Raw genomic sequence first — 72,089 nt, 5'->3', positions numbered from 1 at the left:
AGCAAGATGACATGATGTAGAGGGATAGTTTCATGCAATATGATAAAAACCCCATATTGTTATCCTCGATGGCAATGATACAATACGTGCCTTGCTACCCCTTCTGTCACTGGGAAAGGACACCGCAAGATCGAACCCAAAGCTAAGCACTTCTCCCATGGCAAGAACAACCAATCTAGTAGGCCAAACCAGACTGATAATTCGAAGAGACTTGCAAAGATAACCAATCATACATAAAAGAATTCCAAGAAGATTCAAATATTATTCATATATAGACTTGATCATAAACCCACAATTCATCGGTCTCAACAAACACACCGCAAAAAGAAGATTACATCGAATAGATCTCCATGAGAGAGGGGGAGAACATTGTATTGAGATCCAGAAAGAGAGAAGAAGCCATCTAGCTACTAGCTATGGACCCGTAGGTCTGAAGTAAACTACTCACACTTCATCGGAGGGGCTTGGATGATGATGTAGAAGCCCTCCGTGATCGATGCCCCCTCCGGCGGAGCTCCGGAACAGGCCCCAAGATGGGATCTCGTGGATACAGAAAGTTGCGGCGGTGGAATTAGGTTTTTGGCACCGTATCTGATCGTTTGGGGGTATGTGGGTATATATAGGAGGAATAAGTACGTCGGTGGAGCTTCGAGGGGCACACGAGGTAGGGGGCGCGCCCTAGGGGGGTGCGCACTCCACCCTCGTGACCGCCTATTGGCTTTCTTGACGGAGGGTCCAAGTCTCATGGATCTTATCTGATGAGAAAATCACGTTTCCGAAGGTTTCATTCCGTTTGGACTCCATTTGATATTCCTTTTCTTCGAAACCCTAAAACACGCAAAAAACTGCAATTCTGGGCTAGGCCTCCGGTTAATAGGTTAGTCCCAAAAATAATATAAAAGTGGATAATAAAGCCCAATAATGTCCAAAACAGCATCTAATATAGCATGGAGCAATCAAAAATTATAGATACTTTGGAGACTTATCAAGCATCCCCAAGCTTAATTCCTGCTCGTCCTCGAGTAGGTAAATGATAAAAACAGAATTTTTGATGCGGAGTGCTACTTGGCATAATTTCAATGTAAATCTTCTTAATTGTGGTATGAATATTCAGATTCAATAGATTCAAGACAAAAGTTCATGTTGACATAAAAATAATAATACTTCAAGCATACTAACAAAGCAATTATGTCTTCTTAAAATAACATAGCCAAAGAAAGTTATCCCTACAAAATCATATAGTCTGGCTATGCTCTATCTTCACCACACAAAGTATTTAAATCATGCACAACCCCGATGACAAGCCAAGCAATTGTTTCATACTTTTGACATTTTCAAAACTTTTTCGATCTTCACGCAATACATGAGCGTGAGCCATGGATATAGCACTATATGTGGAATAGAATGGTGGTTGTGGAGAAGACAAAAAGGGAGAAGATAGTCTCACATCAACTAGGCGTATCAACGGGCTATGGAGATGCCCATCAATAGATATCAATGTGAGTGAGTAGAGATTGCCATGCAACGGATGCACTAGAGCTATAAGTATATGAAAGCTCAACAAAAGAAACTAAGTGGGTGTGCATCCAACTCGCTTGCTCACGAAGACCTAAGGCATTTTGAGGAAGCCCATCATTGGAATATACAAGCCAAGTTCTATAATGAAAAATTCCCACTAGTATATGAAAGTGACAGAATGAGAGACTCTCTATCATGAAGATCACAGTGCTACTTTGAAGCACAAGTGTGGTAAAACGATAGTAACATTGTCCCTTCTCTCTTTTCTCTCATTTTTTGTTTGTTTGGGCCTTCTCTTTTTTATGGCCTCTTTTTTTCGTCCGGAGTCTCGTCCTGACTTGTGGGAGAATCATAGTCTCCATCATCCTATCCTCTCCGTGTGTGCGAGGCGTTGGCTCTAACTGAACCCGAGCGAGGCGTTGGGCTCTAACTGAACCCGAGCGATTGCACTGCAGGCTACGCGTTACTGAACCCGAGCGATCGATCGATGGCTGTTAATTGAACCCGATCGAGCGATTCCTTTGCTACTGCTGCTAACTGAAGCCGATCGATGCTGCCTCTGGGATGAACAGTGAGCGTTGCGGGGGGGTTTGGATGAACAGTGAGCGGTGGCGTTGCCTCTGGATGAACAGGACCCCGTGGTGTGGTGGAGGGCTGGATGAACAGTAGACGGTGGAGGGGTGCCCATGGAGGGGTGGATGAATAGGACCCGTGGTGTGGAGGGCAGGATGAACAGTAGACGGTGGAGGGGTGCCCGTGGAGGGGTGGTTGAACAGGACCCCGTGGTGTGGAGGGCTGGATGAATAGTAGACGGTGGAGGGGTGGTTGAACAGTAGCCGGTGGAGTAGCGCGCGGTGGAGGCTGGATGAACAGGAGCCTGTGGAGGCTGGAGGAGGTCGACGGTAGCCCGTGGAGGCTGGAGGAGGTCGACGGTGGAGATGAACAGTATCCCGTGGAGTCCCATTTTGTGGTACGCCACACCCCTCCCGATGAACAGGACCCCCGTTTCGACCGTAGCGCTCCAACACAAGTCCGTTTCGTCCGTTTTGCGGTACGCCCCACCCTTCCCGATCAACAAGACCCTGTTTCGACCATAGGAGGTCCGTTTCCTCCGTTTTGCGGTACGCCACACCCCTCCCGATCAACAGGACCCCCGTTTCGACCGTAGGAGGTCCGTTTCCTCCGTTTTGCGATACGCCAAACCCCTCCCAATCAACAGGACCCCATTCCGAACGTAGGAGGTCCGTTTCCTCTGTTATGCGGTACGCTAGGCCTCGTTTCCATCGCCTGTTCCGTCCAAGCCCTCCCGATGAACATGACACGCATTCCGTTCCGACCCAACCGGTTGGCTCCCACGCGTTCCGTTGCCTCCCGATGAACACGACCCATTTTGTTGCCTCCCCATGAACACGACGCATTCTGTTGCCTCCCCATGAACACGACGATGACGTTGTTTCTCCATTCCGACCCAGCCATGTACACGAGCCCTGGCCGTACGTATGCGCGAGTAGGCGTTCGAGACCCTGCCCGTATGTACACATATGTGGCCGTATTTTCTTTCTTGCACCCTAGCCGTTGTACGTACGTGTACATGCTACGTGTGCGCCTCTACTACGACACGTACGCGCCTCTACTACGACACGTGCGCGCCTCTACATCCACCAGTATATACGTACATACACGTTTACGACTAGAATGACAACACTACGTACGCTTCGACCAGGTGGGTCCTGACTGTCAGGCACTTCCTTGCCTGTAAGATGTAGCTCGTGGGTCCCAGCAGTCAGGAGGGCGAATCATTTTTTTTTTGCCTGGACGCACTTCCTTGCGTGCGAAGATGTAGCTGGTGGGTCCCAGCAGTCAGGGGCAAATGTTTTTTTTGCGAAATACGGTGGCCCGTCCGGTGGGTCCCCACTGTCAGGTGGAGGAATAATTATTTTGCACGTAATAATGAGGCACTTCCTTGTTGCGGCCGTGGACCCAGCTGTCAGCCTCTCCATGTACAGTCCACGTCCGATGGAAGCCGTTCCTTGACCACGCCGCGCCGAGAGCACCAGGGCGGTGGACGACGGTGAGGCCTAGGAAGGGGATGACGCGGAGCCGGGGAAGACGCGGCAGTGGATGTCCATGCCTAGAGGAGTACGAGGGTTCACTGGTTCGCTGCGGTGTGAGGCTGCCGTCGCTGCAGAATAACAGAGAGTGTGGGTGAGTAGAGGGATGGCCTGGCCAACGGTGGGAGTAGTAGGGGGCGGTGAGGCCTCCGCCGCATCGCAGCCAGCCACGGGAGGCAGGAGCACGTGGCACGGCCGGCGCTGGTTTGGGCGGCTGGAGCAAGAAGACCAGAGGTTGAAGAAGCACTACGGCCGTTGGATGGACATTGTACGGTCACTGGAGCTAGAATCGTGCATATTGACTAAGTTGACAAAGCCCTCCATCTCCGTCAACTTAGTAGGCCCACAAGTCAGCCTGCCACTATACTAGGTCTCAACTAACAGGGGGAGCATTCATTTTTTTGTGCGTAATAAGGAGGCACTTCCTTGCGTGCGAAGATATAGAGGCGGTAACGTTTTTTTTGCGAAATACAGAGGCCCTTTCGGTGGGTCCCTGATGTCAGGTGGAGGAATCATTATTTTGCGCGTAATAAGGAGGCATTTCCTTGCATGCGGCCGTGGACCTAGCTGTCGGCCTCTCCACGTACAGTCCACTTCAGATGCATGTCGGTCGTTGACCATGTTGACCAAGCCGCGCCGAGAGCACCAGGACGATGGACGATGGCGAGGCCTAGGAAGGGAACGACACAGAGGCAGGGAAGACTCTGCAGTTGTTTCTCACGCGAAGGGGAGTATGACTGTATGAGGGTTTACTGGTTCGTCTGTCGTCACTGGAGAATAACAGTAGGTGTGGGTGAGTAGAGGGATGGCTAGGCCAGCGATGGGAGTACGGTGGGGCAATGAGGCCTGCACGGCAGCACGGCCGGCCGTGGGGAGGAGGGAGCAGGCAGTCCACTATGCAATGGTAGAGAAAGTAATGCAGATAAGGTTCAAGATAGTGAGACAACCATGTTGGTCTCCAAGAAAGGTGATAAAAATGATCTTGTAGACAGTGAGAAAACCCCACAGTCCTACGTTGATGTAGTGCTCGAGTTACTGGCCAGTATCGCTGGCACAAGCTCTTCGAACTCGCTTCCTGAATCACTTCGGCTTCTTCAGTCTCAGCTACAAGCTGAAAGGCATCAGTCAGCTGTGCTACGGCAAGAAGCCGAAGGACCGAGGAAGTCCCTGCAGAATTCAGATGCGTACTTCCTTGTGCAACAGCAAGCGTTGGAGGATTTAAGCGCCAAACAAGAGAAAGTTAATAAGCTTGCTAAGCATCTTGCCAGCATTATGGGTACCCAGGATATTGTTTCTTGAACTCTTCTAAAGTGGTTTCAGTTCTGGACTTGTTTTGCTGCGGCGTTTATATGCTGCTTTGTTCCCTATATTTGCACTGGTGGCGAACTTTGATGCCCAGTGGATGTAATATGTGTAATAGCCGTGATAGCCTAGCATAAGTTGCTTGCTTATTTATTTCATTGTTGTCTTGTTTATTTGTTTGCTTGTAGTCAGTGCAGTTCTTTTTCCGCGGTTTGCTAGTGGCTGCAATAACCTATTTTTAAAACTAGGCCACAATAACCATGGGCTAATATTCAATGTAGTGACACTAGGCCTCCTACGGGCTATAGAAGCAGTGGGCCTTCTACGGGCCGTAGAAACAGTAGACCTTCTACGGGTCGTAGAAACAATGGGCCTTCTACGGGCCATAGAAACAATGAGCCTTCTACGGGCCGTATCATCAATGGGCCTTCTACGGGCCATATCATCAATGGGCCTTATACGGGTCGTATGATCGATTGGCCAAACATGGGCCAATAACAGGCTGCATTATGGCCATAAACGGGCTAGAGTTGGAATCGTCCGTTCATGGGCCGACCATAACGGGCCATGGTTAATAGGCCGTATTTGATGACGCTATGAAAACGGCCCAACGTATTAACGGACCACAAATGGGCCGACTGTAACCACGGGCTGAATTTGGCCCACAAGCAAAAAATGATAGTAACGGGCCGTAAGTAAACGAATGATGGAAATGAGCCCAAGAATAAATGGGCTCTTAGAAGGTCGAAAGATAACATGGGCTGGAAATGGCCCAACGGAATAACGGGCCATTAATGGGTATAAAGTGATACACTGTTCATTACGTGCCAGTTTAACCACGAGCCGTTAATGGGTGTAAAGTGGTACACTGTTCATTACGGGCCAGTTTCACCATGGGCCATTAATAGGCCAAGACTTACATAGGGCCTCATATGGGCTGAAAGACGTCATGGGCCATACATGGGCCAGAAGTGAAAACGGGCTGGAATCATATTGGATGGCCCAAATAGCGCTACTGGACCTAATTTGGATAGGGTGTAACGGGCCTTGGGTTAGCGGGTTGTAAATGGGCTATATGCGAACAGGCCGTTAACAGGCTTTCCATGGGCCGGCCCGCCACCTTTTGACCAAGTCAAACGGGCCAGCCTTTTCACAGGAATGGGCCTCTGTTGGGCCGTGCCACGTGTTGACGTATCATAGGCGCCTTCTGTCCAATGAGTGGATGACATCTATCCCAACGATGAGCCGACACGTGTTTCCTCTAGCCAATGATGATTTTACACGTGGAAAATCCCAATTGGTCGGGGCTGTTAACGGGTCATCGGATCCAAAACCCGACCCGATAGGTTAACGGTGTTCCGTTATGGTGGATGCCACGTGTTGGTCACCCTTGACGAAAGCACTTCTGTGACGCGCGATTTATCGTCATGGAAGTGCACACTTCCGTGATGATAATTTTGGTAATGTCATGGAACACTTCTACGACAGCATAGGTATGACTATCTTGATTCTGTCATAAAATTGTCATGGATGTACATGCATGACAAAAAAACGCGACCTACTGTGACAAACACGTATCATCACGGAAGTGTATTTTTTTGTAGTGGGTGGACTTGATAGCAATAGCAACTTCACGGACTGCTTCAGACATGTTGCTCATGACCAAGACTTCTTCTTCACTCATCAAGCTAGCCCTCTTCCTTTTGCTAGTGGAGCTAGACGCATCCTTACATGGTTGCTTCCGATAAGGAGCAGCAGCAGTTTCCCCATGAGCAGCAGCAGTAGCACTCAAGCTAGGTTCATTCCCATCCACAACAAATTCAGAACCACAAGCTTCAAGGTTTACAAATGATGAGGAGGTTCCCACCATTGAAGGAACCCCAAGAGCCTCATTAGATGTCATTGCATACCTTCCTGTAGCAATACCACTTCCCAAGATAGAAAGCATCTGAACATAATTCTCTAAAGGCACATTGAGGTACTCAACATCTTTAGGATGGTCCTACATGAAGCGTAAGTAATTCTATGAGCATAAGTAATTCTATGAGCATATGTAATTAAATAGCTACTGATCAGCCACTAAAAGCTAGTACAAACCTTGATATGGCCCATGTAGTGCTCTTTCTCCAGCAATATGGCATAGTTGTTATCATCCCAAAGTGACCCACTAATGCCTCGGAGCCTACTTATCTTCACCCACCTAGCACGCCACTTGCGGAGGTGGTTGTACACTTGGGTCTCGGTTATGGAAACACCAAAGTGATCACTACAATTCTTAGCCACCTGGTTTAGGTGCACCTCCTTAAAGCCCTTTTCCGTCTTTGCTCCACTAGCAATGAGCTCTACAAAGCGACGTAACATGAACCCAGACATTGGAGATGTCCAGCGCAATGGGTGATTCCCACCGCCATGCCCACCATCAGCCGCCAACTCAGCCATCATTCCTATGTACAGAACAAACAAAAGGAAAGGAAAAATGATTACATAAGAGAATAAAATTTTATATCAAGTCTAAACATAATTAAATAGAAGTAAAGAACCAATAAACAGAAATAAAGTGGAGCTCAAACAGCAACATAAGGTAGCAAATAAGACATAAATGTTTCAATTTGGGTACATGACAGAATTATTCATAATGCATTACAACATAGAATTGAGCTCTACACTTGAGCTCTACATGGTAGAATTATACACAATACATTACAATATAGAATTGAGCTCTACACTTGAGCTCTACACACGTGAAATGCCCCTATTGGCAAACATATGCCCAGCCCAACCATCTCTAATTTGTGACCGGGTTCTATTATCATGTTCTATGTCAATCACACCATCCGATGCTGGATTTCCAGTCCAAGTGTGCTCAGGTGGTACAAACTCATCCTCTCCCCGCTGAAGTATCCAATTATGAAGAATGCAGCAAGCTAGGATGATTTTGACTTGTGAGGGATAAGGGTGGTGAGGCTTGTTGTCCACAATTCTCCACCGGTTCTTGAAAGCTGCAAACGCCCTCTCAATCGTGATCCTCAATGAGGAGTGGCGGAGGTTGAATAATTCCTTCTCGTTTTGAGGGACACGTTCACCAAACTCAGTAAGATGATAGCGAGTAGCCCTATATGGTGGAAGAAACCTTGGCCTCACGGCATAGCCCGCATCCACGAGGTAGAATTTTCCTAACAAACAAGAGGTCATGTGTTGTGTTACTACTAATAGTTTTAAGTGATCAAAAGCCACTAAAAATGGTTCACTAATACCTGCAGGGACAACAAATCCATCATTCCTTTCCAAAGCATCAGCCAAAATGAGTGCATCATGGGCCGACCCTTCCCAACCAGCTAACACATAGGTAAACTTAAGGTCAAAGTCAACCGCAGCCATCACATTTTGGGTGGTGCCACCTTTCTGACCCCTAAATGCCGAAGCAATAGCAGCTGGTACCTTGGCAGCAACATGGGTGCCATCAATTGCACCAACACGATCCTAAGAGAAGAGGTGAGGTATATTTTTGTAAAATATGGGTTATCCGGCATGTCCATAGAATTCTAAATGGTAAAGTATTACCTTAAAGTAGGGATAGAGGCACCTACGTGTAGGATTTTTGGATGAACATCATTGAAAGGGGGCTGGATTATCTCATCACGCAACTCCCCAATTGCATATAAAACTGCCTTGAAGTATCGATTGATTACTTCAATTGACCTCCTAAATATGGGTTTCATTGCCCTAAACCTATGGTTGTGCCCAACTACAAGAAGGAACATCGCAAGCTGCTCCTCAATGCAGGTATGAATGTTGTCTTCCAACAATTTCCGATCACGAAACAAGTTACACAAGTTATAAAATGGGGCCATGTTCATCCTTAGTAGGTCATGGCAATTTATATCATTGGTTTCATAGATAAAACGTAGATTGGACAATGTAGCTGCGTCTCTCTCAAGCATAACGTAACAAATTGGAGCACGATAGTTTCTAATTCTAGCCCTTGTAGTTATTGTGGCCATATAGGCACACAAAACAACAACCAAACCAGCAACTTGCACTATCAACGTATCTCGGGTCTTGCCGTTGTCATCCATCTATATAAATTTAGCACATATTTATAAATTAATAAAGGCATGGGAACTGATAATATTAACATTATTTGTATCATCAAAACAAAATAAATACATGAACAAATTGTTCAGGAAGTTAACTCACATAGATCTATGATAATCAAAAAATTAGCTGACAAATATATGCACTTTTCTTTCCTACCTACAGATTCCTTGTAATTTCCACAAGTTAGCTCACATAGATCCATGATAATAAAAAAATTTACTAGCCCAATAGCTCACATAGATGCATGCTAATCACACAGATCTAGGAGAGGAGGTTCAGGACAGGGCCTGTACAGGAGCGACGGGATGCATGTGCATCCCGGCAATGGGTTGCATCTGTGTGGAGGGCAGGGGTGAACGCGTGAGCACACGCATGTGTGCGTGTGGGTGTCGTGTCTGTACATGAGCGAGGGGAGTAGCTCCCATGGCCACCGCGGCCATGGCTGCGAGCTCGGCTCCAACCTAAACACGCCCACGCCGGCCACGCGTGGCCTTGGCCGGGAGCTCGGCTCCGACCAAAACGCATACAGGGAACGGCAGCATCCCGCCTAGCTGCCTGCTCACATCCGCATCGGTAGAAGCAGCAGCGCGGTGGCAGAGAGAGATGAGAGGGATCCGTGAGGGATGGGGACAGATGGAAGAGGGATGGGAGGAGGAGAGTCCAACCTCTACGCGGAGAGGATGCGCGCCGGCGACATGCCCACGAGGGGACAGAGCGACGAGATCCGTTCACCGGAGAGAGGAGAGGGGTGGTGAGAGCGGCGCGAATGCGGGTGTGGATCGACAGGGAGAGAAACCCTAGCCCTCTTCGCTCGCGTGGGTGCGGGCGTGGGTGCATGCGCGGATGCAAGCTCGCGAAAACGGCCGAAACTTGCATGCGAGCTCAGCCTGGCTGGGGGGCTATTTTTCATCAGTCGGGCCTAGCCCAGAACGACGCGCAGCCTACCAAACGTTGCAAAAATTGCATGGTGGGTGCGATGCAGGTGCGAGGCAAGAAACCAAACATGCCCCAATTGCATCTCTCTCTGTAAACCCTACCCTCCACCATGTTTATAAGGGGAGGCTAGGGAGCTCTCCATCCAATGGAATCTGATAGAACAAACTCTTGGTAGACATGTAAACTCTATAATAATCCCTCACGCGAGGTATATAAACCCACCTTGAATAACAATAACAAGCGGAATGTAGTGTATTACCCCTCATCGGAGGCCCGAACCTGATAACTTTTGTGTGTGGGCCCCATCCTGGTACATCCGGTCATGCTAGGCACCATACCAAGGGTACCGATGACTTTTCGCTCTATTAGTTGACGCGCCAGACATGGACTGCGCTAGTCGGAGAACGAACCCAGATGGTTGCACGGGACTGAAAAGGCACAAAGTTTGCTTTATTCTTGTGTTGTACATGAATGTACATGTATGCAATGACATGGATATTGTATATATGCAAGATGCATGTGACTAATGGTATAAATGAATATAATTGTATGAAATGTATATTTGGGTTGTATATGTTTGTCAGTCGTTTATCTATACCTAATAATAAAGAGCTATTGCTTCTCGCGGTATGTCATCAAATTTGCTCCAATAGTTGTAAAATATTATCCAATGATGCCACCTATAAGTGATAAAAAAACATTCACAATGGGGAATACCCACCTCGGCCGACCCAAGTAGGAACCTTCTATACCGCGCTCAGCGTGCTGGGAGAAGACACAACACTTCTTTGGGCCAGCCCATGTTCGGGAGGCCTGTTTCTTAATTTTGATTTTTATTTTTTATTTTCCTTTTTCATCTTCGTTTTTCTACTTTAAATAATTCATGATTTAAAAAACCAAAAAATAAAAAAATGAGAATTTTGAAATAAATTTCTTAATAATTCATAAATGTTTATGGATTCAGAAAATGTTTGCATATACAATAAATATTCAAAATTCTGAAAACAAATGTTTGGGAAATTAAAAATGTTCATGATTTTTTTTAAAGGACGTGTAATAAAAATGTTAATGAAATTGAACAAAATTTCGCTAATTCAAAAAATATTCATGAATTGAAAAATATCCTAAGAGCTCAAAAACCGTTTGTGACTTACAAAATAGTTTTTTGATTCATAAAATATTCACTAATTTAAAAAATGATCATGGATTTTAAAAAATGTTTGCTAAACCAAAAAATATTCGCGAATTTCAAAAATTGTTCCACCAAGCAACTTCCAAAAAAATGTTCGTCGATTCTGGAAATATTCGCCTATTGAAGAAAAATAACTAAAAAATGTTTGAAAATAGTATAAATGTTCATGAATTAAAAAACTGTTCATGATTTTAGAAAATGTATGGAAATCGGTAAAAGCGTTCATGAATTTGAAATATTCACGATTTCAGATATGTTCACGGTTTTTATTCACAATTTCCCGAATATTCATGATTTTTCAAAAATTGTTCACAATTTCCCGAAAAGGATAGTGATAGTATATCTCGGTGATGCAGCCAAATGTGGTCATGGCCATTGGAGATTATGAATTTTTTTTCTCCAGTTGCAACGCATGGGCTGTTTTGCTAGTGATATGCAATGTGTGAATGTGACTACATATATGTGCTTTGTGTATGTGTGTATAGTGTAGCTAGGGCTGCATTGTTCAACAATTCGGCCAACTCTACATAGCCATCATCAATCGGCTAGCCGGTCTGCAATGACACTCGTTAATAGTGGCAATCATCAAGGGAGAGCATTCCCTCATTTAGCTGTTTCATTGTTCATCCCTCTTTCCACATCCATCGGAGTCCCCCAACTCTCCTAACCTATTTTGTTTCTATGACTCTCACTAGGTGGGAGTTATTGTTTCCAAGGAGGATAACCCCTTAGCGGCCATATCGATTGGTTCATATAAGTTATATATTACTACTATTTATTATCAAAAGTAATGTCAAACATTGACAATGAATAAATCGGTTTGAGAAAACCCAGGGCCATCAATGTAGAATCAGTCTCACACCACCATCTCAATAATCCTAGCACAAACCTTATAATGGTGGACCATGCATAATCCATGAGTTGAGTGTTGAGAGATATGTGACCTAATGAATGGAGCAAGTCTCAAAATACAACACCTCTAGGAATGAATTTCGATGTCAACTCGTAATACCACCATACACCTCTATCTCGTGCACCGCTGCGCCAGATTTACGTGACCAAGGCAAGCACATGCACAAGTTGTTCATCTACGACCGGATGAAACCTGTTGACCACCACCGTCCAAAAGCACCAAGGGTTTAGCCTATAAATGGCATCAACGAACCGATAGTGACACGGCGGGCACGTTTCTAGGTCAACTACAGTGCTGATGGGATAAAGAAGATATCAAGGCGTAGGAGAGCAAGGAGGAGTTTAAACAGAAGTAAACATCTAACTTAATGATGTTATATATATTTGGAGCTACTAAAAATCAGTCGACCGTTGGATTGTCGTTCCTTTAAGATTTGCGTAGCTCAGCTTATTTGTCTCAATTCGGCTTGCTAAAGTGTGCGTCTGGCCTGTTTTTCTTTCCGGTTTCGTTGTTTGATCTGGGCTCCTTTGGTCGTGGCGGGGGCAGGGGTTTGCCCGTGGGCTGGGCAGGCGTTCAGCCCATTTTTTGTTGTTTGCTTTTTTTTCTTTTCTTTTGTAAACTATTACAATTGAAGAGAGAGACAGAAGAGGAAGTTGTCACCAATACTGCCCGTGACTTAGGGAGGGGGAGGGATCCTGTCACATACATTCCTCTCTGCGTACTCTCTCTGTAGCATGGGGTGTTTTTCCTTGTGTGCAAGTGGCCGTCCTTTTTTACTTGAAAATTTCTGCTTTTTGTTGCCTAATTTATGTGTTTATTCCACTTATACTTTTTATTTTTTTCTTCTTCATAATTTTATGTATCTACTAAAATAGATCATCTATCATTGCTTCTTTATTCTTGTTTTTTTGCTTTTCACTTCTTCTTTTCTTCTTTTTATTGTCTAGTTGCACTACCTTTTTCAATGTGAAACATGAATTAAGCAAATTTCCAGTAAGTCATTATTTTCATTTTGTACCATTTTTGATGTATTTTGCTACACTGAGTGGCCACATCTTATTTGTTCTTATTTGTTCTATAATGTGTCCTTTCTTTTTCCCTCAAGCACACCTGCCCGGCTTCTCTTCGTTCTTAAACTATTCTTGTGTTTTTTATCTTTTAGTTAACTCTCAACATTTTACGTCTAATTTTGTCGTTTGTTTAATCAAACTATCAGTTACATGTTAGTCCATCCAGTTACATTTTCAGTTAACTCTCAACATTTTTTGTTTTCTCTCTTATGTGTCCAATTAGTTTGCTTCCAGTTTTTTGGTGACGGGCTGTTTTAGGGTGTGTCTAGTCCACTCTTTCCTTCTTGTTTATTTTATGCGTGGGCAGGTATATGTAATGGCCTGGCTTTTTATGGTTTTATTTTTGTGTTCTCTATTTTACTTTCCTGGCTCTTTTTTATTTTTTGAGTAAGTGATTTTTAACAACAAAATTCAGTGTTCTCATGACATTGATTTTATTTTGCATTTATATTTTTTACCATTTTATTGTTTCATTTTTGTTTACATTTTCTTCTTTTTATTTGCTTTCTAAAATTTCCTTTTTATTTACTATTTATTTATATTTTCTCTTTTTGTTGCTTTGAAAACATTTTCTTGTATGCCTTCTATTAGGCAGAATTGTAAGTGTCGCCATTGACTGTAATTTATTAGTCTTTTGTTGAGAGAAGGCCAGTTGCATGTCTGTCACTAGGCATCCAACTGTAAATGTAACCCCTGACTGCAATTGCATGCCCACATAACCGACTGCAACTAACATTTATTTTTGTAAGTGCGCGGTAGGAGAGGGAGAGGGAGTTGCATGTGCGATACCAGGCTTGCAACTACAAGTGTCGCCCTCGACTTCAACTGCATGCCCCCCTCCCGACTGCAATGACCTTGTGTTTTTGTCGGAGAGGAGGCAATTGCATGTCCGATAGTAGTCCTGCAATTACAAGTGTTGCCATCGGCTAGAACTGCATGCCTACACACCTGCGTGCAATTGCATGCCCACACACCCAACTGCAACCGGCATTTTTTATTTGTTAGTGGGCGGCGGGTGAGGGGGAGGGTTGCATGTCCTATACTAGGCTTGCAACTTCAACTCTCGCCCTTGACTGGAACTACATGTCCCCAATTGACTGTGACTGGCCTTGTGTTTCTATCGGAGAGGGGATGAATTGCATGTACGATGATACGATTGCCACTACAAGTATCGCCCTCAGTTACAATTGCATGTTCGATAGTAGGCTTGCAACCGTAGTGTCGCCTCGATTGCAATTGCATGCATACACACCGACTGTAACTGGTTTTTTTTGTAAGTGAGCTGCAGGAGAGGGGAAGCTAGGTGCATACATGGTACTAGGCCTTCAACTGCAAGTGTGCCCTCTAACACATGTCCCCTATGATACGTCTCCAACGTATCTAAAATTTTTGATTGCTCCCTGCTATATTATCTACTATTTTGGACATTATTGGGCTTTATTATTCATTTTTATATTATTTTTGGGACTAACAGGCCCAACCCAGAATTGCTGTTTTTTTTTGCCTATTTTAGGGTTTGGAAGAAAAGGAATATCAAACGGAGTCCAAACGGAATGAAACCTTCGGGAACGTGATTTTTGGAATGAACAAGACCCAGGAGACTTGGACCCTACGTCAAGCAACCAACAAGGAGGCCACGATGTAGGGGGGCGCGCCTACCCCCCCCCCCTCCCAGGCGCTCCCTCCACCCTCGTGGGCCCCCTATTGCTCCATCGACGTACTTCTTCCTCCTATATATACCTATGTACCCCCAAACGATCAGATACGGAGCCAAAACCCTAGTTCCACCGCCGTAACTTTCTGTATCCACGAGATCCCATCTTGGGGCCTGTTCCGGAGCTCCGCCGGAGGGGGCATCGATCACGGAGGGCTTCTACATCAACACCACAGCCCTTTCGATGAAGTGTGAGTAGTTTACCTCAGACCTTTGGGTCCATAGTTATTAGCTAGATGGCTTCTTCTCTCTTTTTGGATCTCAATACAAAGTTCTCCCCCTCTCTTGTGGAGATCTATTTGATGTAATCTTCTTTTGCGGTGTGTTTGTTGAGACCGATGAATTGTGGGTTTATGATCAAGTTTATATATGAACAATATTTGAATCTTCTCTGAATTCTTTTATGTATGATTGGTTATCTTTGCAAGTCTCTTCGAATTATCAGTTTGGTTTGGCCTACTAGATTGATCTTTCTTGCAATGGGAGAAGTGCTTAGCTTTGGGTTCAATCTTGCGGTGTCCTTTCCCAGTGATAGTAGGGGTAGCAAGGCACGTATTGTATTGTTGCCATCGAGGATAACAAGATGGGGTTATCATCATATTGCATGAGTTTATCCCTCTACATCATGTCATCTTGCTTAAAGCGTTACTCTGTTCTCTTGAACTTAATACTCTAGATGCATGCTGGATAGTGGTCGATGTGTGGAGTAATAGTAGTAGATGCAGGCAGGAGTCGGTCTACTTGTCTTGGACGTGATGCCTATATACATGATCATACCTAGATATTCTCATAACTATGCTCAAGTTTGTCAATTGCTCAACAGTAATTTATTCACCCACCGTAAAATACTTATGCTCTTGAGAGAAGCCACTAGTGAAACCTATGGCCCCCGGGTCTATCTTTATCATATTAATCTTCCAACACTTAGTTATTTTCATTGCTTTTATTTTACTTTGCATCTTTATCATAAAAATACCAAAAATATTATCTTATCATATCTCACTCTCGTAAGTGACCGCGTAGGGACTGACAACCCCTTATCGTGTTGGGTGCGAGGATTTATTTGTTTGTGCAGGTACGAGGGACTCGCGCGTAGCCTCCTACTGGATTGATACCTTGGTTCTCAAGAACTGAGGGAAATACTTAAGCTACTTTGTTGCACCACCCTTTCCTCTTCAAAGGAAAACCAACGCAAGTGCTCAAGAGGTAGCAAGAAGGATTTCTGGCGCCGTTGCTGAGGAGGTCTATGCAAAAGTCAACATACCAAGTGCCCATCACAACACTTATCTCCCGCATTACATTATTTGCCATTTGCCTCTCGTTTTCCTCTCCCCCACTTCACCCTTGCCGTTTTATTCGCCCTCTCTCTCTCTATCCTCCCTATCCTTCTCTATTTGCCTCTTCTTGCCTGTTTCTTGTTTGCTTGTGTGTTGGATTGCTTGCTTGTCATGATGGCTCAAGATAACACTAAATTGTGTGACTTTACCAATACCAACAACAATGATTTTATTAGCACTCCGATTGCTCCTCTTACCGATGCTGAATCTTGTGAAATTAATGTTGCCTTGCTGAATCTTGTTATGAAATATCTGTTTTCCGGCCTTCCTAGTGAAGATGCCGCTACCCATCTAAATAGCTTCGTTGATTTGTGTGATATGCAAAAGAAGAAAGCTGTGGACAATGATATTGTTAAATTGAAGCTATTTCCTTTTTCGCTTAGAGATCGTGCTAAAGCTTGGTTTTCGTCTTTTCCTAAAAATAGTATTGACTCTTGGAATAAGTGCAAAGATGCTTTTATCTCTAAGTATTTTCCTCCCGCTAAGATCATCTCTCTTAGAAACGATATTATGAATTTTAAGCAACTTGATCATGAACATGTTGCACAAGCTTGGGAGAGGATGGAATTAATGATAGGTAATTTCCCTACTCATGGTTTGAATTTATGGATGATTATACAAAAAATTTATGCCGGATTGAATTTTGCTTCTAGAAATCTTTTAGATTCGGCCGCGGGAGGCACTTTTATGGAAATCACTTTAGGAGAAGCTACTAAACTCCTAGATAATATTATGGTTAATTATTCTCAATGGCACACTGAAAGATCTACTAATAAGAAAGTGCATGCGATAGAAGAAATTAATGTTTTGAGTGGAAAGATGGATGAACTTATGAAATTATTTGCTAATAAAAGTGTTTCTTCTGATTCTAATGATATGCCTTTGTCTACTTTGATAGAGAATAATAATGAATTTATGGATGTGAATTTTGTTGGTAGGAACAATTTTGGTAACAACGCGTATAGAGGAAATTTTAATCCTAGGCCTTATCCTAGTAATTCCTCTAATAATTATGGTAATTCCTACAACAATTCGTATGGAAATTATAATAAGATGCCCTCTGATTTTGAATCTAATATTAAAGAATTTAGTACTTCGCAAAAGAATTTCAATGCTTTGATTGAAGAAAAATTGCTTAAGATTGATGAGTTGGCTAGGAACATTGATAGAATTTCTCTTGATGTTGAATCTTTGAAACTTAGATCTATTCCACCTAAGCATGATATCAATGAGTCTCTCAAATCCATGAGAATTTCCATTGATGAGTGCAAAAAAAGAACCGCTAGGATGCGTGCTAAGAAAGATTCCTTTATAAAAGCGTGTTCTTCTAGTTACCATGATAATAAAGATGAAGATCTAAAAGTTATTGATGTGTCCCCTATTAAATCTTTGTTTTGCAATATGAATCTTGATAATGATGGGACTGAATATGATCCACCTTTGCCTAGAAAGCATTCCAAAAATTCGGAGTTTTTAGATCTTGATGCTAAAATTGATAAAAGTGGGATTGAAGAGATCAAAACTCTAGATGTTAATGAACCTACTATTTTGGATTTCAAGGAATTTAATTATAATAGCTGCTCTTTGATAGATTGTATTTCCTTGTTACAATCCGTGCTAAATTCTCCTCATGCTTATAGCCAAAATAAAGCTTTTACCAAACATATCGTTGATGCTTTGATGCAATCTTATGAAGAAAAAGTTGAGTTGGAAGTTTCAATCCCTAGAAAACTTTATGATGAGTGGGAACCAACTATTAAAATTATAATTAAAGATCATGAATGCTATGCTTTGGGTGATTTGGGTGCTAGTGTTTCCACGATTCCAAAGACTTTGTGTGATTTGTTAGGTTTCCATGATTTTGATGATTGCTCTCTAAACTTGCACCTTGCGGATTCCACTATTAAGAAACCTATGGGAAGAATTAATGATGTTCTTATTGTTGCAAATAGGAATTATGTGCCCTTAGATTTTATCGTTCTTGATATAGATTGCAATCCTTCATGTTCTATTATTCTTGGTAGACCTTTCCTTAGAACGATTGGTGCAATTATTGATATGAAGGAAGGAAATATTAGATTCCAATTTCCGTTAAGGAAATGCATGGAACACTTTCCTAGAAAGAAAATTAAATTACCTTATGAATCTATTATGAGAGCCACTTATGGATTGCCTACCAAAGATGGCAATATCTAGATCTATCCTTGCTTTTTATGCCTAGCTAGGGGCATTAAACGATAGCGCTTGTTGGGAGGCAACCCAATTTTATTTTTATTCCTTGCTTTTTGCTCCTGTTTAGTAATAAATAATTTATCTAGCCTCTGTTTTGGTTGTGTTTTTTGTGTTTAATTAGTGTTTGTGCCAAGTAGAACCGTTGGGAAGACTTAGGGAAAGTCTTGTTAATCTTGTGGTAAAAAACAGAAACTTTAGCGCTCACGAGAATTGCTGACATTTTTATTTGGAAAGTGATATTTAGTTTTGAAGATAATTAATAGATAAATTCCTCACGTCCAGCAATTTATTTTAGAATTTTTGGGGTTCCAGATCTTGCGCTAGCTACAGATTACTACAGACTGTTCTGTTTTTAACAGATTCTGTTTTCCGTGTCTTGTTCGCTTATTTTGATGAATCTATGGCTAGTAAAATAGTTTATAAACCATAGAGAAGTTGGAATGCAGTAGGTTTAACACCAATATAAATAAAGAATGAGTTCATTACAGTACCTTGAAGTGGTATTTTGTTTTCTTTCGCTAACGGAGCTCACGAGATTTTCTACTTTAAGTTTTGTGTTGTGAAGTTTTCAAGTTTTGGGTAAAGATTTGATGGATTATGGAATAAGGAGTGGCAAGAGCCTAATCTTGGGGATGCCCATGGCACCCCCAATATAATCTAAGGACACCAAAAGGCCAAAGCTTGGGGATGCCCCAGAAGGCATCCCCTCTTTCGTCTACTTCTATCGGTAACTTTACTTGGAGCTATATTTTTATTCACCACATGATATGTGTTTTGCTTGGAGAACCTTGTATGATTTGAGTCTTTATTTTTTTAGTTTACCACAATCATCTTTGTTGTACACACCTTTTGAGAGAGACACACATGATTCGGAAATTATTAGAATACTCTATGTGCTTCACTTATATCTTTTGAGTTATATAGTTTTGCTCTAGTACTTCACTTAAAGCACGGTGGTGGATTTGTTTTATAGAAACTATTGATCTCTCATGCTTCACTTAGATTATTTTGAGAGTCTTAAATAGCATGTTAATTTGTTTATATAATCCTTATATGCTAGGTATACAAGATTAATAATAAAATTCTCTTATGAGTGTGTTGAATACTAAGAGAAGTTTGATGGTTGATAATTGTTTTGAGATATGGAGATGGTGATATTAGAGTCATGCTAGTTGAGTAGTTGTGAATTTGAGAAATACTTGGGTTGAAGTTTGTGATTCCCTTAGCATGCACGTATGGTGAACCGTTATGTGATGAAGTCGGAGCATGATTTGTTTATTGATTGTCTTCCTTATGAGTGGCGGTCGTGGACGAGCGATGGTCTTTTCCTACCAATCTATCCCCCTAGGAGCATGCGCGTAATACTTTACTTTGATAAATTGTAGATTTTTGCAATAAGTATATGAGTTCTTTATGACTAATGTTGAGTCCCATTGCTAGCCTCTCTAATACTGCGCACCTTTTGCCGGTATCATACACCCACCATATACCTTCCTCAAAACAGCCACCATACCTACCTATCATGGCATTTCCATGGCCATTCCGAGATATATTGCCATGCAACTTTCCACCGTTCTGTTTATTATGACACGCTCCATCATTGTCATATTGCTTTGCATGATCATGTAGTTGACATTGTATTTGTGGCAAAGCCACCATTCATAATTCTTTCATACATGTCACTCATGAGTCATTGCATATCCCAGTACATCGCCGGAGGCATTCATATAGAGTCGTATCTTGTTCTAAGTATCGAGTTGTAATTCTTGAGTTGTAAGAAAATAAAAATGTGATGATCATCATTATTAGAGCATTGTCCCAAGTGAGGAAAGGATGATGGAGACTATGATTCCCCCACAAGTCGGGATGAGACTCCAGACGGAAAAAAGAGGCCATAAAAAGGAGAAAAGGCCCAAATAAAAAATACAAGAGAAAAAGAGAGAAGGGACAATGCTACTATCCTTTTACCACACTTGTGCTTCAAAGTAGCACCATGATCTTCATAGTAGAGAGTCTCCTTTGTTATCACCTTCATATACTAGTGGGAATTTTTCATTATAGAACTTGGCTTGTATATTCCAATGATGGGCTTCCTCAAAATGCCCTAGGTCTTCGTGAGCAAGCAAGTTGGATGCACACCCACTTAGTTTCTTTTTGAGCTTCCATATAGTTGGATGCACGAGATCCCATCTTGGGGCCTGTTCCGGAGCTCCGTCGGAGGGGGCATCGATCACGGAGGGCTTCTACATGAACACCATAGCCCTTCTGATGAAGTGTGAGTAGTTTACCTCAGACCTTCGGGTCCATAGTTATTAGCTAGATGAATTCTTCTCTCTTTTTGGATCTCAATACAAAGTTCTCCCCCTCTCTTGTGGAGATCTATTCGATGTAATCTTCTTTTGCGGTGTGTTTGTTGAGACTGATGAATTGTGGGTTTATAATCAAGTTTATCTATGAACAATATTTGAATATTCTCTGAATTCTTTTATGTATGATTGGTTATCTTTGCGAGTCTCTTCGAATTATCAGTTTGGTTTGGCCTACTAGATTGATCTTTCTTGCAATGGGAGAAGTGCTTAGCTTTGGGTTCAATCTTGCGGTGTCCTTTCCCAGTGACAGTAGGGGCAACAAGGCATGTATTGTATTGTTGCCATCGAGGATAACAAGATGGGGTTTTCATCATCCTGCATGAGTTTATCCCTCTACATCATGTCATCTTGCTTAAAGTGTTACTCTGTTCTCTTGAACTTCATACTCTAGATGCATGCTGGATAGTGGTCGATGTGTGGAGTAATAGTAGTAGATGCAGGCAGGAGTCGGTCTACTTGTATTGGACGTGATGCCTATATACATGATCATACCTAGATATTCTCATAACTATGCTCAATTCTGTCAATTGCTCAATAGTAATTTGTTCACCCACCGTAAAATACTTATGCTCTTGAGAGAAGCCACTAGTGAAACCTATGGCCCCCAGGTCTATCTTTATCATATTAATCTTCCAACACTTAGTTATTTTCATTGCTGTTATTTTACTTTGTATCTTTATCATAAAAATACCAAAAATATTATCTTATCATATCTATCAGATCTCACTCTCGTAAGTGATCGTGTAGGGATTGACAACCCCTTATCGTGTTGGTTGCGAGGATTTATTTGTTTGTGCAGGTGCAAGGGACTCGCGCGTAGCCTCCTACTGGATTGATACCTTGGTTCTTAAAAACTGAGGGAAATACTTACGCTACCTTGCTGCACCACCCTTTCTTCTTCAAGGGAAAACCAACACAAGTGCTCAAGAGGTAGCACCCTACCGACTACAACTAGCCTAGTGTTTTTGTCGGAGAAGGACTGAATTGCATGTCCGACAATAGACTTGCAACTACAAGTGTCACTTTTCGGCTACAATTGCATGTCTGACAGCAGCAGGCTTTGCAACTTCAAGTGTTGCCCTGAATTGCAAGTGCATGCCTACACAACTGGCTGCAAATGAACTTTTTTTGTAAGTGAGAGGAATGAGAGGGGGAGTTGCATGTCCGACAATAGGCTTGCAACTACAAGTGTCGCCCTCAACTACAACTACATGCCTACACACTTGACTGCTATTGGTCATTTTTTGTACGGTTGGGCTAAAAATCAGTCGACTGATTTTTAAGGAAGTCTCAGTTAATGTACTTGACCTTCCATCGTTTTCTGTTTAAGATTTAGGATCGTTGTTTCCTTGTGCTGTATCGGCCTAATTTAGTTGTGCCCCCGGCCCATTGCCTTGTTTCTTTCTTTCTTTTCTTCCCTTCTCTTCTATTGTTTGTGTTGGATAGAGATGCCCCACGGGCTGGCCGTGAGGGGTGGTGTGGCTTTTCCTTTGTCTGTTTTTTTGGGCTTTCTTCTAGGCTGAGTTTTTTTCTTAGTGCACGTATTGCCTCGGGACAGGAGCAATTAATCGGGCTGTTCGCTTTGGTTTGTTCCCATTTTCTTTTTGTTTTTTGTGTTTTATTTATTTTCTATTGCTATTATTATTTTAAAAAAATATTGTCACTTGTTTACACATATATCAATGGCATGCAATTGCATGTACATTGATTCACATGCAATTACATGTTTTATTGTCAGTGTCTGTATGCAACTTCTTTTTCCCAAAAATATTATCACCGACACGCCCATCGACCACACACCGTTTCATGCACATCGGCCATACAGAATTGTATGTATGTCATTGGCGTGTAACTTATCTTTTTTCCTACTCAAAAATATTTGTCACCGGCCAACTAGACTTTGTTTCTAGTTTGAGTTTTTTTAACTTTGTTTGTAGTTCGAGTAGAGACCAGTAGGGTCAGTTGCAAGTTCGACACTAGGAATGCAACTCCAAGTGTCGCACCCAACCGCAACTCCATGTCTTCTATCCCAGCTGCAATTGGAAGTTTTTGTTCTGTCGAAGAGGGCACTGGTAGAGGGGCGGGCCTGTTGCAAGCCAGGTAACATTCCCATAGCTACAAGTGCGGCATCCGACTGCAACTGCATGTCCGCTAACATGGTTGCAACTGGACCTTTTTTCAGAGGGGGCGGCGAGAGTGGGCGCGGGCCGGTTGCATGTCCGACCCTAGGAATGCAACTGCAAGTGTCACACCCGACCGCAACTGCATGTCTTCTAGCCCGACTGCAACTGGACTTTTTTGTTCTGTCGGAGGGGGCGCCGGTAGAGGGGGCGGCTAGTTGCAAGATGATGTCTACTACACAATCTTCTTCTTGTAGACGTTGTTGGGCCTCCAAGTGCAGAGGTTTGTAGGACAGTAGCAAATTTCCCTCAAGTGGATGACCTAAGGTTTATCAATCTGTGGGAGGCGTAGGATGAAGATGGTCTCTCTCAAGCAACCCTGCAACCAAATAACAAAGAGTCTCTTGTGTCCCCAACACACCCAATACAATGGTAAATTGTATAGGTGCACTAGTTTAGCGAAGAGATGGTGATACAAGTGCAATATGGATAGTAGATAATGGTTTTTGTAATCTGAAAATATAAAAACAGCAAGGTAACTAATGATAAAAGTGAGCACAAATGGTATTGCAATGTGTTGAAACAAGGCCTAGGGTTCATACTTTCACTAGTGCAAGTTCCCTCAACAATAATAACATAATTGGATCATATAACTATCCCTCAACATGCAACAAAGAGTCACTCCAAAGTCACTAATAGCGGAGAATAAACGAAGAGATTATGATAGGGTACGAAACCACCTCAAAGTTATCCTTTTTGATCGATCTATTCAAGAGTCCGTAGTAAAATAACACGAAGCTATTCTTTCCGTTCAATCTATCATAGAGTTCATACTAGAATAACACCTTAAGACACAAATCAACCAAAACCCTAATGTCACCTAGATACTCCAATGTCACCTCAAATATCCGTGGGTATGATTATACGATATGCATCACACAATCTCATATTCATCTATTCAACCAACACAAAGAACTTCAAAGAGTGCCCCAAAGTTTCTACCGGAGAGTCAAGACGAAAACGTGTGCCAACCCCTATGCATAAGTTCACGAGGTCACAAAACTCGCAAGTTGATCACCAAAACATACATCAAGTGGATCACATGATATCCCATTGTCACCACAGATAAGCACATGCAAGACATACATCAAGTGTTCTCAAATCCTTAAAGACTCCATCCGATAAGATAACTTCAAAGGGAAAACTCAATTCATCACAAGAGAGTAGAGGGGGAGAAACATCATAGGATCCAACTATAATAGCAAAGCTCGTGATACATCAAGATCGTACCACCTCAAAAACACGAGAGAGAGAGAGAGAGAAAGAGATCAAACACATAGCTACTGGTACATACCCTCAGCCCCGAGGGAGAACTACTCCCTCCTCGTCATGGAGAGCACCGGGATGATGAAGATGGCCACCGGAGAGGGATTCCCCCCTCTGGCAGGGTGCCGAAATGGGTCTAGATTGGTTTTCAGTGGCTACGGAGGCTTCTGGCGGCGGAACTCCTGATCTATTGTGCTCTCCGATGTTTTTAGGGTATATGGACATATATAGGCGAAAGAAGTCGGTCAGGGGAGCCACGAGGGGCCCATGAGGGTGGGGGCGCGCCCAGGGGCAGGCGTGCCTCCCTTCCTCTTGGCCACCTCGAAGCTTCCTTGACTTCAACTTCAAGTCTCCTGAATCACGTTTGTTCCGAAAATCATGCTCCCGAAGGTTTCATTCTGTTTGGACTCCGTTTGATATTCCTTTTCTGTGAAACACTGAAACAAGGAAAAAAACAGAAACTGGCACTGGGCTCTGGGTTAATAGGTTAGTCCCAAAAGTAATATAAAAGTGTATAATAAAGCCCATAAACATCCAAAACAGGTAATATAATAGCATGGAACAATCAAAAATTATAGATACGTTGGAGACGTATCACAAGCCCGACAACATCCCTGCAACTACAAGCGCCCCACCCGACCGCAACTGCATGTCCCCAAACATGGTTGCAATTGGACCTTTATTTTGTCGGACGGGACAACGGGAGAGGGGGCGGGCCAGTTGCGTGTCTGACACTAGGAATGCAACTGCAAATGTCGCACCTGACCGCAACTGCATGTCTTGTAACCCGACTGCAACTCGACTTTTTTATTCTGTCAGAGGGGACAGGTCAGTTGCAAGCCCGACAAAAGCCCTGCAACTTCAAGTGTCGCACCCGACCGCAACTGCATGTCTTGTAACCCGACTGCAATTAGACTTTTTGTTCTGTCGGAGGGGGTGGGCTAGTTGCCAGCTCGACAACATCCCTGCAACTGCAAGCACCGCACCTGACCGCAACTGCATGTCCCGGACATGGTTGCAATTGGACCTTTGTTTTGTCGGAGGGGGCGGCGGAAGAGGAGGAGGGACAGTTGCATGCCCAACTCTAGCAATGCAACTGCAAGTGTCGCACGCGACCGCAATTGCATGTCTTGTAACCCGACCACAAGTGGACTTTTTTGTTCCGTCGGAGAGGGTTGGTCAGTTGCAAGCCCGACAACAGCCCCACAACTACAAGCGTCGCACCCGGCCGCAACTGTATTCCCCCCAACATGGTTGCAACTGGACCTTTGTTTTGTCGAAGGGGGCGGCGGGAGAGGGGGCGGGCCAGTTGCATGTTTGACACTAGGCATGCAACTGCAAGTGTCGCACCAGACCGCAACTGCATGTCTTCTAGACCGCTACTGGACTTTTTTGTTCTGCCAGAGGGGGCTCAGGTAGAGGGGGCGGGCTTGTTGCAAGCCGGACAACATCCCCGCAACTGCAAGCGTCGCACCCAACTGCAACTGCATGTCTACCACTATTTCTATTTTTCTACTTTTAATTTTATTTTTATTTTTGTAGGGTTTTTTATCTATCCTAAATAGTGTTGTTTTTTATTTTTCAAACGTGCCACCCAGTTGCACGTCGCCCCATGTGCAACCGCATATGTTGTAATTGACATGCAATTCGAAGCGATGTTAGCTGGGGTATAACTAGGGTGCCGGCGGGGCAGGGAGCTGAGTGCTTCGACGGCTCAGTTTACTTTTATTTATTCATTTCCCTACCATTTGTTTTCCTTTCTATTTTCATTTTTCCGATTTGGATTTGTGTTATTTCCTTTTCTAAATGGTGGTGTTTTGGACTTCTTTTGGAAAAAAATGTTAACACTCGATTAGCACATGCATGGTCCGTACACAGTTGCATGTACTCCGGCCATGCGCAATTGCACGTCCACTGTCCATGTGCAACTTAACATTCTTTTTCTTTTTAAAAAGTAGTGCCAATGGAGTTATACACATGTCAGTAGCATGTCTGTCTACCACGTGCAATTTGCATGCCTGTCATTTCTATTTTGAAGGAACTGGAGAAAAAAAGACTTGAACAGAATGAGAGAGAGAGAACACAACACCAACACGCACAAGCTGCAGGAACAGCTAATCTGACCATGCACGACAACCTGAAAAACATTAATGATGCCTGAACAGTTAACTGACAGAGATAAAATACAAATGCAAGCCAGCCCATCACAGAAAACAGCAGACAAAGGACAACCGAGCCCACAAACAAGCCCAACAAGCAAAAATCATAAACCAGCGATCAGAAACTATGATCAAACAGGACCTGAGACCTAGACGGGCCCTTTGGATTAACTGTGAGATCTCTAGTCTGTCTTCCCTATATTGTCTACCTGAACTGTCGCATGAAAACTGTATTAATATAATACAAAGTTGCATGTATTGCATATGGGTAAACTTGATCCGATTCAGACTTGCAATTAATCTTCCAAGGAACTTGTGACTCTCTTTCTGAAGCATAGATATGGTTTGCCATCAAACTGCTACCGCCGAGCCTGTGGTGACAGCTGCCGCCATGCAAGGGGAGGCAAAAATTAACATCAACAGAAAAGATGGTGACAACTCAAAATACATGAAGATAATATTTTTACTTGGGATAAGGCCTAGTAGCGCAGTTCTGCGACGAACAGTCATCAATCTAACAAAGGACTCCGTGAGTTTCATTGCTTCAGTCACCGTATTCATCACAATCTGCACAGCGACCATGCAAAAATGTCAGTACGACAGCAAAGAAAGTAGAGGAAATCGGCCAAACGAACCGAAGTTCACCCTACCCCGTCCGGGTCTTGTGGCGGAGCCGTCTTCAATTCACGTCTCAGATTGTCTGTTTTCCTCATGTACTCCAACCAAGGTCTATTGAAAACAGAATCTTTACCGCAGTACAGTGAACTAGCTTCATCATCACCAATTTTTGCAAGGGTGTCTTGAGCCATGAAGTAGCTCATTGCTGCCACACCTTGAAGAGCACCAAGAAAGGTAACAATAGTTTCCTCAGTGACCTTATCATTGTACGCATCCTCGGCTGTACTGACAAAGTTGCGCACGTACACCCCATGAGCCTATATGGTATGTTTTAGTACCAAGCGAGTTCAATCAACTAGTTAGTGCTCCATAGTGTATATACCACATCAATTTTTCATGGAATACAAAAACAGTACTATTGTGTTACCATCCTTTCTCCCTTTCTTGGAGTCATCAGTGTGGTGAGACGTGCATCTTCAGAAATTATGCCTGGCTTACCCTGTAATCATATCAGAGAGAAAAGTAGAAGATATTGTCATCGTGTTTAGCAGAGAATTTGTGTTAGAAATCAATGCGAGTACGCAGCTGGTGTTGATACCAGAAACAATTAGTTTACCATGACAATAGAAGCCAGCCTCACAGAATTTTTAGCGATCATGCAAATATAACCTCGAAATATTGTTGCTAACCCCATGTGCTGCTCACCGCAAAAAAAGAAAAGAAAGGTCAGGCCATTTCGACACTAGGCGAAGAGTATGTATTATCAGGCTGCTTAGGTACTATATATACTACGTTTTGTTGATGTACAATTTAAAAAAAATTCCTATCTACAATTATGAAGCTATTTCAAAATATTCCTCAAACTATGGGCTCACAATTTTTTTCATGTAGTTTGCTTCAAAGTTACATAAAAAATGGTCCTGAAAATACTTTAAATGATAAAATACTATATATATACTACCTGGCATGGGTTTAGAGACATGCGGTAGTAGGATTATTTTTCCTATATACACATATATGGACTCGAACAATTTTTGTACAGAACTCACTTTGCGGTATCTGGTCGTTTCTAACAAAGTGTATTAGAAATTGCTAATAAGGTATAACCGACTCGTCCAACTAGTATATGAGGTGTGGGAGTACATACTCATATATATAAATGATTCTATACTGTTAGGGACAAGGGTTACCAAGGTGCCGCCATTAGAAAACTTCCTGAAGTACTCCTCAATTCTGTCTCCTTCTTCACGAAACTCCTTTTAGAAGAAAAAAGGGACTTCAGATATAAGACTATATGACCAAGACGCTAAGCAAGATATTGTATTAATTATAAAGTAAAGTACTGTATATTTAATAATTTCAGTCCATTATTTCTGGAATCCTTCAATGTTCGGTCCTAATTTGTTTTATCTACTAGTAAGTACATCTCATATGTTGTCTAGTACAGTTGTGAACTTCAGCATGAGCAGCTAGGTAAGGTTAAAAGGCTTGCAAATATGATGCCCTCGATTTTTCCATTGAAGGAGAGAATGATTCAACGGAAAATAAATAATGACAAACAAATAGGGAAAATAGGATGAAACAAAAAAAACACTTCGATTGCCCCTGCTGAAAATACGCCCCTCCCCTGCCCCACTTCACTCACTCACTCTCATTCTCCTCCATCCCGTCGCCGTCGGCTCATCCACGCTGCCACCATCGCCGTCCGCTACCTTTGTCACCCTCCATCCGCTGCCTCCATTGTTCTAGTTGGCGGCCTCGGCGTCCACAGCCGTCGTCGCCGCCCGCTGCCTTCGTCACCTGCCTCCGTCGCCGTCCGCTGCCTCCATCGCCGTCCACTCGATAATACATCATCATCCCCGTCGTCCCCGCCTCTCTCTTCGGCTTTCCTCCTCGCCACCCGCGGTCATGATCGCCACGCACATGGACAGCCGCGGCAGCAGCCACGCACATCCACACGGACGTTCCACTAGGGTTAGGGAAAGTAGAGTCACATTAGAGGTCAATTATATAGTATTGCATATATGTTCTATTATTATTTACATTATTTCTGTTCATACCAGGTTCAATAATATGTTGTAGTAGATGCCTTCAGTTAATTATAGGTATACATGCTATAAGTGCTAAAGTTTTGGGGGAGAAAGATTAGGAAAAGTAGTGTCTTTCGGCCCCCAAAATTTACTATTTACATTATTTCTGTTCATACCGGGTTCAATAATATGCTGTAGTAGATGCCTTCAGTTAATTATAGGTATACATGCTATAAGTGCTAAAGTTTTGGGGGAGAAAGATTAGGAAAAGTAGTGCCTTTCGGCCCCCAAAATATCCATCTTTATGTTTGCCCCCCCCCCCCCCCCCCCCCCGCGAAAAAAAAGATATTGCCTAGCTCCACTAGTAGATGAAATAAAGTATCATTTTTGCAGGGACACCTCCGAGTGACTTATGTTTTGCCGGAATGTTGATTCATTTCTGTCGTGGCAAATTTCAGAAGCTTGATATGTCCTCTTTTTAGCAAAGGTTATGCCAAAATTTCGGCATGACTTGTGGTATAAAGTACGGTATTTTGAGTGCCCAAGGACACTTATGCTATAAATTTAGGCATGAATTCTGCTTGAACTTTTGGTTGTCTCTTTGGATATGTCGGCGTGAATTCTAAAGCTTGGTGTTTCATACATAGGAAGAGTCAAACTTTAGAAATTATAAGTGCCGAAACCTTAAAAAATATTTAAACCGGATACTTGACAAAAATATATGTAAATGTATCCTGACAAGCACTAGGTTAATTTACATATACTGCAATACAAATTAGCCACACAAAGTATGCATTTTTAAGGAATAACGTGTAAATGTAAGTATGTTAATCAACTAGCTACTTTGAGTACTTGCAATCATAGCTATGCAATGTTGGTGTGCCTTCCAAAGGAAATGTCTGGCGATGATTGGATCCCCGAGTGTGACTACTGCTCCGATGACGGGGTATGTGCGATAGACCTCACCTGGAAAATGGTAGGTGCTTCACCCTCACGCTGAAGGAGTGCTTCGAATATGAGACGATATGTAACAACAAGTATTTAATTAAGCATATGACTTGTGGTTTTTGTTTTAATGTGTTATTTTTGTTTTTTGCAATTCTACTAGTGCATCCCCTGCTACGCAAGACCTTATGTCTTAGACAAACTCAGTTTCAAAGATAGGGAGCGTACGGAGACGAAGAAAGATTACCTCAAGACGAAACATGGTTTCACTTTTGACGTTAAGCTCTACAATGGAGTAAATGAATCCCATTTCGGTTGTTCAAATTGAAGAGCACTATGCAAGGCCTACAGATTTGAGGAGGATATGAAGATAACCTTCGATATTGGTGGTGAAGATGATCCTCAAGATAACATCGAAATTTGGGTGGATGTGGACATGATTCCAGTTCTACCTGTATGTGAGTTTATCAAACTAATTTGTTAAGTAATTCATATTGTTTACTTAAAAATATTTGATATTCATCCGTACTAAAGTTGTTTATTTTTAAATGATAGTTTATTTCTTTGCTCCAACAAATACAAGGAAGGCAGTAGACAAGACATACTACAATTACGGCTCGGAGCTAACTTGTGAGGAGAAAAAAATCTCTTGTCTCATTTATTAATGATGTTGAGAATTTTAAGATCAATTATCAAATTGGCAATAATTATACTAGATACGTGCCTCTAGTCCACGTATTGAACCATGCTAACATCCTTGCGCATATCATGGTATGATTTTGTACTATTGTCTAACTAGTCTATCTTTCGCATACATTCTATGTAAGCAAAACTACATTGCTAACTGTATTACTATTATTTTCTTCAACAGAAGCTCCCGCGGGATGCTCTGCCTGACCTGATGTTTATGGAAGGTAACATGCCACATTGTTAGCTTACCACCAAGTCCGCCGGTGTCTTTCTCTAGTGCATACTCGATTTCTTCAACAGATGTACGCATCAACATCAAAGGATGGGCCAAAATAATGAACGCGGGTATACAACCAATTGGAGACAACATGGATGTGCGCAAGCCACGTACTGGAGACAGGTGGATCTCTATTCTCCATTGCGAAGATGGAGCGATTTACCTGTTTTATACAATTTTACCTAAGAGAGAGGAGTAGGTCATAGCTAGTACTTGTCGTGTGCTAGAATGATGACGAGTTATTTACCTTGGATGATAACAATTATCTACTGTTGTTTAACTTACCATGTGTCATGGTTTTCTTTCTTATTCGATTTGAACATCAATTATCTTTGTGTGCACTCCTTGCCCCAGGCTATGCAAAATTGTAAATCAATCATGATGTATGAATATATTATAATTCTTATATGATGCGTATATATGTATTAACACCTTGTATTACATGATATGTACTGTGATGTCGCATATTTATAGTATGTGTATTTGTTTCAATTCCTTAAATTATTAGCAGTGGCGGGCATCGAGAGGAACTCGCAACTGAGTGTGCGTCGTTATCTCCGTTAGTGCTCATAACTAGTGACGAGCCCTAGAAAATGCTCGCCACTGCTAGGTATGTACCACTAGCGGGCGGGTGCCCGCCACCTATGCCGTGTTAGCAATGGCAGGAGGTCAGTGGCGGGCGCACTTCAGAGCCTTGCCCGTCACTACTAGGCTTTTTGCGCGCGCCACTGCTAGGTATTCCTGCAATAGTATGCGGGTCGATTTGTTGGAACCGTCAGTGTGATTTGCTGTATAGGGCAGAACTACACAGGAGCACCAGCGCTGCAATCTTAGAGTCGATGAGCGGCAACGGCGAGCCGCCCCCTGAGCTCCAAGCAGGAGGCTGAAGGGGGAACCAAGGCACTACCAAAGCTGTCACGGAAAAAAAAAGGGGACTCGTGCAAGGGTCCATTGACTTAAGCGGGTGGTCATGGAGGCGTCTATCACGCACATGCGTGGGTGACCGACCAAAATTTGGATCGGTTGTATGGTGCCTAGTGCTGGCCATTTTAATGAAGAGATGGATCACCAATATGGATAGGGACGTCTGGTACCCCCCCCCCCCGGCCGGCCCAGCGATTGAATTGTGAGTATGTACTCCCTCTGTAAAGAAGTATAAAAGCGTTTAGATCACTAATAGTTATATAAATATTCTTATATTTCTTTACGGAGAGAGTACTATGTACGAGTCATCTAACCCAACATATGAAGTTGAGTCGTCTAAGGTCAATTATAACCGATCCCTTATCCGGCATTAGAGAAGTAAAATTTTGGTTTTACTCTTCTAACTGGCACCTACGCGATCCCCTAGAGGAGAATATATTTTTTACTCCGCCTCCTATACAGCGCCTAAATATACTCAGAGGAAAAAAATCTACCTCTCTTGCAACTCCCACCCCCACTTCCTCTTCGCCGGCGCACCTCCCGGCGATCGTCCCCCCGGCTACCTTGTTGTCTCCCTCGGCCCTTGCCACCCTTCTACCTGACTCGGAGCCCGTTCGCGGCTGTCGCCATCGCCATAATCAATTCGTTGGATTGCTCTCGGATCTTCTTCCTCTTTGGTGGCCATCGCATCGAACGCACCGTTGCAGGTCACTCACATGCATCACCGCCCGCTGGTTTGGCCTAAACAATGTCAGTCGGCCAGTGCACCACCATTACACCACAAGTGTTCGACGGTTTGCCTAGATGAGTTTTTTGACTTTTTTCCTCTGTTTCGATTTGTTTTGTACACTCAAATTGAACCAAGTCATTTGAACTGAAGATGAAGATTTTGAGGGAGATGGTCTTTGAGGACTCGTCTTCATCAAAAATGAAAGAAGACGATGAAGACTTTGAAACCGTTCTTGGCATGATTTTTGATGATGATATTCGGCGGCCGAGGAGAGGATTGCCATTCGGCCGCATAGAACTCAACCGTGATACAGCGGAGGGCCATGCCTAGATCATGACAGACTACTTTGATCCAAATCCAAACTATCCGAAGATGTACTTTTGTCACGCTTTCGGATGCACTAGTAGAAAAAGGGGCTTTCGTTCGGGCCTGGCCAGCCCATTAGTCCCGGTTCTTCCACGAACCGGGACCAATGGATGCATTCGTCCCGGTTCATGAGCCCAGGGGGGCGGTCGGGGCCTCGTGGGCATTGGTCTTGGTTCGTATGGACCCATTTGTCCTGGTTCCAGGCATGAACCGGGACCAATGGGCCTCGCTCCTGGCCCACAAACATTGGTCTCGGTTCTTGGCTTGAACCGGGACAGAAGGCTGGGCTTTAGTCCCGGTTCCAGCCATGAACGGGACAAATGAGTTGCCTATATATACCCTGTCGCTGCAGCAGAGCACTCCACATTGCTCTGTTTTTCTAGCCGGCGAGGAGAGGGCATTTGGGTGCTCTAGCTCACCTCCTATGCACACGAGGTGTTCGATGAAATGTCCAAGCCACGCTAGTTAAGCTTTCTCCTCTCGAAGCTCGACCTCCAAACTCCATTTTCCTCGAGATTTGTCTAGGTTTAGCGGCCTGTCACGTCCCGTCCCCGTCTTCACCGCCGTTGATCGCCCGCGTCGATCTCGTCGCCTGCACCACTGTGGTGAGCCTCTTATCTTCTTATGAAAGAAAAAAATTCTTACTTTAGATAGATACTTTTCTAATTTTCTTACTTTTATTATTGCTTGTGCTTATATAGTGCGATGGTTTTGGTATCCGCCCCCGTCGGCCCTCGTCCTGGCTATGATTCGGATGTGGTATATATTATCTTTTATAACTATTTGGTTCATTTATTGTTTATGACAATTATGCCCATCAAGTTGACATAGATTTTATTTATGTAGGAGGTAGTTGAACCGGAAATTCCAACCGACCCTTTTGTCGAGAGGTTAGATTTAGTTGAATAAGAAAATAATTACTTGAAGGAAAAAATTAAAAAAAAATTGAGGAGGAGAAGATGATATTGGAGTTGCATGTTGCGGATGTCGTTGATGATCACAAGATCAAGATGGATGCAATGCGGTTGAAGATGAGAAAGATTAGAAAATATGCCATTCATACCGAGGCTTGGTATCATTATGCCGTTGGATCAATTTTTACCTTGGTTGTGATTATGATCGCATTTATTGTTGCATTGAAAGGTTTCACGTAGTTTCAATGTATGGTTTAACTGGATGCTCTGGAGAGATATATGTTGTTCAATGAGAACTATGTATGTACTTTGTTTTTAATGTGATGATGGACTTCTATTAATTTGGTCACTTATCTATCCATGAGAGCTATATGTACTAAATTGATGGTGTAGCTTTGAATGGTGCATTTTATACACGAAGTGCATCCAGTTTTTGCCGTAATCCTCTCTACTTTCTTGCACATGCTATGTGGGTGAAATGATGATATCATGCCAACTTTCAACCTTTTCAGAGTTCATTTGTAGTGCTTTTCAATTTCAGGGTCTTATAGCTCAAAATAATCAGTAAATGCATGAAAAATAACAAATGAAGTCAGAAAGGGTTGAAAATTGATGATGTGGCTTTGAATGATGCATTTTGAATACAGAAAAAGTATGAGTTCAAATAAGTTCAAAAAATGAAATCCCTTTGTAACAAACGAGTTTCCGTATGAAACCCTGATACTTCGAAAGATATTGTGCATTTGGTACACGAAGTGCATCCAGTTTTTGCCGTAATCCTCTCTACTTTCTTGCACATGCTATGTGGGTGAAATGATGATATCATGCCAACTTTCAACCTTTTCATAGTTAATTTGTAGTGCTTTTCAATTTTAGGGTCTTATAGCTCAAAATAATCAGTAAATGCATGAAAAATAACAAATGAGGTCAGAAAGAGTTGAAAATTGATGATGTGGCTTGGAATGGTGCATTTTGAACACATAAAAAGTATGGAGTTCAAATAAGTTCAAAAAATGAAATCCCTTTGTAACAGACGAGTTTCCGTATGAAACTGTGATACTTCGAAAGAGATTGTCTGTTTGTACACGAAGTGCATCCAGTTTTTGCCGTAAGCCTCTCTACTTTCTTGCATATGCTATGTGGGTGAAATGATGATACCATGCCAACTTTCAACCTTTTCAGAGTTTATTTGTAGTGCTTTTCAATTTCAGGGTCTTATAGCTCAAAGTAATCAGTAAATGCATGAAAAATAATAAATGAAGTCAGAAGGGGTTGAAAATGGATGATCTGGCTTTGAATGGTGCATTTTGAACACAGAAAAAGTATGGAGTTCAAATAAGTTCAAAAAAATGAAATCCCTTTGTAACAGACAAATTTCCGTATAAAACCCTGATACTTCGAAAGAGATTATGCATTTTGTACATGAAGTGCATCCAGTTTTTACCGTAAGCCTCTCTACTTTCTTGCACATGCTATGTGGGTGAAATGATGATACCATGCCAACTTTCAACCTTTTCAGAGTTCATTGGTAGTGCTTTTCAATTTCAGGGTCTTATAGCTCAAAATAATCAGTAAATGCATGAAAAATAATAAATGAAGTCAGAAAGGGTTGAAAATTAATGATATGGCTTTGAATGATGCATTTTGAACACATAAAAAGTATGGAGTTCAAATAAGTTCAAAAAAATGAAATCCATTTGTAACAGACGAGTTTCCATATGAAACTCTCATACTTCAAAAGAGATTGCTCGTTTTGTACACGAAGTGCATCCAGTTTTTACTGTAACCCTCTCTACTTTCTTGCACATGCTATGTGGATGAAATGATGATACGATGCCAATTTTCAACCTTTCAGAGTTCATTTAAAATGCTTTTCAATTTCAGAGTCTTATAGCTCAAAATAATCAGTAAATACATGAAAAATAACAAATGATGTCAGAAAGGGTTGAAAATTGATGACGTGGCTTTGAATGGTGCATTTTGAACACAGAAAAACTCTGGAGTTCAAATAAGTTCAAAAAAATGAAATCCCTTTGTAACAGACGAGTTTCCGTATGAAACCCTCATACTTCGAAAGAGATTGTCCGTTTTGTACACGAAGTGCATCCAGTTTTTGCCGTAACCCTCTCTAATTTTTTGCACATGCTATGTGGATGAAATGATGATACCATGAAAAAAGAAAATTAACTAAAAAAATATTTATAAAACTCTAATTGCAAAAGGAATGAACTAAAAAGCTTTTATAAACCTCTAGTATTTTTTAAACTAAAATTATATAAAATTAATGCCACTGAAATTATCAAAGTATTTTCTGTTCAAAACATGCAAAGCAGAAAGAAACAAAATAAACTTTAATAAAAAGTAGAAACAAAATTAAATAAATTAAAATTTAATAATAAAGAAGTAGAAACAAAATAAACTTTATAAAAGTAAAATAAATAAACTTTAATAAAATAAATAAACTTTAATAAAATAAATAAAAATAGCAACCGTAAGGTTTTTTGTTGTAAGTAGAAACAAAATAAAATAAATAAAGCAACAAAAAAAAAGTGCCAACTACTGGGCCACCACGGCCTGAATACGACTAGAAACCCTACCATGGGCCAAGATTCAGGCCCGTAGAAGGCCCAGTAGGCCCATCAAGCATAGCAGTGACAATAAGGCTCGTAAGCCTACAATCGAGAGGAGCTCGAGAGGGGTGCGACAGTGGGGCTTATAAACCACTCCGCGCCCCTCTCAACTAGCGAGGTGGGACTAAAGTTTTGACCACGAGGAGCACGAGGCCTTTGGTCCCGGTTGGTGGCACCAACCAGGACCGAAGGCCTCCGCTTCCCGCCCTTTGGGCTGCTTAAAAGAGACCTTTGGTCCCGGTTGGTGACACCAACCGGGACTAAAGGGGGCATTGGTACCGGTTTGTGCCACGAACTGGTACCAATGCCCTGGGTATATAAGAAAACACTTAGCAGTTTCGATGAAATCCATCACTTCTTCTCCCCCGACGCCCTTGCTCCTCCTCGTCACCGTCGCCGCCCGACGCCCCTGCTCCACCTTGCCGTCGCTGCCGCCACCGACGCCGTCGGGCTGCTCAACGTCGCCGTCGCCACCGACGACGACGCCATCAGGCTACTCAATGTCGTTGCCGCCACCGCTGACGCCCTCTACCCCGACGCGCCGTCGACCCTCGCACCCCTGCCGGCCCCGACGCGCCGCCCCCTGTGAGCACCAGCCTGCTCCCGTGCCCCTGCGCCCCTACCCTGCCCCGCCGGCGCCGGCGCTGGCCCCTCCACCGTGCCCCTGGATCCACCCCTGCGCGGTGCTATTATATTTGTAGATGTTTTATATGTTTTTTTAGAAGTTTTTAGATGCTATTCTTAGATGTTTTTACATGTTTTTAGGTTATTTTAGTTTATGTTTAGTTTAGTTTTAAGATTAGGAAAATTTCGGATGTGTAGTTATATTTATTTAGATGTCTAGTTAATTTAGATGTTGTAATTTGTTCATAAAAATTGTGCACTTTTGTATAGAAACTTTATTTTTTTCATATGTATGAAAATGTAGAGTGAAAAGTTTTATATATGCAAAAGTTACATTTTTAGAAAAGTTTTATATATCTAGCTAGGAAAGGAAAGAAGAAGAAAAAGAATGAGAGGAAAAAGGAAAATAAGAAGAGGAAGAAAGGAGAAGAAGAGGAGAGGAAGAAGAGGAGAAGTAAATAAGAAGAGGAAAAAAGAAGAAAAAGAAGAGGAGAAGAAGAAATGAATAGAAGAGAAGAAGAGAAAATAGAAAATAGTATTTTCTATTTTCTCTTCTTCTCCTCTATTCATTTCTTCTTCTCCTCTTTTTTTTGTTGCGGATATACCCCGTCCCGATAACTTAGTTTAGTTTTAGGATTATTTTAGTTTATGTTTAGTTTAGGAAGAAGGAAAATAAAAAGGAGAAGAAGAGGAGAGGAAGAAGAGGAGAAATAAATAAGAAGAGGAAAAAAGGGGGAAAAGAGGAGAAGAAGAAAGGAATAGAGGAGAAGAAGAGAAAATAAAACTATTTTCTCTTCTTCTCCTCTATTCCTTTCTTCTTCTCCTCCTTTTCTTCTTCTTCTTTCTTCGATCTTGTCTTTTATTCCTTTCTTCTTCTCCTCTTTTTATTTCTTCTTCGTCTTCTTATTTTTTATCGGGTATGTCGTTGTCGATATACCCCGTCCCCGATAACTTCGACATGAGGGGGGAGGAGTCGCCGAGGGTTTGAGGGGCGAGGGGCGGGAACTAGCTAGGGTAGAGGGTCAAGGGTCACCGAGGGGTCGAGGGTCGCCGAGGGTTCGAGGGTCGAGGGATCGTCGTATGTTGTCGTTGTCAATATACCCCCTCTCGACCATGATAACTTATACCACGGGAGCACCCCCCCCCCCCCTGGGCCCTCTCGCTCGACCAAAACTCTCGAGGACGCCCAAACCCTAGAGAAAAATTATGTCAGTCTCCTACCCCCTCCCGCCGCGCCCCTACCCGATCGACAAACTCTCTTGAGGCCACCCAAATTTACCAAGTTAAAAGAGCGTTGTCGTCGAGGCCACCCCAAACCCTAGAGAAGCATCGAGGCCATGCCACTAATATAATTCCTTATTGTGCTTAGCTAGCTAGTTCAACGTTTGCCACTAATATATCCATCTATCATGTTTGAATAATAATTGCCATGTTGTAAATATTTGCAGAAACTATGGATCCGCACCCCCGAGACGAAGCACAAGAAGCGGTGTTGGGGGAGATAATCGCACATGGAAGTGATGTCGTCTTGTCATTTCTCAACGACACATGCACCGATGGTCTGGAAAGACAGGATGAAGAAGCAGGCTACGATGACGATGATCAAACACCGTGATGACGGCTCCGGTGACCGAATGGAGGAGGAAGTACACCGTGATGACGGCTCCGGTGACCGAATGGAGGGGGAAGGACACCGTGATGACGGCTCCGGTGACCGAACGGAGTCCGGCCAGGTATATATATTAATTAATTAAGCATGTGATGACTATACCTAATTGATGCATTAATTGTTTTTGGTATGTACACATATTAACTCTCTTCTTTTTCTTCTTTTCTAGCCCTCCGGATCAAGCAACACTTTGATAACGAGGCAAGGCCCGAAGAGAAAGTTGCGCTCGGATGAAAGGTACACGATCATCGAAATTGATCGCGCTGGCCAACCGATTGAACCCCTCCGGACCAAGCAAAAATTTAATGCTTAGTGCGGGGTTCTAGTTAGGGACATGATCCCGATCAGCATCGAGCAATGGTTGAAGCCTAAGGACAAAGACTCTCAGGTGTCTTATGTCAGTGATAGGCAGAAAGCTGATCTTTGGACCATGCTGCAGGAAAATTTCACCTTCCCGCTAGAGGAGGATCTGGAGAATCCAGTTAAAAAGCCAATGATCAAGGCTTATGCTCTTAAGAAGATGGCCGAGCTATTCAGGAGGTGGAAGAATGAGCTGAAATCATCGTTTGTCGACCAAGACAAGACTCCAGAATTCATCAGCCGATTTGAGAAGATCAACGATCAGTGGCCCGCATTTATCACCAAAAAGAAATCTGAGAGAGCAGCGAAGATGTCCGCGACAAACAAGAAAAATGCTGCAAAGAAGAAGCATCACCATCGCACGGGGTCAGGTGGCTACCTGAAAGCCCGGCCGTTGTGGGACAAGGTTGAGAATGACCTCATTGCTAAAGGGATCGAACCAGAGATGCGACGCTGGCCAGACCGTTGCAGGACTTGGTTCTTCGGGGCTGGGGGAAAATTGGACCCTGTAACAGGGAAGTGCGTTTGGACCAACGAGCAGTTGAACACACCCATCGAGAAGCTTCAAGAGTATATCGAAAAGGCACAGCAAGGGACGTTCGTTCCGGACAGAGAGAACGACGAGCTCACAGAGGCCCTCGAGAATCCTGAGCACCCCGGACGAACACGAGGCACGCCAGGCTCCCTTTCGTGGAAGGCTGGATTTCCCGACGCAGGCGGTTACAAGCGCCGGGAGAGGAAGAAGAAAAAGGAGTTGACCCAACTACAGGCGCTGCACACAAGGGTACAAGCGCTAGAGGAACAAGACGAGGCCCACAGCGCGCGACCGGCCGAAGTTGCTACACCCGAAGCTACACCGCCATCTCAGCGGAGAAGCGGCGTGGCTTCCACGGAGCTGCTTCAGGAGCCTATCTTCATGGCTCCTGCTAGCTACCCCGTGGACTTAATCACGGAGTCTCACAATTGCCACCTTATGACGCAATGGATGAATACGAAAGTCAAAGCGGCTGTTGGCTCTGTTGCATGTCCTGAACCTGACGCAACTTTTCACTGTCGACCGATTCCAGAAGGATATGCTAGGGTGATGGTGGACGAAATAATGGAGGGATTTGAGGAGCTCGAGCTTGACCACCCTACCGATGAAGGGGAGACTCGGTTGGGTTTTGCTCTGAATACTCCATGCCTATGGCGGAAGGAGCTCATCAACCTTCCGAACTGGACGCCTCCGCCTCCTCCTCCTCCTCCGGCGAGTCAGGGCACTCCGCCTCCTCCACCGCCTCCTCCTTCGGCGAGTGATCAGGGCACTCAGCCTCCTTCTTCGGCGTGTGGAGACACTCCGCCTCCTTCTCCGCCTGCGCCGGCGCGCCCGAGCAGCCACCAGCCTCCTTCTCCGGCGCGTGGCGGCACTCCGCCTCCTTCTCCACCTGCGCCGGCGCGCCCGAGCAGCCACCAGCCTCCTCCTTCTCTGGCATGTGGCGGCACTTCACCTCCTTCTCCGCCTGTGCCGGCGCGCCCGAGCAGCCACCGGCCTCCTCCTTCTCCGCCTCGCCAGCAAGGGCAGAAGAGACCAGCCGCCGCCCCGGCTGCTCCGGCGCGTCGTAGTCCTTCTCCTCTGCCTCGTAAGCAAGCACGAAAGAAGACAGCCATAGCCGCTCCGTCTGCTCCGGCGTCTAGCAGCACAGCTAGAGGCAGGCAATACAGATTCGGTCCACCTCTCAAGCCTCTAGAGAAGTTACCATACGAGAGGACCGTGGAAGAAAACGCGAAGATCATGGAAAAAGAAGTGAATGACTTCTTTGAAGGGGTGAAAGCAAAGAGACATCCACCTCCGGAGGAGAAGCTAGACCGGGTGAAAGCAAAGCGCACACTCGATGCCCTGAGGAAACCACCAAAGTCTCCACTGAAAACCAACTATGAGCGCATTACTACAAAGGTATATATCGAAGCAGAGCGGTCGGGAAATACTATCAGTGATCGAAGGGTAGCAGAACGACGAGTTGGGAAAAAAATTGCCTAGCTCGGCGAACAAGCGGACCAATCGTGCCCCCCACTCAAGGTGTCTAGCGATATCGTCGCTAATGATCCGGGGATGGTGCCCGGTTATAGCAATCTTGAAGATTACCTGCCCGACGATGTACATTATGATTTCTTGGAGGTGGAAGAACACCAATACCATTATGGGAAGCCTCTTGTCAAAGATGAAAAATCTCTAACAACGATGATGCGAAGATTCCATGATTAGTGCATGAAAACCTGCAGAAAGTCTGGGGGGACGAATACTTTGCATCTGAGAGTTAAAGAGGAGCACGACCTCGTTGGAATTGATTTGTTGACTGTTCCATTTGAGGAGTTCTTCCAGTGGTTCAATCAAAAGGCCCTCGATAAATTAACGGTCACTTGCTACTGTCTGTAAGTACTACTTCTGTCATTAAGTCTCTATATATAGCTCAGCTCTTTCATTGCATGTATATATGATTATCCTCACTATATTATGCAGATTGAAGATCATCGAGTGCAGAAAAGCAGAAATGTATGATATTGGGTTCATTAACACAAATCTCATAGATAAATTTGAGGTTGAAAAGAACGCCGATGATGCTGAGGCCAACTTGCTCAAATCATTGATAGTAAATCAAAACAAAGATAAAATACTCTTTCCTTACAACTTCGAGTGAGTGTTACTGTCTTGTGCATATTCGGTTTCCCTTATTACTCAAGCGAGGTTATAGTAATGTAATTGATGAGTTATGCATGCGTGCGCAGCTTCCACTATATTCTCCTGGAGATTAAGCTTGAGGGCTAGTAACCGTCTTTAACTCGAGACGAAAATCTCCCGAGACCTATGCGGACATGACTAAAATGCTCGAGAAGTAAGTTCAATCGATCATTATCGCACCATATCGGCATCTTTTTGTTCATTTCCTGATATCAAGTAATTGTTTTCTTTGTCTCACAGGGTTTGGAAAGTATTCACCGCACAAGCTCCAGGACTGCCGGGGGAGCTGCGATGGACATACCCGAAAGTAAGTAGTACTAGCTAGCTAGTTCCGCGCATCTAGATCCCGTTGATTCTAGCTACTTTCATCAATGCCATTTATAATGCTTCATTATCAGTTTGATTGACCTCTATTTCTCGTAAAGTGCTTGTGGCAGGAACAAGGAAATGATTTCTGTGAATACTACATGTGCGAGTTCATCTACAACGCGACTTGCAAAGATAAGCGGGGCTACTCTAAAAGACAATTTGATGTGCGTAAGCAATAATATTCACAATTTCATTTTATTACACCATCATTTCTGTTGAGTTTCATTCATATGTATGTATTAACCCCCTTCTTCAAATTAGACGTGGGAGATGCGGAATGAACTCCTACCAGAAGATCGCATGAAAGCAATTCAAGAGGAATTAGCGGGATTCTTTCTTGACCACGTCATCAATAAAGCCGGAGAATACCATGTGGAACTTGATTTCAGATGCTAGGGAATTGTAACAGATCTTACATATTGTATATGTATGTAGCCAGTAGCGTCGGATAGATAATACGAAAAATTGTTGTTCGACCAATCTCTCGAAGAAGGAGAGGTCGATCACTTCTCTCAGTATGCATGACGAACTTCTGTACTTAATGATTTCCTTCATTTTCTTACTAGCTAGCTTGTCGAGGGCCTCTCTATATGTATAGTACGTAGTGTCGACCAAGCACGGAGATAAGAGAGGACACTTTTCTCTATTAATTAATTAGCTACATAACATAATATATGAAACACCTTAATTAACCATACAAAAACCCCAAATCCGCCCCCCTTTCAAAAAAAACAAAAACCTAGCCCCTGAACAGCTCATGCCTGGATGCCTATTGGTCCCGGTTGGTGCCACCCTAGGACTAAAGGCCCTCCTGCCTGGGCTCACCACAGCGGCCATGTGGAGGCCCATCTGTCCCGGTTCGTATAAGAACCGGGACTAAAGGCCAAGGGAATTAGTAACGACCCTTTAGTCCCGGTTCCGCAACCGGGACAGATGGGCCTTATGAACCGGGACAAATGGCCATTTTTCTACTAGTGATGCACACAAGTCTTTTTATCACCATTGTCGTTGAGACGTATGAGATTGGTTCAAGCTTAAAAGGAATGCATGCAGAGAAATAAGTGCAAGCCCTCTGATGAAGTGTATTGCAGTTCTTTGAGTTTTGGCATATGGGTGTTCGGCCGATGCAATTGAAGACTATGTCCACATTGGTGAAGACACAATCTTGGAGCCCGCTCGAAGTTCACTAGAGCAGTGATCGATGCTTTTGGACTGGAGTACTTGAGGGCACCCAGCGAGGAAGACACCCAAATGCTAATGACAGAGAGTGAAGCAAGAGGATTGCCATGGATACTTGGATCACTTGACGGTGTGCACTGGATCTGAAAGAATTGTCATGCAGAGTGGAAGGGTTAGTACAAAGGTCACTACAACAATCCAACAATCATTCTTGAGGCAGTTGCAACGAAGGATCTTTAGATATGGCATTCATTCTTTAGTTTTCCTGACTCTCACAATGACCTAAATGTGTTGTCGAGAACACCACTGTTTGCTAAGCTTATTACAGGAGATGCTCCTGCTTGCAACTATTCAGTCAATGAGCACAACTACTCGATGGGTTACTACCTTGCGGATAGCATCTATGCCCCATATGGGCCACATTAGTCAAAACAATTCCACGTCCAAAAGACAACAAAAACATTGACTTTGCTCAATGTCAAGAAACGGCTAGGAAAGATGTGAAGAGAGCCTCAGGAGCGCTTTGCAATTGTTCGTGGCCCCGCCGAGTACTGGAGCTCTCCAAGGTCCTATGGCAGATCATGACTTGTTGCAGTAGTACTGGGGTGCCAGATCTGGAGTTCGATGGCATGTCCGGGGTGTTGCCCTGGTCTGATTCGTTCAACGACAATGGCTTCACTTTTGGTGAGCCACTTAGGAGGCCCGCAAAGCTGCATATCAGCGATAGAGCCGTGTCGAGTTCGGGTGAGGAGGTGATCCGTTATTCTTTTCTTCGGTGGCTGGTGTGGTGGTGCCGGAGACAAGTGACGAGCGTTGGTGTCAAGCTCGAAAATGTTCTGCTATCTTTTCAGTTTTGTTATGTCGGTTTTTACGTGTGACTTGTACTTTGTTCTTTATGATATGAATGAGACACGTATTACCATGCAAAAAGAAAAGACCACATTTGTATTATTAAACTGCAAATTCTTCTGAACTGCAGTGGAGGCGACTGGCGGAGCTATGCGTTGGGAAAATGGGCTATGGCCCGCCCAACATATAGCAAATACAGTGTAGAATTGAGCGAAACTAGATCATGTGGATAAAAATCTTCCTTTGTACCGGCCCGGCCAACTTTTCTTGAATAGCTCCGTCACTCGGACAACAATGCCGAAAAGAATCCGAAAACAACCTTTTTGAACAAGATGAAGAGAACAACATCTAAAGATTATTGAGAAATCTCCTGTTTGTAGAACATTTTTTTTCTGCCAGTCTACTTCAATACCAAAACAAACATACCAAAAAGTTCCAGTGTCTGAAAACTAATCTCGTACTTTCTGTTTGCAGATCGAGACATGTAGAAAGGTTGAAAGTGTGCTGACACGCGGCTGCACTGGATACATATCAAGGTTCTACCGTTTCATTTTCATGCTGCACTGGACCAGGCGAAACGCATCGCAAACAAGAAAGAGTTCCTCGAGAAACAGACTACGGACTCGATGATGCTCGTGTGTACAGACAGGTTTGGATCAACCACAACCAAACAACATTTTTCAGATTCAGAAGTGTAATGTACTTAACATCCAATGATGTTCGTGTAGCTAATGTGTACAGTGAGAAGTGCAGTGTAGTATTTAACATCCAAAATAAGTGCAAGGTATTCATGTTCAGATTCAGTAGTGGCAACTAAGGGCATCTTCAGCCGCGCCCTCAAGAAGGCCCCCCAGACGTTTTTTCGTCCGCCGGCGTAAAAAAATCGGCCCAGTCGCGCCCCCAAAAGCCCAGTTTTCGCCGGCTCGGGCCGAAATTGGCGCCGGCGGACCCAACCCGAACCCGGCGCGCTGGGGGTCGCTCGGGGGCGCCGGGCGAATCGTTTTTGGCGCGAAGAGCCGCGGGCCCGCCGCGTCAGCAACTCTACTCTCTTCTCGCCCCTTCGTCGTCCTCATCGCCTCGTTTCCCGCGGCGAATCAATGCCAAAACTGCCGCGCGCTGCCGCGCCGGTCAGTCTCCATTGATGCCTCACGGGTGGCGCAATAAAGGCTGGGCGACGCGTCCCTCGGCCGCCACGCAATCACGCCACGCGTAACGCGCCTGCCAAGCCTACCACGCGGCGTCTCCGCCTATAAAAGCCGACTGCAAGCGCGCCGGAGAGACTCACCCCGATCATCCACCGACGACGCGCTCATTTCTCCCCCTTTCCTCCTCTCGCCGTCACCAGTTGAGAAAGCATGGCCGAGCGTTTCCCAGGCGACGGCGCAACGGCGAACGGATTCGGGCGCCGTCATCTGCACGAGGACGAGGCTCGCCTCCTTTTTGAGGCCGAGTACCCGGTCCCGCCGGACATGCGGGTGCCCGGGGCGTGGAGGACCAGCGCCGGCGGCGTGCCGGTGCACCCAGTACCCATCGGCGCGGCGCGGTGTGCGAAGATCGCACGCATCCGCTCGTCCCTGCCGCGTGCGGCGAGGGAGGGGCCCCGGTACGTCCCTGACAGCCCAATCTGGGAGCCGTACTTCCGCCGCCGGCACGGCGAGCAGCTCGAGGCCACCAACGACGTCGTGCCCTCCGGCAGGTTCAACGCCGCCGGCCGGCGTCGGTGGTGGGGCGTGCCCGGGCGCACGTTGGAGTCCGTCCTCGAGTACATCGAGGGCGGCAACACGCCGCGCCTCGAGTACCCCGCTCCCCCGTCCTTCTCACGCCGCCGGGGAAGCTCCTGGACGCCGAGGCGCATGGTGACCGGGGTGTCCTCCTCCTCGTCCGGCGGCTCTCCCTGCCTCCACCTCCGTCCCGTCAAGCCGGAGCCCCAGGACACGCCTGTCAGCGCGCATACCCGCAGCTCCGGCGTCCTCGTCGAGCCCAAGGTGGAGTCCAGCCTCCCCCCGGAGTACGAGGAGATAGCCCGGCGCGGCTTCTCCGACGAGGACGCCATGCGGTGGTCGCGCGACGACTACCTGCGCGAGGAGATGATCCAACAGCGCCGGGCCCTGGAGGAGATCGCCGCCCGCAAACGTGGGCGCGAGGACGAGGACGGTGTCATCGTCCTCGATAGTGACAACGACGACGCCCCCGGACCGTCCAACCCGCCGCGCCAACCGGGGGAGGGATGCAGCAGGGACGGCGGAGGCGTAGGCGGGGGCGACGACGACGATGACGACGACGGTGACTACACGCGGTTCTACAGCCTCCTCGGCATGTAGAACCGCGTGGGCGGGCGGCGAGGCGGGCGACGAAGGAGACGGCGGGGTAGCCCGCGGTAGTTTTTTTTTATATAAAATATGTTTAAATTTGAACGAACTCGCCCGTTTTTGCGTTGTGTTTGCGCCGAATTTGAACATTTTAAAAACCCGTGAGGGCGTGACTGAGAGACATTACACCTCCGGTGCGCGGTTTAGCGTCGGTACGCCTCAGGGGCGATTTTTTGCCCTTCGGCCAACGGCTGGAGATGCCTAAGTGCTGGCGCGGGTGTGCTCGTTGGCGGCGTCGCGGGCGCGCAGCTCCCTGATCTCCTCCTCCCACTTGTCCACCCTCTCCTTGTGGATCCTGCGACGCACGCAATACAGCAAGTAGTTGGTGAGCACCCGCCCGAGGAGCAAGCATGACGATGATGGGGCTTGCCGCGGCGAGTTTCTTTTCTTACGTGCAGAGGCGGTCCTCGAAGTCGGCGGCGAGGTCCTTGAACATGGCGCGCCCGGAGTCCAGCATCTCCGACACCTGCAATGCCACCGGCATCACTAGACGATTAAGGTGGAATCGGTGGGGGAGGAGGAGAGGGTGAAGAGGCGCACCTTGCGAGTGAAGTTGTCGATGGCGAGGAGGATGCGCTGGACGTGCTCCTCCGTCTCCGCCGACCCCACCACCTCAGCCTCTGCCGCCGCCACGACGGCCGTCTCGTCCCCGTCCATCTCCGTGGCGGCCGCGCGCTGACGGCGACCCCAGAGGACGCCGGCGCTCCCCTGGCTCGCGGTGTCGTCGTTGTCGTTGCTCTGCACAAACGCGTGCAGCATTCGATTACTCGCGAACTCAAAAACTTCACGGGAAACTCGAATTCGACTCCGAAACTCGATCACCAGCGCGCTCCAAATGTTTCAGTGGCTTAGGGCCTGTTCGTGAGCTCGCCGAAAAGAGGAGAGTTTTTTTTTTTTGAGTTGAAAAAAAAGGACAGTTACAAGAGGACAAGTCACGTACAGTTCTGGGGCCTTGGAGCATTGGGGAAGGTGGATGACATGGCTGCAGTAGCAACTGTTGCTAGGAGCAGCAACGGCGAGTTTCTGGGAGCTTCTACAGTTGTTTTTCTCAGGCTGCATTCATGCAGAGATTGTTGAAGCGCTTGCAGTAAGGGAGGCGCTATCATTGGCAGATGACCTGCTCGCCCGAAGAATTAAAATAGCTTCAGACTGCCTCAGAGTTACCAACACACTGAAGGAGGGATCCAAACCAGTGTACTATCATATTTGGCAGGAGATTAATTAAGGGGGCGTTTGTTTTCAGAGACTTTTTGATGTAGAGACTAGAAAAAATCTTTTTTAAAGACTTTTTAAACAAACAGGAAAGACTATTAGGGACTAAAAGTTGCTTTTTAGGATTAAATGAAGAAGACTCTCAAGAAAAGTCTTTTTTTGGACTTTTTGGGACTTTTCCAGCAATGCCCCTCCATGCACTCATTGGCCCGCCACCCTATGGTGTTGATTGATTGTTATTTTTCTATATACCAGGAGTAACATGGCTATTTTATAACCTTTACGGAGGGACTAGGGACTTTTTAGTCCCTGAAAACAAACAGGAAGAAATTTTTTAAAAACTAAAAACTTTTTAATTGGAACTAGAAAAAGTCTTAAGACTTATGAACCAAACAGAGCCTAAGTCTAGAGATGCGCAGTTTAACGTGGTTGAGTTCAGTCATGAGAAGTGGGTTTCAAACTTTGAAGCCCACATGCTCGCCCGATCATCGCTCCAGAGTAATATTGGTCGATGCATTTGGCTTTTAGATCAGCCTGGGGCTTATGTATCCTAGAGATTTTGTAATTTGACGTGCTGGGTACTACACCACTAAAAAAAACATATAATACGTGCCAGTTATGTAAGTCTGGCATTATTGGGGGCAGCCCAGTGCGAAGGGGTCAGTAGAGGACTGCCCCGCTTTGGTGGATCCTACTCTATCCTAGTCGCCATCGACAAATTCCATTGACAAATTCTTAAAGTATGGACACTTCATACCTCTTATGCATCATTAGACCTTGTACAATGAGAGGTGCTTAGAGAGATGCTTAGAAAAATAAACCAGGTTTTTCTGAAGCACCGGTGTCTATTTTTATCCTGTATAAATAAGCACTGATGCTTAAGAAAGCCTAATTTATTTTTCTAAGCACATTCCTAAACATCTCCCATTGTACAAGGTCTTACACGGTAGCCATAGTGATGACTTTGTCTATCGTCTGCACGACATGTCTCAAGTCGTCATCTCATGAGTATAAAACCTACACTTCTTATTTTCTTGTCAATTGTGACTGTACATATAGGTTAGGGTCATGTATTGTCACGCTTCCTTTCTCTTATGTACAGTGTATAGCTTGGGAGACAAGTCGAGGTTGTGCACCCATGTACCTATATATGAATTAAGTCGCATGCAATCCAATCTTTCCTAACGACAGCGACGGGTGAGGTTGTCTGTGGTTAGCACAACTCCCCTTCGAAGATACCATAACTTTTTTTAACTTTAGTGGAATCTTCGGCATCCAAATTTTCTTGTTATTATCCACTGGGACCTTTGAGTGCGTGAGCGCATAGTACATAAAGTCAACTGCAAAAGACCCAAATATAGTGAGGTTCAAGGGAAACACATTCCGTCCTTGTGTTGGGTTAATCGATTCCAATTGGAATGGCAGATTTTGCCATGACATAAGACGGATGCCAATTAAGTTCGGCCTGAAAGAAATACTCAGTGGGAATGAATTGTGCACATTCGCAAAGAGTATCATTCTAATTACGAACAATGCGGTACAAAAGGTGGATACTGTTCTTAGAGACTGGCATTGCCTAGCCAAATGTTGTCTCAGAAACGAATTTCTGACCCATCTTTTATCGTGAAGGATCCAAAACGAAAAAGATGTTTCTTCACAGCCATTAGACCAGCCCAAAAATGCAAGTCACCAGGTTTCCAATAAGCCTGGACATAAATTTATGGCCTAGACACTTATTGCGAGGTAGGGTTTACCAAAATCAGCCTCAATAAGTAGTTTGAACAATCATTTACTAAGTAAGACATCATTCTTAATTTGCAAGTCATGAATGCCAAATCCACCTTGATCTTTTGGCTTATAAACCATGCTCCAATTAGCGAGTCTGTACCTTTCCTTTTTATTTTCTCCTTGCCAAAAGAATCTGGATCTGAAATACTCCAGCCTCTACAAGACCCTTTTTGGGAGTTGAAAAAAAAGAAAGCATACAGAGAACCATATTTGTAAGGACGTAGTTGATCAAGACTAGTCAACCGCTTCTCTAAGCATTCCTCTACATATTTTCACTCCGCATTTGTGAGACGTCGATAATGAATCAGAATTTCCAAATATTTAATTAAGAATTAACATTGCGCACAACCAAATAGGTCAGTGTAATCAGCCGCCGCCTCACTGGCTTCTCCAAAGCAGGATAATTTGCTTGTATGAAGATTAGTTATGTGTTTATGTCTAACGATATTTCATTTTTATATGTTTTTTTTCTTTTGAAGGCAAAGCCACTGTGCATAATTATGTCCTGCTGAGACAGCCTGTGGGTCTTACTGAGGCCCTACTGGTCTTACTGAGGCCCTACTGGGCAGTCAGATCTCGAAACAGATCGAAACGTGCAAGCTGAGCGTGTGCTCTTGATAGATTCTTGCTGAGCTGCTACCTCCTTACAATATTTCCTCAAAAGGGTCACCCTTCTCTAAGAAAATAAGATCAACCCTAGAAAACAGTGGCATCCAGACCATTATTGGAGTAAAATAAACCAACAATTCGTCTACTTGGCCATACATTTTTTTAATTGAAGCTGCAGTACTTCGGTTCTGAGGGGTAGAAACATGACTATTCTCTCTGTTCCAAATTATAATATGTACTAACTAGCTTTTTCTAGATCGGATTTTCTGAATCGAATGTATATAGACGTGTTTTAGTATGTTTGTTCGTTCATTTCAGTCCGTTTGTACTCCATATATAAATATCCGAAAACATATTGTAATTTGGAACAGAGAGGATAGTATATTCTTCGCACACAAAAAAACTGAAGTACAGTAGTACTCCCTCCGTAAACTAATATAAGAGCTTTTAGATCACTAAAGTAGTAATCTAAATGCTCTTATATTAGTTTACAGAGGAAGTATATATTATACCTATGACATATGTGGTGCAGTGTCACCTCTGGTCCGGTTGCATTCGAGGGAGGCTCCAAGTAGGGATGTTGCCAAGTGCGCAGCCCCAGTTGACTTGCCCTTTCCCCTCTTCTAGCCAGTTCTATCCCAATCCATCCCCCATCGATCCCTATTCATCTCTTCTTCCCTAGCTAGCTACTTGTTGAAATTCCTGTTTAGTTTGTGCAGATCATCATATGCATATTGTTGCTCAATATAGGATAGGGTTCGCGAGATGTTCCCAGATGCCGGTGCAAGCCCATACTTCCTACAAAACCAGCAGCAGCTCTTCCATGGAATGAATGGCATCGGGGTGGACGCCGCCTTCCCCGGAGACGGCGGAGGGCTGGCGGTGCCCGACAGTACCCACCGCAGCACCCTGCTGTACAACCTGTCCGTGCTCAAGGACAAGGTGCAGCAGCTGGAGCCGCTCGTCGGCCACGGCCACGTCGTCGACCCCGTGGTGCCCGGAGCCAGCGCCGTCGTCCAGGAGATCATCGCCGCGGCTACATCCATGCTGTACGCCCTGCAGCACCCTTACGTCCTCGGCGCGTTGACAACATCCGGTAATCATGCGGCCACGCCGGAGGGTGTGGTCGACGGCCATGCAAAGAACGGCGCAGCGGATGATGACCAAGACCAGCAGGCCATGGTGGATGCCATGCAGCTGTGGCAGCAGCAGCACCATGGCGGCGGGCACGACATCCCCGGAAAGTCCACGGAGGCGGCCGCCGTGTCATCGTCGACGCAAGCGACGACGGCGGTGGACACGGCGATCATCGAGCTAGACGCGGCCGAGCTGCTGGCCAAGTACACGCACTACTGCCAGGTGTGCGGCAAGGGGTTCAAGCGCGACGCCAACCTGCGCATGCACATGCGCGCGCACGGCGACGAGTACAAGAGCAAGGCGGCGCTCGCCAACCCGACCACCAGGCTGTTCGCGACCTCCGGCGAGGACGCCGCCGCCGGGAGACCAAGGAACAGCAAGTACTCGTGCCCGCAGGACGGGTGCCGGTGGAACCGGAGGCACGCCAAGTTCCAGCCGCTCAAGTCGGTCATCTGCGCCAAGAACCACTACAAGCGCAGCCACTGCCCCAAGATGTACGTCTGCAACCGCTGCAACCGCAAGCACTTCTCCGTCCTCTCCGACCTCCGCACCCACGAGAAGCACTGCGGCGACCACCGCTGGATATGCTCCTGCGGCACCACCTTCTCCCGCAAGGACAAGCTCGCCGGCCATGTCTCCCTCTTCGCAGGCCACCAGCCCGTCGCGCCGCTCGCTCCCGGCAGCGGCAGGCACGGCAAGAGATCCTCGTTATTGTCCACGTCCTCCGACGACCTTGCTGGAAACTGCACCAACACCGGCTTCTCCATTACTCCTACTACATGACATGCATTGTGCAAATGTGGCCTCCCGTTCATCTAGAAAATATTGTGCAAATGTGATATTGGTACACGTACGTACGTGAGCCCATCAAACTGTAGATATAGTGGGGCTTGGTTACACTATGGATTGTTTTGGAAAATAGGGCTACCATGCCCTGGAAATAGGGCATTCATACGTCTAAAGTTTTCTCTCTCTTCTTTTGTAGTATGTCAACTAGCCATACTCATGCATGCGTTGCCTGCCACGAATGGGAGATTTGATTTCTCATTGTCGTATGCAATATAAATTCATTACTTAAGATATGAAATATGTCGGATTTTTTACAACACAAAAATCTTAACCTTAAAAGATTGAAATGTTCATAACTACTCCCTCTGTAAACTAATATAAGAGCGTTTAGATCACTAAAGTAGATCACTACTTTAGTGATCTAAACGCTCTTATATTAGTTTACAGAGGGAGTAATTGTGATCGGATTTAAAATCCACTTAGAACACACTAATGAATGTTGCATGGTAGTAATAGGGAGGCTCATGTCTAGATGAGATGGATGATAATATTAGGGCCGCCATAAGTGTCACACTTGTGGCACGAAGCAATTCCGCTTGACGTTTTTTGATGCCAAGTTTAGTTACATGAGGATGACAACTTTCTGTTTGGATGACAAGTTTCAGTTTTTTTGTGGATTTTTTTCAAATGACAATTTTAGTGTAGAAACAACAGGGTAGTGTTACTTCATGCCACACGTGTGACACTTAACATTTGGCTAATATTGATGGACAAGCTAGCAAATCCAGCTGTTGAACATATTTGATGATGCGTAGTGGGGCTTGTCTAGAAGATGAATATAAATGTGGCTTGTCATCAAACTGTTGCCGCCCTGCCTTGGTGACACCTGCTGCAAATGCAAGGGAAGATAAAATCAACATCAGTAGAAACGATTGGGAGTTTCCAAAAAAAAAAACGATTGGGCATGACGACTCGAAATCATACATACATGCATGAAGATAATATTTACTTTGGATGAGGCCTAGTAGCGTAATTTTGTGATGAGTAATCATCGATGTAACAAAGACCACTATAAATGTCATTGCGTCAGTTACTCTATTCCTCACGAAGACCACACCCGAAATGTTACTATGATATTATACAGAAAATAAAGGAGGGTCGGCCAGACAAACATAAATTCACCCTAACCTGTCCACATCATTTGGTGGAGTTATCCCTTCTAGATTCTGTAATTTCCCTCATGTACTCCAACCGAGCCATATCTAAAAGATATAGATTATCGATCCCTATCTAGATCTTCACCAATATTTGGTAGAGTATCTTTAATCATGCATGAAGTAGCTCATTGCCGCCACACCTTCAAGAGCAGTGAGAATGATGGCAATAGTTTCCTCATCATGGTACGCCTCCTCGGCTGTATTGACAAAGCAACACACATACACCCCAGGGACCTATATGTGTTTTTGTAGTGAGGGAGTTCAATCAATTAGTTTACATTGTAAAGCGCAACAATATATGTTTCCATGTAACACAAAATCAACACTAGTGTTTTACAATTTTTCCTCTCTTTCTTGGAGTCATTACTGTGATGAGATGTGTATCTATAGAAATTACGTATGGCTTACCCTAGAATCATTTTAGAGATAAGAGATAGAACTTCTTTTTGAATAGAGAATTAGTGTTAGAAATCAATATGAGAACACAAATGGTGTTGATATCAGAAACAATGAGATTATTACCATGATAATAGAAACCAAAAAATATAACTAGGGTCCATAGTTTTTATAAAAAATATAACTAGGGTCCATTTTACCTTATTAATTATTTTATAAAATACCTCTATATGAGTAGTATGGAAAAAATATAACCAGGGTCCATAGTTTTTGCAAGATACTCCCTCCATAAACTACTATAAGATGTTTTAGGTCAAGTGACCTAAAACATTTTATATTAGTTTATAAGTGGGTTACCTTTTTACACTAGAAAAACAATATGTATAAAAACTATTTTAAATTTACGGAGACAAACAATGTTTTTATACTATAATAATAACTCATTTTGGGCAATGGGCTGTATTAAAAATGATAAAGAGGTATAATCGGTTCATCCAACTGGTATATGGGGAGTGGGAGTACATAGTCCTATATATAAAAATGAACCTATACTATTAATAACGAGGTTTACCAAAATGCCGGCATAAGGAGTTTTCCTAAAGTACTCCTCAATTATGTCTCATTCTTCACAAAATTCCTTTTAGAAGAAAAAATAAGACCTCAACATATAAGACAACATGACCAAAAGACCAGAAAAGAATATTCGTATTACAATTTTAGTGTGGTATATTTATGTCATTTATTAATCCTACGGTCTTACTTTGTCTAATACATACCTAGTATCTAGTACATATGCGAAATTCACTTGACAACGTAGCCACTAGGCAAGGTAAGAAAAAACTTGAAACTACAATGCCTTCACTGAAACAAAATGAGCGCCTGGAATTTGCCATTGAAGGTGATAATAATTCAACGAAAATACATAATTACATCTGAAATCATAAGAATAGGATGAAACAAAAAATATGCTTGGGAGTAACACTGAACTATGCCCCCTCATGGAGAGTGAATCTACATAATGAATTTCTTGAAACCGCTACACTAGATGGAAGCAATAGCAACAAACAAAAATCACACGTAGAAACATAAAAGAAACAAATTGTATTCACATGCAAATGCTTATTGGGTTTGCACCAAGGATCATGCATACTGTTCTCCAGAATTAGTTGGGTTGAGAAAAATTAATTGGCTTCAAACAGACCATAGGGATGACATGACGAGTACATTGGATCAAGTTTCTAACATCCCACGTTTATTTTTCAGCCATCGACAATATTTTGTGCTCCCTATATCCCATGATGGATGAAACTATGGTATATATCATTATGTTTTCTTGTTCCATGTCATGTTCCATGTCATATATGGTAGATGGTTGGCCTTACTATTGATATTGCACTAACGCTATTCAAAGGCATTGCAAAACCAATACCGCGACAAAGAACATGAACCTCAACCACAAACTCCATTATAGATAAAACCCTATAACTTTGGGAAGGAGATGGCAACATGTGTCATCGAAGGTCGCCTATCGACCCAGACTGCAAGGACCATGAAACTCATCAAAACACTTCAGTAAAGGGCAGAGATGTGCTTGCATCACAAAGAGAGTCGATGGCTGATGACCCACAAGTATAGGGATCTATCGTAGTCATTTCGATAAGTCAGAGTGTCGAACCCAACGAGGAGCAGAAGGAAATGACAAGCAATTTTTAGTAAGGTATTCTCTGCAAGCACTGAAATTATCGGTAACAGATAATTTTGTGATAAGGTAATTCGTAACAGGTAACATGTAACAAAAGTAAACAAGATGCAGCAAGGTGGCCCAATCCTTTTTGTAGCAAAGGATAAGCCTGGACAAACTCTTATATAAAGGAAAGCGCTACCGAGGAGGTGAGGACACATGGGAATTATCGTCAAGCTAGTTTTCATCATGCTCATATGATGCGCGTTCGATACTTTGATAATTTGATATGTGGGTGGACCGGTGCTTGGGTACTGCCCTTCCTTGGACAAGTATCCCACTTATGATTAACCCCTCTCGCAAGCATCCGCAACTACGAAAAAAGAATTAAAAATATGTGCTAACTCATTTCATAAAGCTGTATTTCACTCCATTCATAAACAAAACCTCTCAGTTCAAAAAGAGACTTTTCTCATTTTGGATAGCAGATTTCACTCATTTCATAAAAACAAAATGCTCTTTTAACTTTTTCACTAAAATCAAATAAAACATTTTAATCATGAAAAATAATATTTAAAAAAGTTGATTTCACTAGATTCAAAAAATAACTTCTCTCCATTCAAATAAATGATTCCACTCATTTCAAAAATACATATTTCACAAATTTCGAAAATCGGATTTCACTCATTTTAAAAATAAATATTTCACTAATTCCAAAAAATGGTTTACACAATTTTTAAAAAAATAAATAAGTAAAAAAACTAATTTCAATCAATTAAAAAAATCGATTTCACTCATTTCAAAATTTTGATCTCACTAAATAAAAAATCACTCATTTTAAAAAACTATCTTTCAGTAGTTTCAGATAGCGTATATTGTGCATGTCAAGAAATATATTCGCTTTATTTCAGAAAAGCGAGCAAACCCCTTGATTTCACTATAATCAGATAACATATTTCACTTATTCAAAAACTTATTTCACTCCTTCGATATAGCACATTTGACTCAATGAAAAAAAGCAGATTTCACTAATTTCAGAAAACTGATATCACTCATCTAAAAAACAACCGCTCTTCTCAAAAAACCGATTTGTCTAATATAAAAAAACATATTCACTTATTAAAAAACAGATTTTCTTATTTAAAAAATCAGTCATTCTAGTAAATTGAAAAATCACTCATTTCGAACATAAATATTAACCCATTTCATATAATTAAAAAATGTTAGAGGTTTACAAAATTCATATAACTAAAAGAAATGTTAGAGGTTTACACAATTCATATAATTAAAAAAATGTTAGAGGTTTACACAATTTCAAAAAACAGGTTTCACTTTTTTTTTGCGCAGGACTCGCACTCGTAGCGCAGCTGCCCATGACGCAGTGCGGATTCGTCCACACCGTCGGACTCAGATTTAGTGCCACAGGCAATCTGCTCCTTTCATTTCTGATCCAACGGTTGTGAAACAAAAGTCAGGCAACTGTGGCCGAGTGACTTTGCTTCACCACGTTAGCGGATCTGCCGCCGCCACCTCCTCCATGGATCCCGGCATCGGGTAGCCTGCGTCACGTCGCCGCCGGTAGCACCGTGCCGCCCCGCGACCTCTACGGCACCACCGACGCCTACCACCTCTTCCCCACCCGACGCCGACGCCCACGCCACCTCTGCTCCGCCCCACCTCCGGCCGTCAGCTCAGGGCAGCTCCTGATCCCGCGCGCTGCTCCGGCGGCGAGCATGGCGTTCGCCGGACGGGACCCCGGGCCCTCACGGCCCGCTCTCCTCATCCTCCTCAAGACGCTATCGCTGCTCGTGCTCCTCACCTTCTCCTCCGCCGCGCCCCCGGCGGCGTCGTCTCCCGCGGCTGTGCACAACAACAACTGGGCCGTGCTCGTCTGCACATCCCGCTTCTGGTGAGACCCCCTCTATCATGTCTGCCCCATACCGTCACCACGCCGTTCGTTGCTTCCTAGCTGTGCGTCCGTTTGTTGTGGATCGATGCAACTGTAGTGGGTTCAGGTTCAGTGTGCCAAATGTAGCAGTGAGAGGTCTAGAGAAACAAGGGCGTTGCTGTAAGTGCCGACAAGTGCGCGCGGTTCATACAAGGATCTCGATCCAATTGGTGTAGATTGCATTCGCCTGTGTATTCATGAGTTTGTGCATCCCTGTTTGCCAAGTATTATATCGATGTCACTAATACGGAGCGATTTGATTTTTCTCATTGACTGGGATCCATTTGTAGTGCTTTATTCTTCTGATTGTGTATAGTTTAATATTGTCATCAGTGGTGGAGCCAGCCTGTTCATAGGGCCTGGGCAAGGCTAATGGTCACCGTACTGATGAACATTTGCCGATGAAGCTCCCTATCGACTTCTCCTGCCCTGCTTTAGCTTGAACAAAGGTTCCAGGATGAACCTGGGCAAGCCGCCCAGGGTCGCCAGGAGGTGGCTACGTCATTGATTATCAGTATGACCGGAGATCTCAGTGGTTTTACAACTAATAATTGAATAGAGTTTATTCGTTCTCTCTGTGGGTGTGTAATAATAATGATGATGGCTTAAAATGTCCAGACTGTAATGATGTAAGTTCAGCGAGCACAAGTGTCTTTCGACAGACATTTTGGTATGAACACATGCACAATTGTAGTTTTTCCTCGAATACGCAGAAGAAGAATCCCAAGAAGGGCACATATGCACAATTCTAGTTGTGTTAATACCAGCCAATGTTTTAAAAGTTCTCCCTTTGAGATGCATGTTTAGTTCCCATACCTATAACATTTGAATATGTGGCTTATGCTTTTATGTTGTCTTGTTTTTTTTTTGCGGGTGTTTTATGTTGTCTTGTTGATGTTGGGTTCTGCTGCTTATCCCTGTCGTCACTTAATTCTGACCTATTATTGAAATGTTATGCAGGTTTAATTATAGACATATGGCCAACACGCTGTCTTTGTACAGGTAGTATACTTAATACAGTTATGCCATTATATGCAATTGTCAATCATTGTCCTATGTAAGGTTATTCCTTAGTAATGAATATACCACTTTTTCCAGGACTGTTAAGAGATTAGGAATACCTGACGAGCGGATAATACTTATGTTGGCGGATGATATGGCTTGTAATCCTCGGAACAATTACCCTGCCCAAGTGTTCAACAATGAGAACCACCAGCTTAATCTTTATGGTGACAATGTTGAGGTGAATCTCTTTTACTCTGAAAATATTGCTGCTGAATTCATAACATTGTAGTTTGAGAACCCCTAGGGTGCAATATCTTCCCAAGCCCATGATGTGCATGTATCATTGATACCAATGAGGTACCAAAGCTACGAAATAGTTGATGATATCTAAGCATGCATACCCACAGTAAATGACACACTACGACTACTTGACCTCTTTTTGAACAAGTAGATGCCCATAGGCATATATGATCGATATATTGCAGTACCTACAATCTTGATTTTCCCATTGATAATATCATGAAACAATGCCTCCTAAAAGATGGTCAAATTTTGCAAAACGATGGATACTTAAGGCACTCTACACAGTTCAATATGGCCAGTTAGGTCATTTACGGATGGTGGCAGCTGACAATTATCCAAGTTGTCCACTCATAATGCTATGCAATCTGACATTTGTATTAAAAAAAGTAATATTTGATCTTGGTATGCTGATGTTACTCTTTTGGTTTTCTAATGACAGGTTGATTACCGAGGTTACGAGGTTACAGTTGAAAACTTTTTGCGAGTTTTGACTGGCAGACATGAGAGTGCTGTACCAAGATCAAAGCGTCTCTTAAGTGATGAAGGAAGCCATATTCTTTTGTACATGACTGGGCATGGTGGGGATGAATTTCTGAAGTTCCAAGATAACGAAGAACTTCAGAGCCATGATTTAGCAGATGCAGTAAAGCAAATGAAGGAGAAGCATAGGTTGAATTGTTTAATTATCAACATTTGGATATTGGCTTGCGCTCCTTCATTTCTGGGTTCATTGGTTCTGACCTTTTCACCTTGGTCTTCCTTTCAGATTTAAAGAGTTGTTGATAATGGTAGATACCTGCCAGGCTGCTACTCTGTTTTCACAGGTTTGTTTCTAGTTGCCACAAGTTTGGCTTGACACATACTGAATTACTGTTATACATATTATCCATTTCATTTTGTAACCATCCAATATTTTTACCTTTTGGGTACGGTTCAGAGATGTTTTTATTTATTTGTTTTTCGCACAACTAGCTCCAGGTTCATCTTTCTGAATTTGTTCTCCATATGACCATATACACTTTGTAACATTAGTTGTTGCCGTACATCACCTTTTTATCACGAAATAGCTGTTTGGCATATAATAGTGGCAAATGCTGTATATGCCTTTTGTGAAAATGTATGCTAACCACTTGTGTTTCATGATTTGAATAATAGTTCACATAATTATAGATTCAGACAAGGATCTGCTCTGGTTGAGTAGACTTCACCCTCTCGGCTTTTCTATATCTGAAAATTATGTCTAAAGACTGTACCTGACATGTTTAATATATACAGCTTCAATCACCTGGCGTTTTGGCGATTGGTAGCAGCATGAAAGGGGAAAACTCGTACTCTCACCATCTTGACTCAGACGTGAGAACATGCCCTATACAGTTGTTTCAGATAGTATTTGCGAACTTATTATACCTTATTACTACTTGTTACGAAGCTGGTTAATGTTAAATATTTCTGGTGGCAGATTGGTGTTTCTGTTGTGGATAGGTTTACCTTCCATACACTTGCTTTCTTTGAGAAGCTGAACATGTATAGCAATGCTTCATTGAACAGGTGAATAGTACTTTACATGTTCTTCTCTTGGATTATGTATATCGGTTGAAAGTTCATCTATTATCTGCATGACAAGGTGTTGAACTTCGTGTTATTTCTTACTGCGATGTCTAATTACTGTAAAAAAATAGTCATTTACTCTTTTTTGTTGAGTGTGAACGTTGTGTCCTGCCAGGTGATGATCTAGGTGTGCTGTGCAATTTGCTTTGCTGTTTCTATATTAATACAGGTCATGTTCTTGTTCAGTTTTCGAATTTCTATGTAATATGATGTGAAAGGAAGGTCTGCATCATTTGGGTGCTTTCTCTATATACATGATGTTAATTTATCCTTTCTTAATCTAAAGAGAGAAGGAAGAATCGAAGACTTTGTTTTTCTTAGCAAAATTGGCCAGTTCAGCTTCAAATGATCACTAGAATAGTTTGTATATTCTTTAATGAACTTTTAAGATTCTTGTTCACCAATGCTTTGATTTCTTTGGTGATCGCTCCACTAAATGCTATTAGCTGAAAATGTGACACCATATGACTTCCATGCATGTCTGCCTTAAACCAGCCACAACAATCTGAGGAGTACACTTGCTTAAAAGGCAGACACGAATGCTTCATAAAAAAATGGTTTGTGCAATATTACCATGCAGCTAGTTTATAACTTGTTTACTTCCGTTAGATCTTCAGTATGGAGATAGTCATTTACAGTAACATATAATTCATTTCTAAAAGTGATATTTAACCAATATGCTTTCTTTCGAACTTACATAAAAATAATTGAAATCCATGGCTTCTAACTGCGGGCTAATCATATTGCAGTGAACTTTAAATTCAATGCTGACTGTTTTCTGTGTTCACTTATGAATTAAGAGTCAGTTGTGTCCTCTATTCTAAATTATGTGCTATGTCACTCAACTAGATTCAGTCTTATATTTGTTAAAAGAATATAGCTGGGTGGCCCTCATTAGCATCCAGTGCTCATCATGGTGTGTTATAACCTTGTCTTTTATATCCCAGTCTTTTCAACTCATACGACCCTTCCATGCTGCTGTCTACTGCATATTATCGAATGGATCTTTACAAGCGTGCCTTAAACGAGGTAATTGCAAAATAATATCTATTTGTAATGACTCCTCTGTTGTCCATGGCTAAGCCTTTTTCCCCTTCTATTCTGTCTTTGACCAGGTCCCAGTGACAAATTTCTTTGGGTCAGTCATGAAGACTATCCATACCGATTCAGCCTACACAGGCTTCTTAGCTGCACATGACACAGAAACCCCCCTTCCTACCGGAAATGATATACTTGACCATGTCATGTTAGAGGATGAGGCTAGTGCAAGAAGATCAGACATAGAAGAGATGAAAGTGAGTTTTAGTAAATTTTGCAAAAACGAAATAGAATTTTGAGACTAATACTTTGTTAATTGCAACATCCAGGAAGCACAATTAAGGTCGCATGGATGGACAGAGGCCTTGCTAGAACAGCTGGAAGGCAAGAATTCTGATGTTGTTGTGATGTATGGCCTGGGAACTATGGGCATACTGTTGGCAATTTCAACCTGGCTATCAATGTAGGAAGGAACTCTGAAGTGTGCTGTTAACACATCTTGCAGAAAAAACTTGGCCATACTAACTCCGACAGAATAGGATAGAAAAGAGTGTAAATAAGGGAGATACTTTGGAGCTCTGACATTTTGTATTTTGTACCTTATCTTAGTATCCAGTCAGTTTTTTAATATAATTGATGTGCGTAGTTTTTGTATGGCATGCTCTACTTTTTTTGGATACGTAAGAAACTATATTTGGTGGACATTTTTGTGCATCTTTTGTTACAGTTCTCTGGATCACATATCATATATGTCAGATTATTTCGTCATAATAGTTGAAAACATTTAGGTACGGATAAGAATATGTACTCAAAACCCAAAATTCTGAGGAACTTTCTTTTAGCCAAATGTCAGAGCTTAGTGTTTCTAATAGATTTGATGGCACCAAGTTTTGAGCTTTGATCATGCTTAGACCAGTCCTTTCTGACACGTACAAGGTGTGGAACTGATCATTACTTCTTCCACTTGAAGGGATATTTGGCTCAAGCTGTAGTTTGTGATTCGAAATGTTTTATTCTTCCTTTTTACAGTGTTGGACACATCACGTTCTCATTCTAGATCGCCAGACATGGCATCGACTTGGGTAGTTTTACGCTGGTATCTGCATAGATGAGTATAGCTCCTCTAAAGTCTATTTGCTCATGAAAATTGTATATATAACCCCTATATTCACATCTTAAAACGGTTGCCATCGGCTGCTGATAACACTTCTTATATACTCCCTCCATTCCTAAATATAAGTCTTTTTAGACATTTCAAATGGAATACAACATACGGATGTGTGTAGACATATTTTAAAGTGTAAATTCACTCATTTTGCTCCGTATGTAGTCATTTGGTGGAATCTCTAGAAAGACTTATATTTGAAAACGGAGGGAGTATTATAATAAGATCACGTCTTCGTGCAGCTTTTTCCCGCAAGTTCTTTTATGTATTTTTAAATTGTTGTTGTCACCACCTTAATCTCTAATTTCTCACAAGTTTGGTGGTTTTTCTTTATGGTATCTTATACTGCTGGTTGATGAATAGCAGTATAACTCAAAGAAATCTAACCATCAATTTTAGGGGCACCAAGGACAATTTTCCATTGAATTGTTTTTCTTCGGAGGGTAGTTTCAACTAACAGTTTTGTGTCAGACTAGGTTTGATCTGTACAAATATCTCCGAGACTTCACGTTGACATGGTTGGAAAAGTCTATGACCGGAACGGTGCTCTATATGAAAAAAGCTAAACTACTGCATCCGGTCCATATTACTTGTGGGTTGCGACAAGTATAATATGGATCGGAGGGAGTACTGAACTCTTTGAAACTACCATCAAATCTATTAGATCATCTCTAGTAGATCTCTCAAAAGTTATTTAAGAGAGAAATTTTTGTTTTGAGGGATTAAGTGATATCTAGCGGATCCCTCAAATGTGTAGTTCTTAAAGAACAAATATAGGTTTGTATCCCTTAAAAATTTGCTCTCTAACTTATTTTTTTACTCTAAGAGAGGGCATTTTCATGGAAAGTAGGCAGACTCCTCCCGCCCCGCATTCATGGCGTGCCGACGCGCGTGCCGGTCGATTGACTCGGCTCCAGCTAAAAACCTAGGGTTGCCACCCCGAAACCTAGCCCATCCCACCGCAAACCCATTTTCGCCGTCGCCGCTCCCAATTTAAGCTTCTCCTGCTGCCAAATCAGGTCGTCGCCGCTTTCCTTGAGCTCAAGGTTGCGGTCGCCGGTCTAGCTCCATCCCCTCCTGAACCCCGCATCGCCTCTAGTAGATCCCGTGCCGCCTATCCGACATTGCCACCACTCCGCACGCTGACCCGACCACCCTCTTTACCCCAGCACCGCCTTCCCGAGCCGTCCCCAAGCCATCTCCCCCGAATACGTTGCCGCCCTAAGTGTTGTTTGTTTGCCACCGCAGCTTCGATCCCCTGTGACGTCTCCCTAAGCTTTGTCGCCATTTTCACAGCCATCAGCATTGCCGTTGTCATCGAAGTACCGCGATGTCTCTCGCCGTTCGTGGGGCAAGTCTGCAGCGGAGATCCGCGATGCCTTCACGAGCCGTGTGTGGCTAGGCACATTTACCACCGCAGAGGAGGCATCACGCGCTTACACCGCCGTCGTGTGTCACTTCTTCGGGCCACGAGCGAAACTTAACCTCCCCACCAATGTGGCTGTTGTGGCCGGTCACGCCCCTCCTACCATTCGTATCATCTACCAGGCCGAGGCAATGCACAACCAAGCGCACTGATGACGATCGACTTGCTGGCCAAGCTCATCGAGGAGGACTCAAACCTCCTCAATGAGAACCAAGCCTTCTTCGAGTCAGTGGCAGACGAGCACACAGTCAACCGCTTGACTGCCTCCAAGCCAAGAAGATATTCAACAAGCTAAGCGACGAGGAGTACAAGGACAAGATGCCATGAAGTCGGACAACCCCAACCTCAATGAGGCCAGTTTCCTCCTTTGACTCAGACTTCTCGGATTACATTAAGGACGATGAGTAGTAGAACTATGTACTGTGTAGTTTTATTTATGTTTTATATCAATGATTAACCTAGTTCGACATCGATGTAGTGTTAATGGACGGTTTAATTATGCTATATATATTATGATGTTAATGTGGTATGTTGTTGAATTATTCAATGAACTAGTTTAAATTTGTGTTTGAAGTGAGTTTGTGTATAAAGAATTGTGTTCAAAATTTTTTTTGGGGGGGGGGGGGATTAAGTTGTAGGGAATCTACTAAATGTAGAAAAGTTTAAACCGTAACAAGTATATTTTTTTTCTTAAATAAAGGTTACATTTTGGACTTTTAGAAGAGATCCGATAGAGATGTTGTTAGATGCAACAAGTCGTGATCTGCCATAGAACCTTGGAGCTCCAGTACTTGGTGGGGCCACGAACAATTGCAAAGCGCTTCTGAAGCACACCGAAGGCTCTCTTCACATCTTTCCTAGCCGTTTCTTGACATTGGGCAAAGTGAATGTTCTTGTTATGTTTTGGACGTGGAACTGTTTAGACTAATGTGGCCCATATGGGGGGATAGATGCCATCCGTAAGGTAGTAACCCATCGAGTATTTGTGCCCATTAACTGGATAGTTGCAAGCAGGAGCATCTCCTATAATAAGCTTAGCAATCAGTGGTGATCTCGGCAGCACATTCAGGTCATTGTGAGAGTCAGGCAAACCAAAGAATGAATGCCATATCCAAAGATCCTTTGTTGCATCTGCCTGAAGAATGATTGTTGGATTGATGTAGTGATCTTTGTACTAACCCTTCCACTCTGCATGACAATTCTTTTAGATCCAGTGCATACAGTCAAGTGATCCAAGCATCCCTGGCCATCCTCTTGCTTCACTCTCTGTCATTAGCCGCGTCTTCCTCGCTGGGTGCCCTCAAGTACTCCAGTCCAAAAGCACCGATCACTGCTCCAGTGAACCTTCGAACGGCCTCCAAGCATAGTCAGCCAATTGCATCGCCGAACACCCATATGCCAAAACTCGAACAATTGCAATGCACTTCATCAGAGGTCTTGAACTTATTTCTCTACATATATTCCTTTTAATCTTGAACTAATCTCATACTTCTCAACGACAATGGTGATAAAAAAACTTGTGTGCATCCGAAAGCACGGCAAAAGTACATCTCCGGATAGTTTGGATTTGGATCAAAGTAGTCTCTCATGATCTAGGCATGGCCCTCCACTCTATCACGGTTGAGTTGTATGCGGCCAAACGACAGTCCTCTCCTCGGCCGCCGAATATCATCATTGAAAATCAAGCCAAGAATGGTTTCAAAGTCTTCATCGTCTTCTTTCTTTTTTGCTGAAGATGAGTCCTCAAAGACCATCTTCCTCAACCTCTTCATCTTTAATTCAAATGACTCGGTTCAATTTGGGTGTACAAAACAAATCGAAACAAAGGGAAAAAGTCAAAAAACTCATCTAGACAAACTGTCGAACACTTGTGGTGCTGTGGTGGTCAACCGGCCGGCTGGCCTCATTTAGGACAAACCAGCGGGCGACGACGCATGGGAATGACCTGCAATGGTGCACAAGCAAACATGAGATGCGATGGCGCCAAAGAGGAAGAAGATCTGAGAGCAATCCAATGAATCGGTTATGGCGACGGCGACGGCCGCAAACGGGCTCCGACTTAGTTAGAAGGGTGGCAAGGGCCGAGGGAGGCAACAAGGTAGCGGCGGGGCCGACAGACGGTCACCGGGAGGTGCGCCGGCGAAGAGGCAGTGTGGGGTGGGAGGTGCGAGGGAGGCAAATTTTTTCCTCCAAGCGGTAGCGGCCGAGTATATTTAGGCGCCGAATAGGAGGCGGAGTAAAAATTATTCTCCTCTGTTTGGTTTAGGGGATCGGCTAGGTGCCGATTAGAGGAGTAAAACCGAAATCAGATAGAGTTGGCCTTAGATGACTCGGATTTATATGTTGGGCTGGGTTTGACAACTCATATGTAATACTCTTTCTGTAAAGAAATATAAGAATGTTCATATCACTATTAGTGATCTAAACACCTTTATACTTCTCTACAAAGGAGTACGTACTCACAATCCAATCGTAGGGCCGGCCTGGGGTTACCAATCGTACCTATCGGTATTGGTGATCCATCTCTTCATTAAAATGGCCAGCACTAGGCACGGGACGACCGATCCAAATTTCAGCCGGTCACCCACGCAGCTGTGCAATAGACGCCTCCAAGACCACTCGATTAAGTCAGATGGGCCCTTGCACGAGTCGCTTTCTTTTTTCTCCCGTGACAGCTTTGGTAGTGCCTCGTTGCCCCCTTTAGTCTCCTGCTTGGAGATTGCAGCGCTGATACCCCCCCGCGTGGTTCCGCCCTATGCAGAAAATTGTGCCAACGGTTCCAGCAAATCGACCCGCAAGTCACAGCACCTCGGTCGCACCGTTGTAGCAGGCGGTTGTGCTGGTTCTAGCATGCCGTCGCCAATGTTCCAGCACAAGGAAATGTCGTCAGCAGTACCAGCTTGTGCCGGTTGCAACATCCTTGATGTCACCGCGGACCTGTTAGCTCCCAGCATCACTAGTCTTAGTACCGCCCCTGTTGGTTGTAGCGCAGTGGCCAGCCCCAGCTTCCACCATTCCCCGGCCGAAGCTTTTTTTGGTGTTGCTTTTAGCTTTCCCCCGTAGCTGGTCCCAACATTCCCTGTGGCCACAATTTCCGCCATCTCTCAAATTGCAGCTTCGGCCGTCTCCAACGCAACAAAAAAACTTGCTAGTCCCAGCAAAAGAAAATGAAGGTTGTAGCAAAAAAATCCTTCACCGTCCCCAGTTGCAGCTAAAACTCTTGTCAGTCCTAGCAAAAACTGTCGCCAGTTGTAACTCTGTGTTATGGCTACTGCCAGTCTATAAACAATTTGCAATTTGCAAGGCACATTCTGGAGAAACTACACTTCTGTGGTCTGATAACTGGTGGGATCAGTCACTTGATACCAAATTCCCTGAGCTACACTCTTTTGCAATGAACGGATTTGTAACTTTGAAGTCAGCTATGAGTGACCCTGACTTGTCAGAACATTTTCACACTCCAATGTCTGAACCAACTTTCATCAATATAACCTACTACTCCAACCGCTGCAGCACAGACCTATCTCAGATGAATGGCACATTCTAGGAGCTACCAAAGGTTTCTCGTCCATCAAAATGTATCACCACATGAGAGGACCCAGTCTGGTTCACCCGATATTCAAGCAGATTTGGAACACAACTTGTAGACTGAGACACAAGATCTTTATCTGGCTGCTACTTCATGACATGATCAATTCAAGAAACCTTCTCAACAGAAAGAGTATGCATCTTAATGATTACAATTGTGCACTCTGCTCTGACAACACGGAGGAAAAACTGCTCCACCTCTTCTGTAATTGCCCTTTTGCTCTTCAATGTTGGGAATCCATCATTCTTTCCAAACTTAGAGGCATATCCGTCTTTGATGACTTCCAGCTAGCCATGGCACAACTTCCTCCAGATATTGCACTAGATATTGTCTCGATGGGCTGTTGGGGTATTTGGTCGATCAGAAATGATAAGATCTTTCGAGCAGCAGCACCACACATTCAGGGATGGAAATTTTACCTCCAAGAAGGACTTTGGGCAGCACAGATCAAAGAAAAACATTCAAAAGCGGCCAAGATTAGCTCCTGGGTTTTACAGAACATTTAACTGAAATGTTTCATAAAACTGGTATTGGGTGATCACTTTTGTTTGCTTGGACTGTTTGTATATAATTTACCGTAGAACAAAACACTGTGTTATGCCGGTTGTAGCACATCGACTTCATTTGTCGGTGCCACATAGCACTACGTTCCCAGTCTTCTGCAGTTGCCCTGTTTTGCAGCACCGGTGGTCATCGTTCGCAGCTCCCAATCTTCTGGTTGCACAGTTGCTGCACGATCATGTAGAAATTATAGGATAGTTGAATATTTGTGTTCTATTGTGTTGTCCCTCATGAGGGATTATATAGAGTAGATGAGAGAGGGATAGGCTTGAAGTACAAGGCAAAATATTTAAACCTATTTTTATCTCTAATACATATATTTAGGAAAACCATTCAAAACAGTCGGTTGATCCCACGATTGCGCCCGTCGCCTACAGAGTTTGGCACCTGGCCCAAGCTGGCTTTATACTTGTCTCCTTTCCCGAATTTTCTTGTCCATTCGTTTTATTCCACCCGCTGCTTGAGTCGATGCCTCTCCTTCTTCGCCTCTGTCTCTCTCATGCGTGTCTATATCTTTCTCGGTCTTTCGACAACTGCAATTGATCCATCCGCCGTTTGTAAGCGTGACCGCTGCTGCAAACCTGCTGCCATCAAGCGACCAACGCAACATCGCTCATGTTACGAGCGATGCTTCAGCAACATGGCTGGTGCTCCGAGCTCGCCTAGTCGCAACATCTCCCATGTTGTGGACGCTACTTCGGCAACATGACTGGTGCTGTGAGCTCGCTGGATTCGCCTATGTCGTGGCCACTGCTTCTCTGGTGCCGTGGCATGCGGCAACATGGCCGGTGCTTCCAGAGCATGCTAGTTGCTGCAGCCGCTGCTTCAACATCATGGCCGGTGCTGTCTGGCGCCGGTGCTTCGAGCTCGTCGGGTCGCAACATCTCCCATGTTGTGGACGCTACTTCGGCAACATGACTGGTGTTGCGAGCTTGCTGGATTCGCCAATGTCGCGGTCGCTGCTTCTCTAGTGTTGCTGCCTGCGGCAACATGGCCGGTGCTTCCAGAGCATGCTCGTTGCTGCAGCCGCTACTTCGACAACATGGCTGGTGCTTCAGCAACATAGCCGATACTTTGCCGTTGCTAACACCAACATGGCCGGTGCTTCGTCGTGCTTCCGCGACATGCTCGTTGCTGCGGCTAATGCTTCGACAACATGGTCGGTGCTTCGCAGGTGCTGCAACAAGCCGGCAACACGGTCGGTGCTTCCGCGGCATGCTCGTTGTTGTGGCCGGTGCTTCGATAACATGGCCGGTGTTGCGGTAACATGGCCGATGCTTCGCAGGTGTTGCGGCAAGCCGGCAACATGGCCGACGCTTCCACAACATGTTGGTTGCTGCGGCCTCTCTGGACTGTTGGTTTGTGATGGCGCTGGGGGCGGGGATATTGCTTGGTTGTGATGGCGCTCGAGCTGGTGGCGTGCGCGTTTCGGCCGAAAGAGCGACTCCGTCGCAAGGCGAAGCCGTCGCTGGACGCTTGATTGCGGTCGATCCAAGGGCTCACGGATCAGTCAGATGAGTGTAGAGTTCTGCCACCTGTGCAGCCATTGGATGGCCTTGATCCATGCGTCGTCACACATACAGTCCGTTATTTCCCTTGCCTACCACGTGCCCCTTTACCTTATCTTGCAACAGCAACGGTGTTGCAAACCATGGCGACAAACGACGACTGCAACTTAGACAAGCTTTTGCAACATCAACTATGTTGGAAAAAACTGCAACAAAACCTCTGTTGCAAAGAAAATCTACGACAAAAACTCTGTTGCAAAAAAAAAAATCCCGCAACACAACCTATATGTTGCAAAAATATATTATGCAACATAACCTTTGTTACAAATGTTTCTCCAACAAAACCTTTATTAAGAAGTAGAGGGAGACATTAAGCCACTGGATTGTGCCAAATCCAATGACTTGCGAGGCAGCGAATCTTTTTAAAAAATCTTTCTAAACGCGTAGCAGTCTCCATATATTTATCTCTAACTCTCAAATATTATATCTCTAACATGCCACACGGGGGACATGCGGTGTGGGTGCCTGCCGATGGGAAAGGGTGAGTCGAAGGATAAGATAGATGCAAGCAGAACGAGAGAGATGGAGAATCATGAGATGATGGGAGACGCACGATCTGTTTTGTGATCTAACGTGCCGTCCGCGTATGCACAACCAGTAACTATAAATACTCCCCCTAGTAGGTCCAAAAAAGGCAACGGCGTAACCCTGCATCGATCTCTTCGCTGCCTGGCCACCATGTCTTCCTCCGCCGTCCGGCCGTGTTTCCTTTGCCTCCACGCTCCCGCTTCCTCCTCCGGCCTCCTCCTGACCAGCCGTCCGCATCGCAGCAGCGCCCTGCCGCCGGCACATGGGCGTAACAACCGGAAGCCCGTCGGCCACGGGATCGTCTGCAGCCAGGCCGGCGCCGGCGATGGTCACGCCATGACGATCAAAATCAACCCCAGGGATCGAGCGGAGAAGGATTATGTGAGACACTTGACCTGATCTTCCTCTGTTTTTTGACTAACTGATACTTAATCTCCCAACGGGTGGATTTGTTTGAACTTCCGCTCCAGATTGATATTGTGATCAACTGAATATACTCTCTTTTTTACGTATGCCTTCCAAGATCAGAATTTTAAGCCTTTTCTGGTCATCCATTGATGCATCTAAATATTAATGTTCCCCGACACAATGCCTTTGATTGACTTCAACACAACTTACCCTTTTAATTCTACAGAAACAATATGCATGATCCCTAAACGCAAACCAAATAAATTTGTTTAGAAATATCCTATTGCTGCTATTGTTTCAATTCCGTCTGGCTGTTTCAAATTCCAGATATATCGAAGTATTTTCAGCAGGGGCAATCGAAGTGTTTTTTTTTGTTTCATCCTATTTTCCCTATTTGTTTGTCATTATTTATTTTCCGTTGAATCATTCTCTCCTTCAATGGAAAAATCGAGGGCATCATATTTGCAAGCCTTTTAACCTTACCTAGCTGCTCATGCTGAAGTTCACAACTGTACTAGACAACATATGAGATGTACTTACTAGTAGATAAAACAAATTAGGACCGAACATTGAAGGACTCCAGAAATAATGGACTGAAATTATTAAATATACAATACTGAACTTTATAATTAATACAATATCTTGCTTAGCGTCTTGGTCATATAGTCTTATATCTGAAGTCCCTTTTTTCTTCTAAAAGGAGTTTCGTGAAGAAGGAGACAGAATTGAGGAGTACTTCAGGAAGTTTTCTAATGGCGGCACCTTGGTAACCCTTGTCCCTAACAGTATAGAATCATTTATATATATGAGTATGTACTCCCACACCTCATATACTAGTTGGACGAGTCGGTTATACCTTATTAGCAATTTCTAATACACTTTGTTAGAAACGACCAGATACCGCAAAGTGAGTTCTGTACAAAAATTGTTCGAGTCCATATATGTGTATATAGGAAAAATAATCCTACTACCGCATGTCTCTAAACCCATGTCAGGTAGTATATATATAGTATTTTATCATTTAAAGTATTTTCAGGACCATTTTTTATGTAACTTTGAAGCAAACTACATGAAAAAAATTGTGAGCCCATAGTTTGAGGAATATTTTGAAATAGCTTCATAATTGTAGATAGGAAAAAAAATATTTTTTAAATTGTACATCAACAAAACGTAGTATATATAGTACCTAAGCAGCCTGATAATACATACTCTTCGCCTAGTGTCGAAATGGCCTGACCTTTCTTTTCTTTTTTTGCGGTGAGCAGCACATGGGGTTAGCAACAATATTTCGAGGTTATATTTGCATGATCGCTAAAAATTCTGTGAGGCTGGCTTCTATTGTCATGGTAAACTAATTGTTTCTGGTAGCATTGATTTCTAACACAAATTCTCTGCTAAACACGATGACAATATCTTCTACTTTTCTCTCTGATATGATTACAGGGTAAGCCAGGCAT

General features: G+C 43.9%; 3 protein-coding genes and 2 long non-coding RNA genes across 5 annotated transcripts in view; 3 read left to right on the top strand and 2 right to left on the bottom strand.

Annotated features, from left to right (window-relative positions):
- Positions 1-26,600: 26,600 nt before the first annotated feature.
- On the bottom strand, positions 26,601-27,077 carry LOC123087084 (uncharacterized). Its single transcript, XR_006441253.1, has 3 exons — positions 27,048-27,077; positions 26,865-26,964; positions 26,601-26,780 (listed from the first exon to the last, which is right to left on the bottom strand). It is a non-coding gene; the product is annotated as an uncharacterized lncRNA (long non-coding RNA).
- A 370-nt stretch (positions 27,078-27,447) lies between these two features.
- On the bottom strand, positions 27,448-28,615 carry LOC123087025 (uncharacterized). Its single transcript, XR_006441211.1, has 3 exons — positions 28,206-28,615; positions 27,632-27,712; positions 27,448-27,514 (listed from the first exon to the last, which is right to left on the bottom strand). It is a non-coding gene; the product is annotated as an uncharacterized lncRNA (long non-coding RNA).
- A 22,238-nt stretch (positions 28,616-50,853) lies between these two features.
- Positions 50,854-52,419, top strand: LOC123086945 (protein SENSITIVE TO PROTON RHIZOTOXICITY 2-like). Its single transcript, XM_044508847.1, has one exon. It carries the CDS (start codon positions 51,031-51,033, stop codon positions 52,183-52,185), a length of 1,155 nt encoding a protein of 384 aa, XP_044364782.1. The 5' UTR covers positions 50,854-51,030; the 3' UTR covers positions 52,186-52,419.
- Positions 52,420-56,940: 4,521 nt separating this feature from the next.
- On the top strand, positions 56,941-62,032 carry LOC123188746 (putative GPI-anchor transamidase). The gene is made up of 10 exons (XM_044600981.1): positions 56,941-57,394; positions 58,394-58,435; positions 58,532-58,676; positions 59,181-59,410; positions 59,508-59,565; positions 60,017-60,094; positions 60,201-60,289; positions 61,297-61,378; positions 61,465-61,644; positions 61,717-62,032. Exons 1-10 carry the CDS (start codon positions 57,219-57,221, stop codon positions 61,852-61,854), a joined length of 1,218 nt encoding a protein of 405 aa, XP_044456916.1. The 5' UTR covers positions 56,941-57,218; the 3' UTR covers positions 61,855-62,032.
- Positions 62,033-70,318: 8,286 nt separating this feature from the next.
- LOC123104985 (uncharacterized) overlaps positions 70,319-72,089 on the top strand; it is a 2,695-nt gene continuing 924 nt past the window's right edge. Inside the window, exons 1-4 of the mRNA XM_044527271.1 lie at positions 70,319-70,605; positions 71,333-71,398; positions 71,898-71,978; positions 72,076-72,089. The exon at positions 72,076-72,089 is cut by the window's right edge and continues 58 nt beyond it. Of these exons, the coding sequence (XP_044383206.1) occupies positions 70,375-70,605; positions 71,333-71,398; positions 71,898-71,978; positions 72,076-72,089 (392 nt within the window). The 5' untranslated portion in view covers positions 70,319-70,374. The remainder of the gene's footprint in view (positions 70,606-71,332; positions 71,399-71,897; positions 71,979-72,075) is intronic.

Source organism: Triticum aestivum, chromosome 1A, assembly GCF_018294505.1.
Source record: "Triticum aestivum cultivar Chinese Spring chromosome 1A, IWGSC CS RefSeq v2.1, whole genome shotgun sequence".
Classification (NCBI taxonomy): Eukaryota; Viridiplantae; Streptophyta; class Magnoliopsida; order Poales; family Poaceae; genus Triticum; species Triticum aestivum.
Note: the sequence above shows the minus strand (reverse complement) of the source record. Positions and strands in the feature narration are given on the sequence as shown.

Excerpts from the sequence above, each read along its gene's own strand:
- LOC123086945 (XM_044508847.1), top strand. The coding sequence starts at position 51,031 with ATGTTCCCAGATGCCGGTGCAAGCCCATACTTCCTACAAAACCAGCAG.
- LOC123188746 (XM_044600981.1), top strand. The coding sequence starts at position 57,219 with ATGGCGTTCGCCGGACGGGACCCCGGGCCCTCACGGCCCGCTCTCCTC. Across the intron at positions 57,395-58,393 it reads GTCTGCACATCCCGCTTCTG|GTTTAATTATAGACATATGG; the intron begins GTGAGACCCCCT and ends AATGTTATGCAG. Across the intron at positions 59,566-60,016 it reads CTGCTACTCTGTTTTCACAG|CTTCAATCACCTGGCGTTTT; the intron begins GTTTGTTTCTAG and ends TAATATATACAG.